The sequence below is a fragment of the Physcomitrium patens genome, chromosome 15 (assembly GCF_059467195.1).
Source record: "Physcomitrium patens ecotype Gransden chromosome 15, ASM5946719v1, whole genome shotgun sequence".
Lineage (NCBI taxonomy): Eukaryota > Viridiplantae > Streptophyta > Bryopsida > Funariales > Funariaceae > Physcomitrium > Physcomitrium patens.
The window spans coordinates 8,027,049-8,099,137 of record NC_143424.1 but is presented as its reverse complement, the minus strand read 5'-3'; the positions used below and the strand labels follow the sequence as shown (position 1 = coordinate 8,099,137).

Below are 72,089 nucleotides of genomic sequence, written 5' to 3'. Positions count from 1 at the left end.
AGAACACACTCTAAAGTGAGCATTATATTTGTTTCAAAGAGACTAAGAGATTTGCAATTCTACCACAAAGCAAATTATAGAGACATATTCTCACACACACATGATTTTAAAGCGACTAAGAGACAGTTATAGACACGCACAAACAAGGATGTAAGTAAAAATAGACATAGGTGTCAGTAGCCACCACTTCTTCTTTTTTACTAATAAAGAGAAATAGGTCAGCAAAACAACCCTTTGACTATTCAATACCTACATGATCCAACAAAGAATCCACATGATAAAAATGAAAAGGCTCTGGAGGCTGTCCAGTGTCCCAGGACACCATAACTTTTCTTCTTTTCATTCCTTTTCTATTCCTTATTATAGCTCAACAAGGTCAGATGATGATGCAACCATTGTGATGTCAGCACTGAGAACATATGCCTTAGTGGGTATGATTCATACAAAGATTCTTGGCTAGGAGGAATAGTTTGAAGTCAAAGTGCCACCTGTACCTTCTTTGCCCATACCCAGAAAGTGATCAGTGTTGGGAAAGAAAAGAGGGCAGTGCAGTACAGGAAATTGAAAGCATCACCAGATCACAAATCCACACAGACAGCAAGAAAAAATCAGGAGAAAATCAACAACAATATATAAATTATGAGCAAACATGACCAAATATACCAAGAAGACAATTAATAAAATATAACATATAGGTTCTGTATAGAAAATAAGCTAAAGGAGAAATAAGAAGATAACAAGTTGCACAAAAGAGGATACCACATGGGCCATGGTCATCCAGCCCCTACCTTGGCCCCTCCCCTGTCCAATGACCACCCACCAAAATGCCCACTGCCCAGTCATGTTAGTCAGCCAGCCAACGAAGCAATTATGTCACACTTGGCAAAAGTCCCTCAGCCTAGTCACAGAGGAAGATGCTGATGCCCCTCCAAGCTTGGAAGTCTCTTCTCCAGTGACTCCTGAAAATAAAAATTTATTCCCTGGGGCCAAATCCCACATGTTACCTCCTTTCTATGCTGGACCCATCCATGACTGTGGGAAGAGAAGCAATTCCCTTTCTGCCTAAATCTGTGAATAGCTTCTACCCTACTAGCCTCCCTCTGTCTTTACCAATTCAGTGAGTGGTACATGTGCAACATCATGTTACTTGCATCCCTACCATTGCCCTTATCAGCTTTCCGAATGAATCCCTCCTGGCTTTCTAAGATTTTTTATTTTTTATTTTTTATTTTTGTGTTGTTGTTGTTGAAGTGGGAATTTGTAAACATTCGACTGTGAGTGTTTGGACTTTTTAGATTTATTGTTGTTGGGCAGATTGGCATATGGGAGCAAAATAAAACTGAAAAACAAAATGTATGTAGGAGGAGACTTGAGTGTATGAATATTTATTGTACACAGTATTTTTATTTATGGATGAGTGATTGGTGGGTAAAATGGTAGGAGATTAAATAATTCAAACAAATCCACCAAATAAGCAAGTGACCAATTATTGGAGTTACTGTCAAAGTATTCCACACGTGGTTGACAAAAAAACAACCATCATTGGTGGTTAATATTGCCCATGTAAAATACACTTAGAAAAATGTGAGAAAATAGATTGCCAAACAGTTGAAAGTTGTTATGGAAGTATGCCTTTTGCAACACGTGAAGCATAAAGAAATCATAAATGATACATTCTTACAGAACAATAATAGCAGTAAAAACATTCTTCCTGCACTCATGGTTTCTTTCACTCCCGTTGAAAATGGCAACCTGGGCTACTCCTTCAAACTAAAAGATTAAAAAGTAGTAAAAACATTGAAAAGTTACACATTTTACTCATGAATTACTTTCTTTCTTTCTTTCCTGATATGTGTGTGCGTTAAATACGCGTGTCGGAGGTTCTGAGAGTGTATTTTTAGGGCTTCATGTGTATTCATGGAAGGACGTGTAAACGAAGCTCAAGCACCAGATAAGATTGTGCAGTAGAGCGCCGTTGCAGAAACGAAAGCTGCGGAGGCAGGAGGGAAGGGAGGGGCAGGGGAGGGGGAGAGGGAGCGAGGGAGCGAGGGAGCGGGGGGTGAAGTAGGAATAGGGCTGCTGCTGCAAAGCCTAGGGTGCGGAAAGGGGGTTGGGAGTTGCTGCTCCGCATTGGAGGGGAGGTGCGCAGGATGCTAGACGCGTCTGCTGTCATGCGGAGGACGGTGGCATTGTGTGAGACTGTGCACTGTACTCATCGTGCAGAATTTCAAGTTTACCAGCCCGATCGCAGTAGCTCCAGGTTGAAACGGGGCTGGAAGGGAGGCGACAGGAAACAGAGACGATTATGAGGGCCGAAGACCTGGCACTGGATTGTCAATTTGCATTGACCTGGGTGACGGAGGCAGTGACGGAGGGATGACGGAGGTTGTGGGGATCGTCCGCTGATGAGCTTTTTTTCTACTTCTCCTCGTTTGCGTCGCTACACCCGGCTTCCTGCAAACAGTATCCCCTTAGATTGCTTTACTTCACCCTCCGTCAATTTCCCATTGCTTTCCTTACTTGCACCTCCCACATAAGCCGCATCACATCTTCGCAGGTTCATATGACTTGGTTTACCATGTACTATTTCGCACGAGGAGGTCTCATCAATGATCCCACGCCCTCCCTTCACTGATGCAGAGTTTAGATCACGTTAGTCAAGAGGTCTGGACATACGTGCATCCAACGTGCTTAAGCTCAGAGCTGCTTGGGGTTTACTACTACATGCAAGCCTGTGGAGGAAGAAGTAGGGCGAAGTGTGAGTCGAGGAAAGGAATGTGCTTAGTTTGGGGTTGTTGAAGGCGATTTTTTCTTGGTATTTGAAGATCGTGGCGAAACAGGGTGTTGGAGCGGTCAATTCTTGGAGCATTCGGGGGATCCTGGTTTGGAATGTTTGTTCGGGCGTGTTGGTACCAAGGGTAGGCGTAGAGCCGAGGAGTGCGGGAGAGTTTGTAAGCTGCCCCACGGAGGGGCAGTGAGTGGGGCGGATGTATCGTTGGTTTGCTACATGTGGGTAACCCTAATGGTTGAAAATCGGGGCTAGTGTAGATGGGTACGAGGACAACGGACAGAAAGAAAAATGATGAAGCGATGATGGTGGGAGTAGGGCGGTGGGTTGAATTTTGAGAGCTGTATGGTTTGGGAAAATTTTCAAGGGTGTGGATTGGGGGGGGATCTGTGTAACGCAGATGTCATCGATGGAGGGAGATGTAGAAGATAGCGGCGACCGGGATTTTTTGTCGCTTGGAACAACAAGCAGAAGCACAAGTAGTGCTCAGATAGTAGGATTTCCAGCAAGGCAAGCAAGTGCAGGAGCAGGGGAAGAATCTATGTATCTTAATATGATGTCCTCTCTTTCGAGAAATGGCCTAAATATGTTGGCGGGTGGTGCGAATAGTGGATTTAGTTTGAAACCTCCTACCGTTGGAAACCTTAGCATTTCTCCTGGAATGCCGAGCTTGCGCAACTTAGGTTCGGGGGCGGGCAGTGAGAGGACGGGTATGGTATCCGGCGGTGGTTTCACAGGATTCTACAGGTCGAGTGTTCCCAGCACCCGGCTCGGATTACCAGGGACTGGGTTACGGCTCGTTAGTGAGGATTTGAAGGGCAAAGACGAGGCAGGGGTATATACTTCTCTTCGAGAAGAAAGTGGACGATTTGCTGACAAGATTGAGCTGCCGCTGGAAACTGACTTGCAAAACTTATCGGCAGATGAAAATTTGAAGCTAATTCTCAAACTTGGTAAGCATGGTCTCTTTTCTTTCCGTGCGCCTGCTCAAACTCTGCATTTTTCGTACCTCACGAACCATCTGCCCTATTTCATGGAATGTGAATTGAGAGTAACCAAATCTGGCTTGTGAGAATTTTTACTGTCGTGTACCTTGTTAGGAAGCCAGATCGCTGTTCAAAGACTGCTCATGTTGGTCACTTCACTATCGGCAGACTTGCGAAGTTTTTAGTCTCATGTCAGTGTTGGGTACCTGCTGGTATAAGCCATACGATTCGTTGGGTTTCCCGGATCCTGATTCAAATTAGCACCAACTGCTGATATACTGGTGACTCGAGACGCTTTTTGCTGTATCAGTTTACATATGTTTATGAGAGTTCAGTTCTGTCTATGCAGGGACGCGTTGGCCCACTTGGAATGGAACAACAGCATCACAAGCAAATGTAGGCTCCCTTATAATTTCACTTTTTTTGTATTTTTTTTCATTATTTAGAATTTAGAATTTAGAATTTTTTATGTCCATTCAAACTCATTAAGGAATTCATTTTTTTACAAATTTATTTTTTGGCCAGGCCAGCACGATCTCATTGTCGAAATAGTACAAGTTCTCTTCTTACCTGTGTAATCAAGGAATGTTTGCGTGTTATTTGATGCAGCGAAGGGCGATCGATCGCAAAGAAGAGGGAATACAGGAGCGCGTTCCAAGTGGGACATCTGACGCTGTGCAGAAAGAACAAAACTCTTTAAGGTTACTCGCTAGTCGGGCCTTGGAAGCGCTTGCTCAGACACCTGCTGGTCATTATGGCAGACCTACCAGGGGTAAGGCTCCTGGTTTTGGAAGTTCCTTACTGAAATGTTTCCTGATTTTATTGCCATCATTATGTTTCGCTTAGTTGTTAACAAGTAAGTGTGGTGTGCAGCCATGTCTGCTCCAAGGCAAAAAACAGAAGAGATCATAATAACTAAAGCAACTGGAGATGCCCCAGAGCTTTTTCCAAAAACAGTTGAACCAACCTCGACTGTCCCCAAGCAATCAGCTTCGGTAGCCTTAGCATCCACTTCATCGCGAGAAATGTAAAGTTTCTCTCATTACTCAGCATTACTTATTTTAAATAGCATTATGTGCTTCATTTTTTTTGATTCATGATGGTGATAGCAATTTTTTGATATCTTAACAGGCCTGCTCCTAAGACCCCTTCGAAACGGCCTCGAACTGCAGCTCTAACGATCTTTTATGACGGAATCGTGAGTGTCACTGACAATGTTCCGGCAGACCAGGTGAACCACTTGAGCTCAATATTCTCCTTTTGTTCTTCTCGATTAATTGATTTTTATCTAGCTTTCGACGATCGTTTTGCACATGTTTGACGACTTTATTTTTATGCTGATACAGGCACGCCTTATTATGATATTTGCTGAAAAAGCAGGGATTCCTGATAATGCTCAAGCACCGAAGCCTGTAACACCATTGTCAGGAGCTTCATCTCAACCTAAGCCTACTCCAGTCGTTACCCCTACCTTAGAATCTGAACCATTACAAGAACCTCGGGAATCCAATCCCTCTTCTGTTCCCTCTGCTCCGGTACCTTCAGGTAATCCTGTCGAAGGTTCAACCTCTGTCCAAAAGCCTACAGAGAGTTCAGATCCTGCAAAGACGACCTCCACCGAGCTGTCCTCAGCTCCTCTCAAGCCGATAATTACGAGTGAGGGCTCATCTCAACCATCGAGGCCAGACATGATGGCGAAACGTAAGTGAATTAGTGCTGTTGCCTCTCTCTCTCTCTCGTTCTGAATCCGACAAGTTCATCCATTTACCTGTTCACCTTTTTCTCTGCAGCTCTGCCTACTGCTCGGAAAAGCTCACTCAGGCGTTTCTTGGATTCTCGAAAAAGGTTAGTTGCTCTTGAAACATTTGTCATACGTGTTTTATGTAGTCATCTGGAAAACTTAGAATCATTGTTTCTGTTTGCTAGCGTATGTGGTTTGATGCATATTTTTGCTGATTTGTTGTTCGTCTTATCAGAAAGAGTGGGCAGTCCTCGGACAAGGGACCATCAAAACCCGCATTTGTGGGAATCGGAAGTGATGCAGAAGGTTTGAAGGGTAGTGGAAAGTTACCAATGTCAGGCGTGTGCAGTCATGTATCCGTGGACAAGGAAGGGACTGCCATGTGTATCGATGCTGCAGAAAGAATATTAACAGATGCTGAGATGAAGGATTCTCTTGCAAAGTAGGACTTGGCTATGATAATCAGTTCAAATATCAGGCCAAAAAGAAAACATTATTGGTCAGATATACAATAACCAGGTTTAAAATTTTTGTTCGTTGCCATTCTTCTGGCTTGTTGTTGAAGGTGAGCCAATGTACAGGATGCATCAAGGTATAGATGGTTAATTGAGGGGCAAAAATGACTCCGTACCTAAAGGTCTTGTAATCGGCGTCCCACCAATTCTCTAGACTACCAAAGATTAATATTACATATTTCTGGTCAGGTTCTGATGATCCTGATCTCGATAGCTTTGGAGAATTGGGTTGTGGAGTAATTAAAAGATTTGAGCTGTAGAGTTATTGGAGCTGTCGGCCTTGTTTCAAGTGGTGGAATACCTGATTTGGAGCGGGATGAATGTCCCGTGGTGATGAATCTCTAGCTTTCAGAAATTTGGAACCGATTTAATGCTCAAAACTGGCCTGCTGCTGGTGACAAGGGTGAACGGAAGTCCCAACAATGGTGCTTTCTTCTCTTGTCAATTTTTGCAACGATTGAGGTGGAGTATGAGCTGGGCATGGACTTCTGTAGTTGAATGGTGGAACATGTATAAATTAGTGCATCTTGATTTGTAAAAACTATTTTTTTTTTTTTTTTGTGCGACTTGTACGACAGTTGCTTTGGACATGTTCAAGGCATGCTATTATCACCACTAATATCGAAACAGCTGCCCGCACCTACTTTGTGTCTACGTGAAAAGCTTTGCTACGGTGCTTTCCGTCAAAGTTTCGTCGCATGGTGAAGGATACTTTCCACAAAAACGTCTGTTGAAGGTGACACCATGTCGCTGCTGTTTCTTCGATCACGGCACCCATGACGTTTGTTGTAGCCACAACCTTCAAAATTCCAATCCACAAATTAGCTTGGATTTTTTTTTTTTTTTTTTTTTTTTTTTTTTGTGTGCTAAGGCTTATTGGAAAGCTATTAATAAGATCTAACTTCTCTCAAAATTTCAAAACAAAAAGATGAAAATGCAGTGAATGGCGTGGAAAACTCCAAACGGGTATTGAATCTCATTGCTAAAATTTTAGCAACTCCCTTCGACAAATTTGCACAGATCTCTCTTGTCACAACTTCCTTTCTTGTATACAAAAACTTGTTAGAAAGCTAATAATAAGATCTAGCTTCTTTCAAAATCTCAAGACAAAAAGATGAAAATGCAATAAATGGCATAGGAAATCCCAAACTGGTCTTTAATCTCATTGCCTAAAATATTTAGCAATTCTCCTTCTACAAATTTTTTTGGATGTCCCTTGTTACAACTCTCTTTTCTTGCTTGCAAAGACTTCTTGGAAAACTAACAACAAGATCTAGCTTCTTTCACAATCTCAAAACAAAAAGATGAAAATGCAATAAATGGCATGGAAAAACCCAAATTGGTCTTAAATCTTGTTGTTTGAAAATTCGAATAACCTCCCTCTTACAAATTTGCCTAAATTTCCATTGTCACAGCTCTCTTTTCTTCCAAGCAAAGACTTGTTGGAAAGTTAACAATAAGATCTAGCTATCTTCAAAATTTCAAAACAAAAAATATAAACATAATAAATGGCATGAAAAACTTCAAATTAATCTTGAATCTTGTCACCCAAAATTACAACCCTCATCCTACCTCACCTTAGCCCAAGCAAAAAAAAATAACAATCTATTTGATGCCAAAACCTCCACCTTAACCTTCATCCAATATCTGCCTTAAACTCTTATTGAGCCAGATATGTATCCTAAAAGGCAATATTTTCAAAGCTTAAACAATCCATCTAAGACAACAATCTCCTATTATAAATTCCATTCAAATTTGTAAATATATTAGTATTGTATTTTTCCCTTCTTATAAGTAAAACTAATTGCCCTCAAAATAACTTTAATGCGCTTCAATTTAGTGCATTTGATACTCATCCCCTCCAAATTTACATATATTTTAGTATATCCCAAAGAATTAGATCATAACACCTACATCATCAAAATCAAAGTCATTGTGAGCCATATTACTTTTGAATTGTCAATCAAAATGTTGAGGCTCAAAAGCCTGTAAATCTTCTACACAATTCATCCCATTTCAACTTTTGAAGATAATATATTACTTTATCATGCACTTCAACCACCACATAGAGTCCAAACCATTGCTATGTAAACTTACAAAGAATAGAATGTTGGTGCACCAAATTACTATTATAAATCAAAATCCAATTATCTTCTTTAATTGGCTTAGGCATCAATCAGTAAGCTTTGTCAAACATCTCTTTATTATTCAATCTTGTTGCCTTAAGCCTCTTCATAGCAACTTGATGTTCCTCAAGCAATCTCTCCAATTAGCAAATTTAAAGCTCTAACAATCTCTCTATGTCAATACCATCTTTTCAAGATAAAAACAACCAAGAAAATTAGACTACTTTGTAGGCATTATGGGCTTTTGTCCCAACATCAATTCTACTAGAATATAACTAGTAATTGTACTATGAGTAATCGTATTTGCCTATAAAACAAATAACAAAAGCTTAAGCTATAATCTTGATTGACTCCTACATGCTTTGACCAAAACTTGAATGATTAGAGGATGCTTTCTTTTATTCTTATTACTGGTTTCAAGATTGTAAGAGATGGTCAATTTCAATTGCACCTCATATCTTGTGAAGAAATCATGTGCCTCTATTCCATCAAATTCACTTCGATTTGCTTTCATTCTTCCAATGCTTCTATAGTAATATTTAATATCTTCTAAAATAAACTGACATACCTCCTTTATAAACTTTAACTTAAATGTCTTTCCTTCTATATAATTGGGGAGTTCTTATCTTGCCAAAATCAAATACTTGAATTGCAATTGGCACTCTTTACAAGAACTCACAATCTCCTCCACATCCTTATATAAGTCCTTCAACCAATAGTGTTCTTTGATCTTAGTATAAGTATCCTAAATTCTTCTATGCCTGGCTTACACTGTATCATGAAATTCACCAAATACCTTGTATTTGGTCTCTAAATCATCTACCACTCTAAATGCCATACTATTTCTCTTCTTCGGCTTTTTTTTACAAGAACATATCATGTAAAAGATAGTTGTAGGATTAGTACTTAATATCCTTAAAGGTCTTATCCAACCAACTTTCTTGCCTCTTTATTATGCTCAAATACAAGGTAATGTCTCTCAACCTCCTTTCATACAAATTAAATTTGAAAGATAGAACTTGATCACCTTCATCTCTTCCACTTGTAGCAAATACAAAGCCTTCGGCCAAGTCTCCATCTTCTTCTTGTACAAGCATTATTTTCTCCTTTAAGTACTTTGTTTTTGACAATATATTTGCCACCACATTCTTTTTTGCTATGATATTATTGTATTACGTGTCATCTTGTTTGGAAATACACTGGGCATCTAATTGTAGAGGGTGGGATTGTGTTTTATAAGTATTTAAGAAACTTAATATGTTTAACCCTTAGAAGAAGAATGTAATTTGAATTTTAATTCAAAAGTGCTTAAATTCAATAAAAAGTGCTCAAAAACAGCCCTCTTAGTAATCTTAACCAGACATAAACTCCAATTGCTTTATTACTTTTATAATTAGGTAATTTTGAATTTTCTTTATAAATCCTAATCCTAATTAATAAGCTTTAGCAAGCTATAGCTCCTAATCTATCTCTCTATTTAGAGTAATTTTTTTCACTTAAATGCCACTATAAGTCTTTTAGGTGCTCAAAAAGAATTCATCCCAATCCAACTTACAAATTGTAAAAAAATATCCAAAAACCACACTAATGTTACTTGGCTTCCAACTTGAAAGTTGATGCAAATGTTCCAACAATGGTTTCTCCTTCTTAAACTATTAACTTCAACTCAAAATTAATATGTAGCTTAATCTTTAAGTCTTCTAATATCATGTCAAATTTTACTTTGATTCAATTAGTAGATCTTTAGATATCATAGAAATCCTATCCAACTCCAAACTGTCAACTTTGAATACCTTCTTGTATCAAAACCTAGATATCTTTCAATTGCACTATTAGATTATTACAAAATTTTACATATACTTAGGAAACTCAATTAAACAAGCATTATCAAATTTTGAACTATAGATGTGATAACTAACCAAGAGTGCTAGCCCTAATTGTATTGCATAAATTCTAAGTTACCAATACAAATCCTAACTTTGAACAAAAATTGCAAAATCAAATAAAATCTTATGAAAAAAAAACCTTGCATTTCTAAAAGAAGCTCTAAGCTAGCTCTCCGAATCTAATTGCTGATCTTTAAATGCCTCCCTATTTTATCCTAGGCAATTGTTTTAGTGGCTAGACATCTGATTTTGACCCTATCTCACAAATAATCAACCTATGGGTATCAATTTAACCTATCATAGGGATTTTTTAGCCCAATCCTACCTTCAACTTAATTCTAGTATCAACCATGCTAATTATTTATCCTCTTTTAACTTGATTTTATTAATTTATGGTCTTTCTAAGGTAGTAAAAGAGTCTCTATAGCCTTGAAGGTAAAATTACTAACCAACCTTTAATCTACCAACTATTAGGACAAGAAAATAAACTAAGAGGCTTTTATAAAAGCCATATTTAAATACCTTGAATTATTATTAAACTAAGATAATTAGATATTAATTAGAAATTTATTTTTGATTATATTTTTATCATATAGTCATATTATAACATGACAATGTATACCAAAATTGGATTTATAACCTTGATGAAAGCAATTCATTTAAGCATAGCAATATTTGATGTAATACCATTGAAAATAATTTCAAGAAAATGCAAGAAATTGGTCTCCAATACTACATGAATACTTATCAAGTAATACCTCTTACCCTTCAAAATAATTAGTATACCTCAAAGTTCTTTTTTTACTTGTGGATAAGCTCTTTGCATCTTAGTAAAAATCCTTGCTCCAAATCTAATTCCAAACTAATTATCTTTTATATCATCTTGCTTAATCTCCATTCAATGGCTATAGAACTTGTATCAATTATCACTATCATTGATCTTCCACAATTACAGTCTACTTATTTTAATAATGTTGGTGATTTCAAAACCACCTTTAATCTTTTCATGGCCAACTCTTGCTCCTCATTCCATGCAAATTTCTTTCTTTTTCTCAATAATTGATACAAAAGCTCTACAATATGAGCATAATAGAAAATCTATATATAATAAAATATATAAGCATTTAAAAATCTTCTTACTTAGGTAGTACTTTCATATGCCTTCATTCTTATTATGGCATCTATCTTATATAGATTTGGTTTCTTTCCATAGCTTTTGCAAAAATTTCCAACGACCATAATTTTTTAAAATCTAAGTCTGAACTTTTCATAGAATAAAATAAGATTTATCTCCTCAAGTATCTTTAAAATTCACTCTACATCTTCAATATATTTCTTTATAAATGTTTGGCATCCATCTTTTCTTAAAATTAAATCCTTAGCCTCCTTTTTGTAACCTTTGATTGGAACATTATTCAAAAAAACTATGGTCATCTTCAAAATAAATTTCCTTAAAATTTGGTTTATTACATTTTATATATAAGCCATCAAATTAGTTGCATCTTGTAGCAAGATATACATGTGCACTAGATCCAGGCGAGTCTTCATAGTGATTAGATTTCTACTCTTTTTTGCTAACTAAAACTAATCATAACTCAAGTATAATTTCTAATAGAATAAATCACATGTCCTACAAAAACCTTCTATTACTTCATCTACTATTGGTTCAAACTTCATATTCCTAATAATTACCTTATTACTTGGTTACATATCTTGAATGAACCTTAGCACCTCAAATTTCTTTGGCATGATGAATCATTGATTGGAATAAGAAAAAATAGATGATTTAAAGATATCCATCTTAATCTTTTTTTTCAATAAATCTACCAACTTAAGAAGCAAAGCCTTAGGCACTTGAATAGGCTTTAAGTCTCAAAGCACATATCTTAAACTATAGAAGTTACTATGCTAGGATCTACACAACTAATTTCTTTAGGTGCAAAGACAAAAATATGTTTGGAAATCATCTCTAAAAACTTCTCTCTTTCCACTTCAATCAAAAAGTCATCCCTTCCAATCTTCAATTTATCCAAAGACTCTTTAATAAATTTGTGACTAATTTTTCTTGACTCCTTCAATTTTAGCTCTATGATAGCTTGTTTGATGTGCTTCTTGATATCTTGAGGCAATTGGATTGCCATGGGCTTCACCTTCTTGTCCATGGTCTTCTATTTAGTATGTAGTATAACCTATTGCAATACTATATGACTATCAATTAATCCAAGTCTCTTTGAAAATTCCAAAACTTCTTCCTATAATTTTTTTAAATGAAGCTCCTTATTAATATTAATTCCACCTCTATCTATATGCAAAGCCAATCCCTCTAAAACCTTCTGTGAAGATAAATTTCATCCTTCAATCCAAATTATAAAATGGCCTCAATTAAGATTTGCTTGTAGTTGATAGTATGAAGTGAAAGTAGCAAGAATAAGAACAAAAGAAGCACAACACAAAAAAAATGAAGCAAGTGCAACTAAATAATTATACACTATAAAACTAGTCACAATCTATTTATTGAATTTTTATCTAATAAAATATAAAAAATAAAAGTAAAAAATCTATTTTTAAATAGATATTTTTTTATCTTTTCAATGGTATAAGAGACATATACATAAGAGTTACTATGAATAAGTTATGAAGGTTTAAAAATAAATAAGAAATAAATAAGAAATTAAGTGAATCATTTTTACCTCAAGGATAACTTGCTTAAGACATCAAGAATTCAAGCCTCACCAAAGCTCATAAGTTGTGTATATTGGATTCTAAAAGAAATCACAAGGCCTTAGTCTTATCTTCCTAACTACCTTCAAGGTGCTACAATCCATATGGAACTTGTGCACTTCTTATTAAGAATATGAACTCAATAAAAGAAAATAAGCAAAAAAATAAAAATTTCAAAGAAATAGAAATAGAGAAGTATGTATATTAAAAGAAAAACTAGAATGGCTATTGCCAAAATAAAAAGAAACTAGAGACTCTTAAAATTAAACTAGAAACAAGAAAAGAATTGACAAGAAGGAAGAATGCTTCACTCTTACCTCTATATACTATCTACCTAAGATCTGTGTAACAACATTATATAGAACCTCCAAAAATATATTGACTTAACATAACACGTATTTTAACTTGTAAAGCAAGTTTTTTATATAGATGCCACATAATTAGCTTATTAAACTAGCTACCAACACATGTGGCATGTGGTTAGTTTCTTGACCAAGTTTCTAATCTACCAATCAACTACAAATACATATAAAGTCAAAATAACATTTCAAAAGTTTTTAGGAAACTTTTCTAAAAGATATTATGAAATTAATTTATTTTTATAATGATTCAAAAAATTATTTTAATGTTGATATATTTTGGAAATAATGGTGTATTACACATGAATTTTAGTGAATAATGATAAGTAGTTTGTATGGCAAATAAAGTACTCATTTGCAGCTACCAAAAGAGCCTAGGTTGAAAAAAATCCATTATGTAATTATGAAGCTATGACCAATCTAATTTGGAATAGTATTGAAATATTTTTTTAAGTGTGATATCCAATTATATATCAGTACTTTGTAGGACCTCCTTTGACCTTAATAAATACTTTCAATCTCTTAGGCTTACTTTCTATTAACTTTTGGCACAAAATTGCTTCAATATTATTCTATTCTACACCTATTCTTTTCTATGATTTCCAAACTTCCTTTGATTTTATCTTTTAGGTATTGAGATCGCATTTGAGGTACTTCTAAAGATATTCAATGGGATTAAGATCAAGAGACTCAGTAGACCAATCTATTACTTTAATCCCATAATGATCAAATTACTTCCATATTAATTTTGAATTATGCTTGGAGTCATTATCTTACTAAAAAATCACCTCTTCTTCAAAAATGCTAGATTTTTCATTACTCACAAGTAGGTTTTTTTCAAAAATTTCCATGAATTTCTTGGCATCCATCCTCCCTTCAATCTTTGGTATCTTTTCAATTCTATTCTATTCCATACAATCTAATACCATTATATTTCGACCTCCATGCTTAACTATTTCTTAGATCTTCTTGTCAAATAAGCAATGATTTTCTTATTTTTACACCCATTTTTTGCCATTTGATCCAAATCTGTTGATTTTTATTTCATTTGATCAAATAACCTTCTTTTAATCCTTTACAATTTATTCCTTGTACTTCAAAGCAAAATCTAAGTATTATTTTTAATGGTAGATAAATAGTAGTGATTTTTTTTTCTTATTCCATTTCTTGAGAATATTTTGAATGATTTGGGTTGACAAAGGATTATTAATAATATTGTTAAGATTTTTAGCAACTTCAATAATATTTTCAACCTTTTCAGTATTAATTTGGCAAATAATTGTCTTTTCATCTATTATAGTGAGTTTCTTTGGTCTACCTAATTTAAGATTCTTTCTATTAAAAATGATCTTTTTTGCTATCCTAGAGATAATAACTTTACTATAGTAAAGTTCAAAAGTAATTTAGCCATAAGATTTTTGAGAATGAAGAAGAGCAGAGGTGATGTTGTCTTAGAGAGAGCAAAAAATGGGTGTCATAGTTCTTGAAGGAATTGTCAAAAATATAAGAATTTGATAAAGAAATATGTTAAGATCAAAGACAAAGAATAAAGTTGATAGCAAAACTGGTTCTAAAGATTCCTATTTATATTATAATAAAAATTATTGAAGTTTATGGTACTTTTTATGGAAATTTTTAGAAGTCTAAAGAGGCTTCTAGAAGCCTATGGAACTTTTTAAAGATTATAAAAGATTCTATAAGTATCTAAAAGGTTCTAAAAATTTACAAAAGAAACTAAAAGGTCCTAAAATGTGATAATTTGAAATATGTCCATGCCAAGAATTGTGATTAAGAATGATACTTTTATAGTTACTAGTCAGTATTAATAATATCATTATATTAGTAATAATATTGTCATAGTAAATTTGATGATGATAAATTTTTTTAATATTGAGTAATTGATAGAGTCCAAAAATTACACACCTCATTCAAAAAAAAAAAAATTAATACTACTCCAAATTAGATTGGTCATAGCTCTACAATTATCTAATGGATTCTTTTCAATTTATAGTCATTTGATAGCTGTAAAAAAGTACTTTATTTTTTATGTAAACCATGTGTCATTATTCACTATAATTCATCTATAATATACCATTCTTTTCAAAATATGCCAATATTAAAATAGTATTTTGAATCATTGTACCTACTTCTACTTATTCATATTATCTAGATAATAATTATAGTAGAAATATATCTCGGTAGTATAAAGTAGAAGTAGCAAGAACAAAAACAAAAGAATCACATTATAAAACAAATGAAACAAGTACAATTAAGCAATTATATACTATAAAACTACTCACAATCTATTCATTGAGTTTTTACTTAATAAAATTATAAAAATAAAAATAAAAAATCTATTTTAAAAAAAGATAATTTTCTTATCTTTTCAATGGTCTAAAAGACATATAAATTTAAGTAATTATAAATAAGTTATAAATATTTTAAAATAATAATTAAATAAATAATTTTTACCTCAAAAAAAACTTACTTAAGAGATAAAGAGTTTGAGCCTCACCAAAGCTCACAAGTAGTGTATATTGGATTCTAAAAAAGATCACAAGGCCTTAGTCTTATCCTCCTAACTACTTTCAAGGTACTACAATCCATATGGAACTTAAGCACCTCCCTTCTTATAAGGAGTACATTAGGTGTTGGTCCTCCTATTCTCTATTAGTAAAATTAATATTTTTAAATTTTTGACTTCACTATAATATTTAAAAATAGAAAATTAGTCAAAGAATGTTACGTGGCTTTCAAATCTTGCTCCATTTCTTCATAGAGGCTCCCAGGGTAGTAAAACTTATTTTTATCAAGGTCTTAAAAATTACTCTAAAAATTCCTAATTTTTAAAAATAAATTTTAAATAAATTCTAAAAATTTCTATAATATTTTTATAATAAAAATATTAATTTAAAGATATAACTTCCTACCTTGGTAAATTTTTATAGTAATAAAATAAATTTAAATCAACTATTAATCTAATTTTCTATATAACTAACTAAAAAGACATGATGTTCTTTCTCATGCTTCTTTTAACTACTAACTAAAATTTATAGTTTTTTTATAAGTAATATATATATAATGTAAATATTGATCTTAATAAATAATCTTTAATACTCAATAATAAGTAAAAATACTAAACCAACTAAGATAATTGCCTCCAAGACTTATTAAGACTTTATTTCTATAACTAACATTCTAATTTTCTATTTGTCTAAGGATTTTTGTACTATCCACCATATATTGTGATTTTAAATACTTTAAATGTATCTTTTTGTCTTAAAATAATTAGTGAGTCAATTTGATGATTCATACCTTCATATAATCATCATCAAATTCTTCTTTTTCAATAACTCTTGTGAGTCAATAAATTGATTCATTGATTGTTTTTAAATAAAAAGATGCATTAACCGTGCCAAATTGTAATTATTAGGTAAAAATTACTTTAGAAGATTCTAAATGAAGGAAAATTAGTATTAATGTGTAAACATAAATAATAGATCAATAGTTGATTTAATATTAATTCTTATTACTTTTATTATTTATTCTTAATTATAGTATTTTTTAATTTAAATTATATTAATAATGATGTCATAAATAAGGTAGAAGTAAATTAGAAGTAATGTAGGAAAAATTTAAATTCATTCTAAATTACCATACTTTTAATCTTCATAAGTATTACAAATTCTTATGGATTAAGGCATGTGAGTAGTCAATTCTGATTGGAAAATGTGATTTAAACATAATGGCGATGTCAATTTGGCCAAAAATTCAATTTTAAGGCTCATTTGATGGCTATCAGCCTTTATCTTGGATTTTGATCCTTAGATCAACAAGGATCCTAGATCTTAGATTGGACTCCTTGGGTTTCAAGGCCACAGATGTAGCCACCACCTTAAGTCTTAGGTACTTGATATAAAAAGCCTCATGGGCTTATTTGGCTTCCTTCATCCCTATTGTAGCAAAGCTATGGCAAAAAATTCTATATCTTAATCAAATTTATTTAACTTTAGTTTTTTATTGATTTCTCCTTAAATACTTAGAATTAAAATTTAAAAAAAGTAGAATATTTAAATATTCTTATTATACTTCTAAGAACATTAAACATGCTTAAAATTAATTAAAGACAAGACAATGGTGGTGGTTTTAGTGCAAAAGAGTCTACTACTAGGTGAAATTAGAGCACCCACTTGAACAAAAATATTAGGTGAATTAAGGCAATTTTAGAGCTAAATTCTTGAAAGGTATTAGATCTTTAAGTTAGCTTTTTAAATAGTCTAAGTACTCTTGAAGTTGATCAAGGATAAGACAACAACAGTAGTTTTAGTACAAGAGGGTCTATTACAAGGTGAAATGGAGCATGTACTTGAAACATAATATTGAGCAAACTAGAGCAGTTTTGGAGCTAAATTTTTTGGAGGTCTTAGATCTTCAAGTGAACTTCTTTGAAATTCTTAATATGCTTGTAGCTAATTAAAGACAAGACAAAAATAGAAATTTTGGTGCAAGAAGGTCTAGTGCTATGTAATATAAAAGCACCCACTCGAAGGATAATATCGAGCAAACAAGGATAATTTTGGAGCTGAAATTTTTGGAGGTGTTAGATCTTCAAGTCAACTTTTTAGAATTTCTAAGCATTCTTATAATCAGTTAAAGATAAGACAATGTTAGTAATTTTAGTGCAAGAGGATCTACTACTAGATGAAATTAGAGCACCTACTTAGAGAATAATACTAGACAAATCAAGACAATTTTGGAGTGTAAAATTGTAGAGGTATTAGTTCTTTAAGTGAGCTTCTTAGAATGTCTTAATATACTTGAACCTAAACAAGGACTAAACAACAGTAGCTATTTTAGTACAAGAGGATCAATTACGAGGTGAAATTACAGCACCTACTTGAAGGACAATATTGAGCAAACTACGGCAATTTTAGAACTAAAATTTTTAGAGGTGTTAGATCTTTAAGTCAACTTTCTAAAAAATATAAGTATGCTTGAAGCCAATCAAGGATAAGATAACAGTAATAATTTTAGTACAAAAGGTTCTATTGCTAAGCATAATTGGAGCATCTATTATGAAGGATAATATCGAGCAAACAAGGATAGTTTTGGAGATATTAGATCTTTAAGTTAGATTTTTAGAAAGTCTAAGCATGCTTGAAGTTGATTAAGGACAAGACAATAGTAATAATTTTAGTGCAAGAGGGTCTATTACTAGGCAAAATTGGAGCACCCACTTGAAAGACAATACCGAGTGAACAAAGGTAATTTTGGAGCTAAATTTTTTGAAGATGTTAGATGTTCAAATCAACTTTGTAAAAAGTCAAAGCATGCTTGAAGTTGATCAAGGATGTGGCAAAAGTAGCAATTTTAGTGCAAAAGAATCTATTATTGAAAAAAATGGAATACCAACTTGAAATAAGTTTTTTTCTAGTTTAATTAGTTTTTTGAATTGAATTTTATTAGATAAAGATTGTCTTTAAGTTTAATTTCTAAAAAGCTAAGATTTAATCCAAGGCACTCTACAATAAAGAGGTGGTGATGAATTTTGTGCATGGACGTCATTGCCATAATGTTGGAAGTAACAACTCTTAATTTTTTTAATTTTAGGATGTATATTAGATGAATTAATATAATTGGATAGAAGAATCTTATGGATGATAATTTGATGGAAGAATTTTATAGATGATAATTAGATGAATAAATTTCATGAATTCAAATAGATGAATCTAAATTAAGTGGATGATATTAGATTATGGATGAATTTATATTCATAGATAAAAATATATACATGGATGAAAATTCATTCATAGATGAATTTTTTAATAAATCGATTTTGATAAAAAAATATTAAATAAAATATAATAATATATTTTTTAAAAATTTAAATACATAAATTTATTTTGACTAATATTATAAATATAAATATTATTGAATATTTTTATGGAATAAGAATTTATTTAGGAAATTACTTAATAAATTAATAAGCCTTAATAATTATTTATAATAAATAAAAATTATTAGGTAATTTAATTGTTGTGAATTAGAATAGACTTCCAACTAGTGGAGATTTATTTTAGTTCACAATACCTAAAATGCACTCATTACTTGAAATTACATCTAACTCTTTCAATTTTTTTTTTATATTTCTTCACCCAATATTTATACTCATAAACTAAATTTTCAATCCTTTAAAATTTCAAAACCTTTGAAATTGTTAAATCTAAAAATTCAAAGTCAAATCTATGTACATTGAAGAATATATGGATAAAATATTCACTTGCACCATTGTACTTTCATACTACATGGGTGCTTTTTAGAAATCCAAAAACTTCTTATTGATCTTCAAGGATCTTTTTTTAATTGGTCTTTATTTTGTTTATAATTTAGCCTCACTATGAGGAGTTATACCAATTTTTTTCCATCATAGTTCTTAATCCTTCCATAGTAAAAGCCATCATCTAAAACCTTAGTCTCTATTCTTATAGTTGTGATATAAGATTGCCCTAAAATCACCAAGTAAATAGTGGAGTTTTATACAAAGAAGTTTTGTTCCACCTCTACATCTCCAATCCTTTCTCAATCACTTATCTTCCTCTAATTTAACTTTTTAAATTTCTTTGAATTATCTATAGAAGGAAAGATTATGGATACTACTCTAAGCTAAAGTGAGAATAGATTTGCAACTATTACAGATCTTCATGACCTTGCTAACACCCTAAGAATAAAAATTTTACATATTTCTAATATGAATCATGAAAGTACAATGCCTATGCCTATAGAAAATTTTTAGAGTTTGCAGTAAGAAGTTATGCTGTTGAAAGAAGCAAGTAGATCAATTTTGCAATAAAATTGAGGCAATTTTGCTTCTACAAGTATAACGGGAATAAAGATTAGTATGCCTAAGAAGTTTGATGGAACAAGATTAAAATTTTCAAGATTTCTACAATAAATCAAGCTCTATTCAAAGTTACATCTTTTCCAATACCCAGATGGATTTACTCAAGTCATATTTATAGGTATACTTTTATCAAGAAGTGTTTTTTTTTTCATTTGAAACTTTAATAGAAAAAGATTCTTCACTCTTTTATGATTTGAATTCATTCTAAGAAGTGTTTGTGGCTACATTCAGAGAAAGTGATTGAAAAAGAATAGTAGAGAGTAAGCTCATATCTTTAGGACAAGGATCATGGTCAGCCACCATATATGCTGTTAAATCTCAAAACCTTGCTTGCGACATGGACTACAATGACAAAGTCCTTATCAATCAATTTTGATTTAGATTGAAGGATAATGTCAAATATTTATTACTGACAATGCCAAAAGTAGAATCTTTTGAACAATTTATTGCTCAAGCCATTGCATGCAATAATCAATTATTTCAAAGATATCAAGAACAAAGATTTGACTAGAGAGGAACAGATCAAATAATGATGGCAGTTCTCAAGTTTTCAAAAACTTATTCATTAAGACCAGAACTAATGTAAATTAATACACTATGTTTTAAATTCCTCACAGAGCTGTAAAAGATTTGACAATGTCAAGAAGGCTTATGCTTATATTGTAGAGAAGCTAAACACACTACTCAATATTATCCAAAGAAACAAAAAAACTACAAAATGAGAAGAATGATTGCCAAAAAAGACAATCTATTAGAAAACGAGTTTTTCCAGATACAATAAGATCCATGTAACTTGAATCTTGTATGACTCATGGTATAGGTCTTATTCTCTCCCTAGATCTCTCACTTTGTTTTATAATAGAAGTTTATTTAGTATCAAAAAATCATAAAGTCTTAACTTTGTTAAATTCAAGAGCTTCATTTATGAAACTACTAAAAACCTTTTCTATAAGATATCATCAAATTTATCTATTTTATTTTATTTTTTTATTCATATTATTTAAATAATTATTTTAAATAAATATATATATCTATAATAATTAGATATATATCATGTGAGTTGGACAAGTGTTAGAATTTTTATAGAACATCACCATGTAGCTTCTAGTTAGCTAATATATATAGAAACAAGAATGAAGCCTTTTTTATTCTTATCAATTCTTTTCTAGCTTCTAGTTTAGTTTTAAGAGTTTTTAGTTTTTTTAGTCTTTGAAAATAGTCATTCTAATTTCTTCTTGAATATACTTAATTTCTCATTTTTATTTTTTTATCTCTCTTTGATATATATCTCACTTGTTTATATATCTCTTTTAAGTTCTTGTCCTTATCAAATTGATAAGAGTACACTTATAATATCAGAGCTTTGATTTTTCTTGATTAAGAATAGATTTTTTTTTCTTCATAAAATATAAGCATATTAGAAGTTGCACATTATCCATTTCTAAATTAATGGTGTTCTTAGAATTTTTTTTATTCTCAAGTCTCACCTTCTACTTGTCTTGAGCAATATTAACTGTCTTCTTTTCTATTATGTTATTATGACAAAGCTTGTTAAATTAAAAAATACAATGACATAAATGAAAGAAAAAATGAGAAAATTAATACTTGCAATGTATTAAATAAATTTACTACCACAAAGAACAATAAGATTGGCTAGAAGTGAAGATATAGAGATGATTGGAGCTACTTCAACATCTATACCAAATCATGTTACTTCTTCTATAGTGGAATTTCATTCAATTTTTAAGAAACTAAGAATTGTTTTATTTTAGAAGTATAATCATACAATATCAAAGTTTTGAGGATTCATCAATCTAGTATAATTACTAATTGAACTTTAATCTCAAAGCTATCCAATTTTAGAATCACAAGTTAGGTTTATTAGAATACTACTTTTGAACTTTGCTTTATTATGATTTTTATCTTTTCTTAAAAAATATGATCTAATATTAGAAAATTTGAAGGCTTTTTTAGCAAAATTTTAATCTATATATAAAAAATAGAATATAATTTGTATTGTAACTAAAAAACTTCATATTTTATAATAAAAAAATTGATTAATAATATTATATGCTTCACAAATTTGATAACTTATAATTGATATCAAATAAAATAATGTTGCACTCATTAGCTAATTTTTCTATGCATTATAATATGAATTAAAGAAATTTTTGCTAAACTTATTTGATCCTCAGACATTGAGTCAAGTAATCAACTTTGTTATAAAGTGTAATAATTGGCTTTTTGAATTTTAATCTTAGAATCGTATAAGTGAGTCTTAATGTTTTTATAATTCAATGGCAATACCAATGCCTTTTCAACATATAAATTTAGAAGTAGAAGACATACAAATTGACAAAATATATTTCAAATCTCTTACTAAGTAAAAAAAGACTTGTCATCATCAAGAAGAATTGTGCATATATTGTGGCAAACCTAAGCACACTGTTCAACATTGTCCAAAGAAGCGACTTAACTACAAAATGAGGAGTATGAATGTCAAAGAAGATTATATTAAAAAATAATTTTGTCAAGCTACAATAGAAATCTTGCAATTGTAATCTTATACAACACCTACTGAAGGTCATATTCTCTCTTCAAAATACTCTCATTGTTTTACAATTGATGTTTGTTTAGGACCTAAAAATCACAAAGACTTTGCCTTGCTAGATTCAAGAGCTTCGACTTGTTTTTTAAATAAAGAGTTTCTTAAAAGACATAGCATAATTTTTGTAAAAAAATACTAAATCAATACATATAGAAGTCATAGATGATCATTTGTTGTCTTAATAGCCTTAGCTTTATGGGTCAATTTTAATTTATATATATATATATATATATATATATATGTATAATTTTTGAAATTCACAATGTGAAATCTTCAAACTAACAATGAATTTTAGGATTGAATGTGTAATAATCTAAGACTTTAATTATTATTATCAATAATAATCAATAATTTTTTTGTACTATTATTATTACATTTACTTACAAAAATCTTGTACTCTAATAAAACTCAAATCTTATATAAACAAATACATATGGCAAAACATTACTTCTATTTTATCAAAAATATTCTCATATAAATGTAATCAAAGCACCTAAGCAATTCAATATATTATTATACTCCATCTCTATTTTATTAACCTTTAAAATGAGATACTACTATCATATAAAAGTAAGCAGATATTTTTCACATCATTTTGCATGAATCTTTTATTTTTAAAAGAAAATACAATCGTTCAAATGTAGAGGCACACATTAAAGTCAAGAGAATTCTAACAAAAACCCATAATCTGTGATTTCACATTTTGTTTTACTTTGTTGTTAACTGTCTACACTTGCAAAAGTAATCTAGCCATGCAACCTTCGAAGACAAGGAATTGAAAAAGGCTTTCTTCAAAGCATGAAATAAACTTGCTTTAACAGTGAACAAAGTACACTTCGACTATTGTAAATGTGAAAGTAGAGTCATTAGAAGTGGATAACAAATAAGAGAATTGCACAAGGTCTTTCCTAGCATACATGACAAAAATCTCATAGTATGATGCCACCATTATTAAACTGCTTTAATGCTCTATAATTTAATTCGCTTAAGACAAATGTTAGAATCGTTCAAGTTTGGAAGTATTACTGTAGAAGTTGTTGAGCAGATAAATATTTTCTCTTTCTTTGTGACACATAAACATATCTCAAAGTTGTTCGATAATCATTTTTAACTATGAAGAGTTTCTTCAACATCATAGAATTAAATTTCTGAAACAATCTTGCCTCAATTTTCTGTTGATGACACATAAAAAAGTGTCACATATTTAGAAATACAGCTGAACATTCCAGCTTATGAACGCCCTTAACATTCCAAATTACATACCGACAAATGGCAAAAACGAGACCACGCCAATATACGGAAAACTCAAGACTGACAGAAGAGGAAGACGGAAGTACTGTAAGATTATTTACTACGCAACTTATACAACTAACCTTCACTTCATCTTACTGTGATGGATATTGCCCAACATTCGATATTCTGAAGTACTGCGACGTGGTGCATGAGACGTGATGCATACTTTGGAAAAAGCTGCTACAGATATCAACTTGAAAACAGAGCCTATTAACCAGTAGAACCAAGGATAGACATGTGGAAAGTAATGAAAGTGAACGCCCCAGGCTGAAGGTTAGACCATGAGGGGGCTACAATTAATGACCACGTCGGTAAACAAGTTGAACAGTTGTTCAAGCTGAACAAGACCAATTTGGGTTGCCGATGTAATGGTAGTCCATTACAAGCACGTATGGACCATGCATATATGAGCTCTGGATACGTATGTACACTGCTGTCTAAATTCAAGTATGCTAACTATGCTACACCAAAAAGGCTGGAAGGATAGACATGCTATAATACCCCTTGAGCATTTGATACCTAATTAGACTTACAAACCAGAAACAATGTACGTCTCTCCTGTGTGCAGAGGGTTCTCTCCTTACAATCATCCAGATATTAACTGCATGCAAGTCCTGAGCAAAGAAAGTAACCAACGTGAGCAACATGTGAGATGGCTCAGTCCTGATTTCCTTTTCTATTCTTACTAGTACTTCCTGCTTGTCTTCTGGCACTATCTTAATCTTTCAATATTGCAGAAACCAGGACAGGGAGAAGAGTATTTAACTGCACGTAGTATGAAGGAATTTACACTGCACAAAATAATAGGAGAAAGAAATTTACCTGTAACCCATAACTTTCTAATGGAAATTAGCGGCAGCTGGGCAGAAAACTTTTCATGGCGGTTACTGAGCGTTTATAAGAGTAGCCTCTCGCCAAATGAGAGTTTTAACATGATCGACAGAGAGATTGGGCAGGTAGGCGTCGAAGTCGAACAGAAGATGACAGGTTGGCTCATCACTGACGTCGTGAAGTGCTGACAGATAAGGATGAGCCAAAGCATCTTCCGCAGTTATCCTGTTGGAGGGGTTGAATCTCAGCATCTTCTCGGCTAAGTCGCAAGCTGCAGCAGAAGTTTGTGGGAACCTCGAAAACAAGGGCTTTCTTTCCTGACCTATCAAGGCCATTTGTATCCTTTGCCGAGCATCCGGATTCTGCAGGAACGACAAGTCCGAAGCATCAGGAGTCCCTAGTAGCTCGGTGATAAGTTTCAAGTGATTCACGGGATGCTCTTGTCTTGACCGGATTGGGAACAAAGGTTGACCTGTGAGCATCTCCATAAAGATACAGCCCACTGACCACATATCAACAGCAGCTGTGTACATTCGGCTCCCAAGCAAAAGCTCCGGAGCTCGATAAGGTCGAGTAACAACGTACTCCGTAAGAAAATCATCCTCTGCAGAGGTTCGAGCCAAGCCAAAATCACAGATCTTGAGTAGACAATCGTTGCAGTTGATGAGAAGATTACTAGGCTTCAGATCGCGGTGTAATATATTAGCTGAATGAATGTACTTGAGGCCCCTCAGAAGCTGATAAAGCAGGAACTGGCAGTGGTATTCGTCGAGCTTAGTTGATCTCACTATCTGATGAAGGTCTGTATCCATGAGCTCATTTGCAATATAAGCATCCTCAAAATCTTCAATGTTTGCAGGCACAATAATATCTCTGATAGGAATGATGTTGTCATGCTCAGTGTGCCGGAGCAACAAAATCTCTCTAAGAGTGCGCCTCGCTGTTGTGTGGTTCTGAAAGGCATTACCAATCTTCTTTATGGCTACCTTCTCCCCAGTCTCCTTGTTTGTGAAAGCACACACATCGCCATATGCTCCATGGCCAATAGGACCAATCATGACGTACTTATCATATACTTCAAACTTATCGTCCCTCACATAGTACTGTGTGTACCTCATTCCTTGTAAAAGGTTTGGCACATTTTCAATAGATGACTCACATTCCATATCCGGACATGAGTCCTCCAAAACTTGATCCTCTGCATCCACTGGCTGGCAGGTTGCTTCTCCACCGCTCTCCTCGCGTGACTCGCAATTCTGGTCTCCTTGACGCTCTACAACGGCGGTATCCTCCAAATCAAAGGTTTTGCAAAGAATCTCGTAATTCATCTCTGTAGAAGTCTGAAGGAGTGCAAACCAAACCACAAGATAAATTCCAGACCATAATGATAATCTGAACATGTAAAAACCACATAAAAAATAGAAATTCTGTAGTAGAGAACAGATTTTGAAGACAGAATTAGATTGGAAGACCAGGTACCCAATAACGAAATTTGAATAGCTCAAAAGAATGTATTTACTTGTGTGTTTTTCTGCGTTGATGATGATCTAGTTGCAACTTTATACCTACAAAAGATACATCATGAAATCAACAGAAACTTCAAACAAGATTGAACTCTGAAAGTCAACATCACCCAAAATGCAAAGAAAGTAGTACTAATAGCATGGCATGTCTATTATAACCTGTTTCAATTACCAGAGAAATGGAGGGAATTACCATCGAATGGGAATTAATATGTAATCACAACAAACATCCCAAGCTTCCTCATTATACTGTATTATAATCTAGTACTTTTCATTCTAAATGCATCTGAACTTCGAAGAGTCAAGCTCTTACCCTAAACTTCCATTGTAAAACGCCAACGCCCTGCTGTTTCTTTTGTGCACAGCTACAAGTATTGCTTTCATGTTATTCTGCGCAAGACCAATCAGAATCGTGTCAAAAAGGAAAAGAAAGTTCAGCAAAGCCCAGGATAAGAACACAGGTTTATGTGCTTTCAACACGTGGACATGCCAAGCTAATATATGCTGAGAATTGATTTGGTGGAGAAGCAGACCTTTCGAGCAACCAACTCAAGCAACTGCATCAGAAACTTGCCGAGTCCTACCCCTTGCACTGTCCTCTTCAGCTGCATTTCATATACATATAGGACTGGAACATCGTGTTCCAAACCGAATTTGAAATGAACAAAGCCCACCATTGAGTCACCTTCATCCAAACTGCTCGCTTCAGAGGTAGAGTTTTGCTCAACGAAAATGAAGCGTGCCTCATGGGATACCATTTCCTCCTGCTTCGTTTTCTCTTCAGCAGGCCATTCATGGGGACCAAATAACACTTGCATGTTCATCTGCTCTGCAAAAAGCGAACTGCATTAAGGACCAGGCAAAATGGTCGGTCCAATTCAAGATAATTACTTTGTATTATATGGAAATACGAGTTGCGTTTCCTTTTAATGCATGAGTAGTGCAGATGATGCCTGACCATTAAAAGCGCGTGCATACGTTCTTTCGTAGAAGCAGACTGAGCTGAGCCGGTCCCAGCTTCCAACATTAAGATTAAACCTGAGGAAGAAGAAGGAGAAGAGGAAGAAGTCACCAAGTGATTCAGTATGGAATACCTATTGACAAAAATTACATACACACGGTTCAATTTCCAATCCAGGAACATAGCTGTTGAGTATTCATGCAAGATCAAGACGGAAAGGTGAGGAATACTCAATACAGTTAATTATCTAATACTGCACCTGAAACACCACAGGAAATCTCGCAAGACTCACCATTTCTATTGTAGGTACGAAATGAAGGGAACTCTTCTATCAGGTTGGGCTTGGCAGCCGCAGCTCTAACTGCATTTTCAGCCTCTGCAAACTCCTAATTCCAACACAAAAGTCAAGTACATCCACAATTAGCTATATACACGGAAGCTAGCTACGTGAGCCCAATCTAAAAAGATTAGTTTAGGGTGGTGGTAATTGTAAACAGAAAACGAGGCAATCTAAGCTTACTTTCATCGTTCTACCGTGTCTCCAGACTAGACGAAATTTCGGCTGTAAGATCAATTGCAAATAGACTTCCCTCTCTTCTTAAAATCAAGGCACCCCACATTGCTGTTGCCAATTACCGCACACAGAAAGGGATGAAGCTTGACGTTACAGGTTTCAAGGAAGAGCATTTGGAAGGAGAATCGCAATTCGATGCGCTCATGGGAAAAGTGAGGGAGGAGAGAAAGCAAATAAAAACCTGGGATCAACCATCCCTCGTCACAACCCCTCCTCCAACCAGTAAAATTGAACCGACAAAATCCGAGATCAGCCTCAATTCGCCATGTCCATTCAATCAGAGCACCACGAATCCAAAGTGACACACCGTCTCTTCCACCCGCACAACATCCAACCACAGACTACCCTACTGCCCCTCTCAACCACCATCTCCCCACTTCACAACCCACAAATTCTCCTCCATTCACCAAAATCACGAAACGCCGCAAATGGCCACCACCCAGACAAACTCTCAACACCCCACTCCGCAACCACGCGCGACCCCATCCGCACCGACTAGGCAAAGTCCAGAGAGCACTCACATGTCGCCTGCTCAGGAGCCTCTTCTGCCTCTCACTCCCCTCGCCATACTGATAATGCTTGCCGCGATCCATGCCTGCCACCTCTCTGATCACTGAAAATCCACAGCCGCGCGCGGCCTGGCTCCCGTTCAGATCAAACCACAGCAATCTGGCACTGCGGGGCACCACTCTTGTGCAAGGAGAAGTCACAGATCCGCAGCACAGTCGCGAGCCAACAGCTGGAACGCGACTAGAGTTGAGGTGCAACAGTTGTGAATGGGAGGTGGGGGCAACAGATGTGGGCTACGCTGCTGGGCTAGAAAAACCGGAGAGACAAACAAGCACGAAGGGAACCCACATGCTCATGCACATGGGAAAAGGGGCGCTCAAGAGCAAGGGCGTAGTGAAGCCTCCTCGTCCTCGCCCTCGCCCTCGTCGGCTTCAGCGTCGCGAGGTGAGTCGCCTATGTGCCTCAGGGATGGTGAAGTCTCTAATTGCTGTTTTTGTAAAGATTTAGTTCTCATCGCTTATTTTTTTGAATTCAACAAGTGGGTGTTGTGAATTCATGGTTTTGGTTCGGTTTTCATTGGTGAAGAAATCCTAGTGTTAACGTAATATAATTTGATGTATTTGGTGTAGCACAAGGGTACGCATATGATGTGAGTTTGTTTTTATTTCTATGTATGTGTGTACGAATATATATATATATATATATATACACACATATGTAAGAGATATTTGTACTTAATTATGTCCACCTCTTAGCTGTGAAAGTATCGTCTGCGTCCTCACCCCCTTGCGGTGTGAACAAGTCACAGAAACAACGCGGCAGATGTGTGAATTTTTTGAGTGAGGCTGATAGCTCAGGCAGCTTCGAAGGAAACATGAAACAATTTTTGTTACAATCTCCACACACGGAGGGGGGTGACGAAGGATCAACGTCGCAACGGCACTCTGCGTCAATTGTCGATGAAGATCGACATGATCACGAGAACGGATTCGGCACTGTTGCGATTGCCTTGCCTTTTTTTCAAAGCCCGGTCTGGAGCCCATGCTCTAGTGACGAAGGGTTAGCCGCTACCGTCCAACCCCGCGCTCTCAAATTCATTTAGGATTCATCTATAATTGCGCTTATTTTGGGACGCCATCGCCTGATCGGTCGGTATCGGGAACCTGAATCAGCGGCAGCGTGACTGCGAGAATTTTGCGGGGAGCCCATCTGGTACCACCGTACGAGGCTGCGACCCCGAATCTTCGAGGCTGTTTGCGCGGAGTGAAGACAATAGAAATGGCACCTCCCTTGTCTTCGGGAGAGCTGCTGCCTCCTTTTCTTGCTGCAACTTTGAAATCAGTCGGACGGAGTTTTTCCTTCGCTGGAGAGTGGCTGTCGCCGTGTTACATTGGGCGACCGGTGGTTGAGAGAGCCGCGTCGTTTTGTTTTAGTTTTTGTGTCTCGTGTTTTTTGTTTTGTGAATATTTGAAATTCATCTCGGTTGTTTGTCCCAGTGGCCTCCGATTGTTACCGAGGTGTCATTCCTGTTGTTTTCCGGAGGCGATGTGTGGTTGTAGGAAGTAGGGACAAATCATGTTTCGAAGTGCGTGCCACTTGCTTCAGTAACTGTCACCTTCACTTTTCCCCTTTGTAGGAGCTCTGCGTACTCTCCCAAGAGCTTTCAAAGTGTGATGACCCGATCCCTTCTCGGTTGCATTTTTAATTGGAAAGGATGATTTCGGTTTGATGGGATAACGATTACTTATAGTATTTAAGGTAAATGTATGAGGATTTTCCCTCCACCTTCTACATTGTCTTTAAATGATGCTGTTTTATATCTTTCTGTAAATAGGGGAGTGATTCTTTGAGTGCTTTTAACACATGCTCAATGGTAAATTCAGTTTTAATATTGATCTGTTGCATGGCATATGCGAAAGAGAAATGATATAACGAAATGTGACCTGCGATATATTTGACCAAGTCAAACCATTATCCACAAATGGTGCCAAGTGAAGGTGGATGAGAGGGAAATAAATTCCTTCCATGTTGGATAATTTCTATTTGTTCTACATACTAATTTTAGATAGCGTGAAACAAAAGTGGAGTCAAACAGGGGGTCTGGTGATGTTCGTGGTCTACTTTTATCTGTTTATTAGTAAGGAGGTAAATTCTTCACACACAGTATAATCATGTGTCGATATGTTGCACCGTTCAAAATCTTACTCTCCTCAATACAAATTCGTTCTACAAGCAAGCAGCTCAAACCGACTCGACGATTTGGAAGCGGTCCTTCGGGGCAGAATGGTTTGTATGCAGCAAGGTTTGACGCCGCTGTCAATGGGAGACACCGTCCCTGCACTTGGTTCTTCAACTCTTGTTTTTCCTCTCTCATCCTCCAAGTATGACGAAATCTTGTCAATGAATCTAAAGTCAAAATCTTTGAGTCAAAGGTGCCTCAGCACGGTCGTTCCTTTCGTGGCGAAATTTTAATATGCTTGGCTCAATGACCTAAATTAACACCGAGATAAGTGAACCATGCTGCTACAAAGAAACCCGATTACGGACTAGAAGAATGTTCGTCCAGCTTAGATCATATGCATCACAATCTGGTCTGGACACAGATTGGGTATCATGTAAGCCTATGTCCTCGTGGATTTGCTCAAGGGTAAATTCCAAAACGTCCAAACTTTTCAATTGCCTTAAAGCCTCTATATTGTGCTTCGAGAAGAGATGTACTGTCAACTCGGAGCAAAATGTCTTTCACTTTCCCAGTTGTATGTACTGAAAACGATTCTCTCGATGATCAGTAATAAACTGAATAGGGATCCAGCGTCGACAATCATTGTGGATTTCTTGAGCATCTTGACGTGAGATGTGTGTAAAATCTCTAGAATTGTTGGCAAAGGCAAGGTCTGAAGGTTCAGGAAACTCCGCGTAATCGTTCCTAATTGCTCACATCTCACAGTGTATCTGAGCATATTAAATATATTTATTCCTCTTTGCGATTCAGGAACTTTCGATGGGGGCGGCATGATGCTCATAGAAACTTCCTAGTAAATGGACTCTACTTTCAACATATAGTGCGGATTTTCAATGTGTAACGGAACTTTCAGTTCATCCAGGAAGCACTGAGAATGGGGGAGGAACAACTTTACAGTTGTCGGAGCGGTTGCTTTGTTGAGACAGAGGGGCATGGTAATTTTGTAGTTTGACATATTCGATGTGTGAACAGTGCTTGTGAGGAGTTGAGATTCTGAGGGCTTGAGAAATTAGAGGATGTAGTGTGATGGGAAGTCTGAGCAGAAGGTTGATGGTCGCCCTGTGGATGGAGCGTGAGGGGAACGGATTTGATTCTGTCCACTTGGCTCGGCGATTTAAAGATTGGAGAGATGCAAAAAGAACCGTTGTTGGTTGAGCTAGGATCATACAGCCCCTCGCAGAGACGTCGGTAAATGGATTGAAAAGCCCAGAGCTGTCAAAATTAAGCCGTTCTCACATTCCAGATTTGACTACTGCTTTTCATCTTAAACGTCGGAGGGACTTTGACCAGAAGGTCTGGACTCTTTTATTTATTTTTCCTCACCAAGAAATTTACAAACAAGTTTGTAATGGTGTTGATCCTGACGCGTCTCCAAGAACTTCAGTGACAAAAATTTGAATTTGGTATAATGGGAGACCCGAAATATGATTAACTGTTGGCTAACTAACATCGTCGGAAACTGAGACAAGCTCGATACTGAGAGCACATTACATGGTCTTTTCACAGTAGAATACCTAAGCACTGATAGTCGTTTATACATTGATAAGTCCTGGCACGCGACACACCAAATGTAACACCAAGTCGTATTCAACATGCCGGAAGTGTGTTCAGAACCACTGAAAGTGTTCTCCTTACGCCAAAGATAAAGCAACAAGAAAACCTTGCCATTGTAAGGCGAAAGACAGACTGCAATAGAAAGTCTTAATCTGAGTGTTGTCTGGTAACTGGTTAAGCTTCATGAAGAGAGAAAGCGAGGCCAAGCACCAATATCTGAACAACTACGGCCTCTATTCCGAGAGGCACCACCCCAAGTTTCGAATCGGTGCCGCTCTTCATAACCTTCACAAGGCTTGAGAAGCTCACTCCAGAGCCAGAACCCATAATACACTTCCAGTGCATTTAGAAAACTTTTAATGTTTACATCACAGTAACTAGACTTGAGTGCTCATGCTGTAGTGCATTCTCAAACCACATCATCTCCGCAACCCAAGTTCTATGTACCATAGTTCTTCCCTTAATATCTTCCTACCACGACCAGAAGGAAAATGCTTCTTTCTAGTGATTTACACAATTGCATCGTATAACTTGCAACAGTTATTCTGGTGGCAGCCATTTTCTGAAAAACTAGAGCTGCAGGATTCAGAAGTTGAACATGAGCAAGCAGGGTTCTATTTAGAGTACCAATCGCAACCAAATTGAAGATATCATGTTTGAGCATTCGGGATATCCACATTCGGAGCAAGACGCTTCGGGGATTTGTCACGCGCGTGGAAGCTATGTGATGCTCCATAGGTGCTTGCTTATACGCTCTTTTTTCGAAAGCCAGCGGAGCAAAGTGCAGTCGATTGAAACACATCTACCAGCATAGTTAACGTAGAGATCAAGCTTCAAGTTTAGTTTGCGAGCTGGATCTTACGTCGCGATGGACTGATCGCAACAGCTTCGATTGCTTCTTCATTCCACGCCGTGTATGCATGCATCCAGCACCAATGACATCCTTTTGAAGTAGGCGACACTAATAAGTTAGTGTCGGAGCTTGCCCTTGCTGGCTTTAAGTCGGATCAGGGAAGGGGCAGAGATCACCTGATGAGCTTCTGTGATGGAAGAAAGGGTGTCTGGTGCAGGCGGAGAAAGACTCCTTGAGGGGGAGAGAGGAGTGTCTGAGATGTTCTCGTCCTCCAATGATTTATTTGTAGACCAGGAGGATGGTGAAAGATATACGATGGGCGCATCTTCGGATGTGTCCATAAATTGTTTCCTTGTTCTAGGTTTTACCACCGACAGCTGTCTGCGTACTAACGAGGAGGATACCTGTGCGACTGCTGTAGTAGCAGAGGATTCTCGCGGTGCTTCCTGTGGAGGAGTATAGTCATAGTTCCGTCCTCTTCGGCTAGAACGGGCAACGGAAGCCTGCGGTGCTTCCTCTAGAGGTGATTCACTGTAACTCGATCGTCGACGGTGAGAAACAACGGAGGGCGCCGCAACAGTTTCCTCCGGGGGGATGTAACTCAGCCCCCTTCTGTGATGGAGGCTTACTTTAGTCTTGATCTCTGACACTGTTTCTTCGACCCTTTCTGTCCCTGGCTTCTCAGTTTCTTCTGCCGTGTCAAAGTCACCCGCCCCCTTACTGGCTTTGAGTCGCACTAAACTCGGTTTAGAGGATGGTCTGTGGTTTTCGACTGAAGACAGGGATATTGCCTCTTCCTTCAATTCTGCCTTCACAACCTCTTCTGGTTTCGTGACCTTCTCTGTTTCCTTCTCCGTACCTTCTTCGATCTTATCCTCTGTCTTCAACGGGCTTTCCTTAGTGCCTTTCATGAGACTCAACCCCCCTTGCATTTCTTCCAGCTCCTTCCTGAACTCTAACCATTCAAGGAACTGTTTCTTTACAGTCGTATTGAATTTCGTCAGTGACGGTTCATTCTGAGGCTTGATCTTCGTGCCTGGCTCCGCTAAGCCGAGCAACTCCTCAACTTCCTCCTTGAAGTCGTTCATCTTGGTCTCAAAATTAGGCTTCGCAGCAACCAGTGGCTCTTCGATCTCGCCGCAAAACTGGGCTTTGCGGGTCTCAAAGTAGCGACTGGTGGTATACGTCATGCAAACTTCCCCCTCAATCCTCCACCTCAATTTCCTTCCCTCCCTCTTCTTAGGAAACCGCCACATCATGGTATCAGAAAATTCGCCGCTAGTAAATTGCACCCCACCTTCACTTGTGAACGGAAGCCCATCCAAGGGATTACTAGTCACTCGCCTTCCCCACCTCCACATAGAGTTAGAATCCGCCATGCGAATAGGGTTGAACCTGTCAAATGGAACTCCTTTCAGGGCTTGCAGTGTCCACTGAAAGCTGCCTCCACGATCGTCATCCGGCAATGGAACCTGCTCAAACCTCCATGGCTTGCTCTTCATCAGGATACTTGACACTTGCCCTGCACCGACACTGAAACCGGCTCCGAGACCCGCCTTGCCAGCATTCGTGGCACTAGATCCAAGGGTGAGGCTCTCTCCTTTTCCAACCGTGTACTCGTTGTTCGAGGACGAGTTAGTTAAAGTCACGCTTGAACCTTCGTTAGTAAGAGGCAACACTGACACCCTCACTCGAGTGGGGAAATGGCCCATTGCTTCTTCATCCCAACGAGAATTATCTGCCTTGAATCGTACTTGCTTCACAGCAACTGATACCTACAGCATTGACATCCGAAATGAAGATTTTAAAAAGTTACCAACATTTTGCAATAAGGTAGAGAAGTAGTTGAATTGCGTTCTTGGGTTACCTACCTGTAAAAAGTCTGTATGGGATACGACTGTTGCCAGGAGCTGAATGCTCAATTCAGCTGTCTGTCCATATAGTATCGTCAAGTGCTTGTACCGGTCCCTCGGCTCTTCATCCTGTGATTTCCAAAACGATTTAGAAAACATCAGGAAAAGTGGAGACAAATGTGTGAAGATGACTTGGATCGGGGATATCGAATTCAGCATTACAGAATCCAAATCATACCGTAGCGGCAGACTCAACAGGCATCATCAGCACCGGCACTTCCAGTTTGATTTCCCAGAATCCGTTGGCCCCCTCATATTTACACTTGGGCTTCCCCACGTCTTTCCCAGTCTGTTTACTAACACAGCACTTCCAGAGTGTGTACAGCATGGCGTCGTGATAATTCTTCGTGCTGTACTCTTCCACCAATTGGTACGCGAGCATGTCCATCTTTGCCCGGTTGGCGATAATCATCTTCAATTCCTGGTCCAAGGCAGGGTTGTCGCTGCTTTCGGGGCAGTCGATGAAGAAAGACAGCGTTTCCTTGAGAAAGAGGTTATCCAGCCATCTCCTCTTCAGCAAAATCCTGAAAACGTCGGCGTGACATTGGGAAGCTGCAATTACTGATAATCTCCACAATAAGTACGTCCTGTAGCACGAACGGATTACCTCGTTATGGTGTTCGCCAGAGCCCGACAGTGAACGCAAGTCCCACCCCACTTTGAAACACGGCATCGCAGTAGGGAGCATCATCTTCATCGACCACAGCTTCTGAATCCAATAACTATCTGGCGGGTTCTCTGGATTCTCAACAAAAGGGTAATATTCAGAGCCTTCCTTATCCTTCCAATTGGTAGCCAGCATGTATCCCATCATCGCCGTGCTCGCCGACACCATTGGCCGCAAAAGCTCCTGCACCACTTCGACGTTCCCAGCCTCGGCAGCTTTCACGATCCCAAACGCATTGAATAGGGCCACCAACAAACTTCCGCTGCAGTGCTGGTTCTGAAGCTCTCGAAGAGCGCGCACGCAAATAAGATACCCCTCACGGCATGCCAGCACGAGTGCATGTCCAACAGCTTGCGGCTGTATATCCGAGTCTGTTGAAACAAGCTTCGCTAACTTCCGAGATGGATCGAGAAAGTCTCCATCCAAGACCCTTCGCCATGCTTCCTTTACGTGTATAGCTTGTGCATCTACAAGCGCTATGGTTAACACGTTGTCCAGATTAGGTGCTTCTTTAGATTTGATAGCCCCGCGCTCAGCCAGACGAAGTGCCTCTGCCAGGTTCATCATCCCCAGCCCATTCGAGACGAACCCCATTCTCGTTCCTAATTACGCACAGCTCCCTCGTAGCCAGATTTCAGTACTCACTTCTGAACCGCAAAGGTATGCAGATACATCAGTACTAGTCCGCACCTGGTTTGCAAAAAGTGCGGGAACCGATTACTATTAGTGACTAATAATACAAAATGAATCTCAGCGGTGGTTCTGTCGTGAATAATGATCATCGTCACAACTAGCCGTCGGGCAGCAATTACACGATCCTGAAGACCCAGCCACATAAGGCTAGAGCCCAGCCCAACTTGGGGATCAATACCGGAACGTCTTAGGAAAAAAATATAACAACGATGGTAATAATGATGGATGTTGAACTTATCCTTAGAAATTCAGTTCGAAACTTATGTTGATGAACGTATCTGATTTTAACGAAACACATTCATCGAAGATCTATCTTAACATGTGATGATGTGAGAGCTGGAGAATCGTGCGAACCATCAGAAAATACTCGTATGCCATGATAGTATTTTGCAACCAAGAGAAAAAGCAATTTTTGTTTAATGCTACGCACTAAAAGCATGGAACCTTGTAAGCTTCGTTCAGATCAGATCTGCTCCCAGTTTGCAGTGACACGTTAAAGCCACAACTGAGCTGACCCCTGCCCAGCCTTAGAAGCTAGTGTGGCAGTTGCGCAGAATCCATACTTCGACACGAGCATTAGACCGACAGGAAGACCGACCACCATACCGACAGGAATATCCGAGGTCTGCAACTACTGCGTCCTTCAAAAACAGACTCAAACAAACTCACCGAACCCTGTAAGATCAGAACAGATTATTCACAGCAATGTTCCAGTAATCAATACGTAGAGCCCAAAGAACGGCGCCGATAGGTCCTGTATCAATCCTTCTCGTTCCTGATGGTTGGAATTGCACCAGATATTCACGAAACAGAGACAGAGCATGTGAGAAATCGACTACTATGTTTTCTCGACAAAAATACGCTGGTCATCAGAACCGAGGGTAACGAGACGGGGAATGAACTAATCTTCGTTACGGTACAGCGTGATGCATAATGGCTACACGAGATCTTGCTGATACGGTCTGAGATGGGCAAGACAGCTCTTGCTTCCACCGACCTTGTCAACTGCAGTCAGCAAACTCTTGAAACCGTTTCAACTTTCGGCGCGCAAACCAGCCGGTTGCAATCCGATGGTCCTTGGAAGAATCCTCTTCCCTCTGCACGTCCTAGCTGGCAACGGCACCTGAAATGTATCCAATGCATAGCTCTACTCCTAAAAGGCTCTATCTCACTACAAATGAGAGGAGATTTCGGAACAATCGGTGAGAAAGGAAGTTCAAACATCTAGATGAGCAGCGAGATATACCAAGTAGGTCGTCGACCAGCCAAGTAGCAGGTCAGTCTTCGGATCAGAATCTCAGTTTCGTGCAAAAAACCAAGGAAATCCTCTCGCCCAACGAGCTATACCAATCGTAATCGTACATAGCAAATTAGCCCAAGAGCTGAAACCCAGGATGCAACATATCACATTTCAATGAGCGACAAACCACCAACTGCATGAGCACTGCGCCGCACGGACAGAATCGAGACGGCCGGCGGTGGACACGTTCCAAAGCTAATGGTCTAATGCTCACCACTACACAGACGTTTGTAAGGCCCAAAACTGTGTGAAGTCCCACATGCTGCTGCTGCTCTGGATCAACAGAGAATATGGTAATAACCGCCCCACTGTTCTGTTCATTTTCACAAACAACTCATACGACCAAGCTTTTTGGCATGGATCTAATGGCATCTTGTAGGGGAGGGTGTACTTGCCATCCAGGCTACATTCCATGATTCTATTCATGTGGACAGCATCACAATTTTACTGTTTGTGGCTCAATTTTGTTTTGCTTTTATTGCCAGCTTTTCATTCTTCTTTTCATTGATATAGAACCATCTAGTGGCACTAGGCAAGTTTTTCTTTGCAATAAAACACTGTTGACATTGGTAGGTTTACTTTAACTGCTTTCTTTGACTGTGCAGATAATTCATGTGCCCAAAAACAGCAATAGCTTCTTAGGAATGCTATTAATGCTCTGGAGGCTACTTCTTTCAAAGCAACTGATTCAAAAGATTCTCATGTGATATCACTATTCCGCATGCGGCTTTGGTTTTGAATGGTCTGGACAACTTTAGCCACCACCCCTATTGCACCTCTAGCCTTTTCCTAAGTATGGTTAATGGAAATGTCCAACCTAAAGCCAATTTGATTTTTGAGACACCCAAAAACATATCTGATGGCAAGACTCATACCCACAAGTGGCAGAGAAAAATTAGACATTGAAATGTCATTTTTCTTGAGCAAAAGTTGCAGCTTTCTTGGATGGTACAGCCCCTTCATAAATGCCTGCCTTTACATTGTACCACAAAGATAATTTGTTTATGCCACATGATAGTCCAGAATGTGAATTTTTGGTCATCCTTATTATTTTCTAGATTCACGGCATAGAAAGGACAAATAAAGCAATGTAAAGTAGTGGGTGATATTGGTAATGCTTCTTTTGTTTTATAAATTTTTTAGTTGATTTGGTGAAGTGATATTAATGAGATCCTAAGAGTTGGTTCCATGCATGGATGTGTGAATCGTATTGGGGAATGGATCTCTGTCTGTCTGAGTCACTCCATTCTTTGCACAATGTGTGATCATAGTTGAGATAATGTTTTTTGTGAGCATTCCATGGATATGAATTATGTGTAGGACAGTTTTTACCAAAATAGATGCTCTTCATAGAACTTTTAATAACAGTTGGTACTTGGTGGGAAATGCACAATAGTCCTGTGTGTGTATGAAAAACTTTTACTTATGTTTATATTTAAATGATAATTTACAATGAACATTGTCATCCTATCTTTCAAATGACTTTTTTTTTTTTTTGTAATGATGTGTATTTGCTTAACCTGGCTTAAATGCAACATTTTATTTCTGTTCTGAATTGTAAAATGATTAAATTTTATATTATAATCAAATAATATTTTGTAATGTTACTATCTTACTGTTATGATTATTATTTTTATTATTCACAGTGATTGTATGGCTTTCTTGTGTCACCTTGTAATCATCTTTGGTTTAATGGTGGCAAAACAAAGGTAGTTGATACAAGCTAGTTTCTAAACTCAAACTTACAAATAATAATAATGATGATGATGATAGTAATAATAAAATAATTGTGTAAATGTGATTCCTTAATTGGTTTGCAACATGTCAAAGTAACTCATAACAGATCTTAAATATAAACCATATGCCTTTGCAATTCCTAAAGCATGCTTCAATTAGCTTTTAACAGTAAAAATAAATAAAAAATTCATATGCTTCTTATAAAGAATTTTCTGAAGCTTTTAGAAATCTTTTCTTGTTTTCTTTTTCCATACTATGGATTACGTATTAGTATCACTAATAATATATATATATATATATATATATGTATATATTAAAATCAAATAGTTTCTAATAATTTACTTTTGTAATTTTTTTTATTTAATTTTTTATTTTGGGTTAAATTTGCCAATCCCATCTCAATTTCATCGTATTGCAACATTCTTAGAAAAAAATTAATAGAACGTTTAGCTGAAATAAATAAGAGCTTTCATGATTTGCTTTCTCTTTTTCTTTTTTAATATTGTTCTCTGATTTTTTAATATTCAAATAATCGATACCATTTATGCAAGTATCTATTTATATTCATTTTACAATGTTGACTTTAACAAAGTTGAGCTTTTGAATTGGTAAGTTGCATAGTGCATGTATGCATCAATATGTATATATATATATATATATATATATACACATATATGGAGGGTTCTTGTAAAAATGTTCATGAAATTGAGTGGCACATGGAAAACATAAATGAAATAATAGTCAGATATGACCTCATGATTTGGTCCAAACACAGAAAACACCTCCAGAGACTTCATCAACGAAAATAAGTTTTAAAATAAAAAAAAATGGTAGCAGTATTAGATTTTCGTTCCGGGAGGGTAGCAACAATGCATGTACATAATAGTAGTTTGTGAAGAATAATCTGACCAGGAAAATGCGGAGTCTTGAATTTCTTGATGGTTGATTTTTTGACACCAATTCGGAGGAAGACAAGAGAAATAGCTGTGGTTCAAATATATTTCAGATATTAATAGAAACCAGATTTCAAAATGTGACTGTATGAATATACAAGAGCGACCAGATCCCTAAGCAAATTGATGCTAATTAAAGCTTTTTTGAATCCCGTAGCAAGACCAAGTGTACTCTGTAGTGGCAGATATTGAAAAGTCCAAGTGCAAGAATTAAATTTGTTTTACTAATTCTGGGGCACAATCGACAACGAATGTTTGAGCCCCATCCCAAGCTATAATTCAACACAGAACCCATATGACCATAAATAGAAAATACACTCCAACCTTCTTCTTAATTTTATTTTTTCAATTCACCGTGTCTATCTACATACAAAGGAACTCGCATGAGCTCTTGCGAACTGGCGCGTGTTTAATGCACAGTTGTAATTTGTTTTAACTTCATAATACGACCTCAGAGAATCTGAACTCGAGATTCAACGATAAACACAGAGTATAATATACGACAAAACAGTATTCCCCACACGTGCAGATTCGTACGTATTCATTCACAAATACCATTGACGAGGATGGTTTTACTTACCACATTCCATCACTTTTCCAGTGGATGTGATCACAATAAAAGCCCACATCAAACTGTCTTAGTGAGTAAGTGCGGCTTAAAATTCTGCCCTAGATTTGTGCACGGTGCTCAAGACATTCTGCTCAGAATGCTCCTCCAATCACCTTGAGCTCCTTCAGCAATCCAAAGAAACAAAGCAGAAAAAACGAAAAGCGCCATTCTTGATAAATACTAATACTACCAAACAACGATGAGCTCCATGGCAATGGGTTGAGAAGGCACTGGCCAGGCATGGCAGTGAAGAACGTGGCGTCGAGGCAGGAGAGGTGAGCCGAGCTTGTGCTGTGAGCAGACCTGCAGCTGTGTGTGTGTGTGTGTGAGCGTGTGAGAATGGTCCTCGCCGCTCTGCGTCCAGGACAATCACAGAAACCAAGCAAGGTTTTGTGAGCTGAGCTGGACGGGACAACCCACAAACATAGCTTGTAGAGGGTGGAGTCAATGGGGAGAGCAGACGGCGGTGACTCGTTTGAGCACTCACGAACTTTAACTTATGAATTAGTCTTGCTGCGCTGGTACCAACGCACCAACTGCCCATCATTATGCGCGCAAGTACCCTACTCTTCTCGCGCGCTCCCGCTCCCACGCGTCACTTACTCAGCTGGTAGTGCAATTACTTGGAAAGGAAAAAGGAAAAAAACAAACAAACAAACAGCTTGGGTATATCATTGTTCAACTTCTTCTTCCTCACTCATTTCAACTTCATGGTTGGAATGTTTCTATGCTATGCGTCTTGTGCATGCTCTCCATTGTTGTGCTATTCTTGTGTTGTATTCCTGGCGCCGTCACGGATTGGGGATATTCTCATACTTGCGGCAGCTTTGAGCTGCTTGGTTCATTGTTAGTTCTGCGTCACAACGGTCATCTCGCGGGGGGGCAGTAATTTTGGTGCAGTCTCCATGCTGGATTGGCGCATGTCGTATCGAGTCTGCTGCTGTGTGACTGGGTTGTGGTTGAACATATTCTTTTGGGTTGGCGAGTGAACCGCCTACAGCACGCGTCCTGTCAGCCGCCGCTGCAGCTGATGGGCATCGGTCTGAGAGAGGTCGTGGAGCAGATCCGATGTGCTTGATTTACAGAGCAGATTTGAGAAATGGGAATCTGGCAGCTTTTTGCTCAGCTGTTTCATTCTATGTCCTGTGTTGCCTGAAGCTCTGCGTGTGGCAACTGCAGCGGCGTGCGGCGTGCATCGCACATAGTACATGTCGCTTGAAAGCAATGGTCTTGGACGTGCACGGTTGCAGGGTTGAGAGCTCCCACCAATTTATGCATTCGCCTGACAACTTACATGAGCTGTAGTTGTTTGAAAAATGGTCGATACATACATACATGTGCTCGATCCGATTGCGACTTTGCCGAACGCTAGCTTCAGTGACATGAGCGAGTATTAGAGCACTCTTGTTAGACGCCAAGAGAGCTGGGCGATGATGAAACTGTAGAGGACAATGGCGGACCTACAGTCAATGTTGTTAAGAACTAGCTATCCTTGATCCTCTTCCCATATTTTAGTACCTGTAGTGTATGCACCAACGCGGTATCAGTTTCGATTCATCGCCATTAAGCAGTGCTGGCAATTTGCTTTGGCAATCTCGGTTACGGACATTGGCCAGCTTGTCAACTACTCATCGTTGTGATGCGAGTCTCATGAAGCCCGTGGGAGAGGATCCCTCCTGTGGAATTCTCTGTGCTGAACATCGACAATCCTCAAAACGCAGCCAGAAGCAATCCGACAGGAATGAAACAAGCACGAAGTTCTCGCGGTGGTTGCGTGTCATCGGTCGACTTTGGAGAAAGAATGAAGTGCGGCAGGATTGCACCTTTCAAGATAAGGACGAGCCGTCCTCACTCAGGATCGTAGAGCAAATCAAGCCGACCCCGAGGAAGGCGGTCGAGCCCAGCTGCGACATCCGACGGAAGCGTAGCCGATATGCTGTGCGATATGCGGCACAGGTGCCTTCCGAAGAGGCCCGGGTATCACAAGAGCTAGCACGAGTAGCTGACACAGCCAGCAAGCGGAATCCATGCAAGGATTTGTCAGGTATTGGAAAGTCTCATTGGGATGGCGAGCACAACGATTCCTCCATTGGCCATGGCGAGCTCGTTAAGCCAGGCTTGGTGCCCATGCCGGGTTTCTGCACCTCAAATGTAGACCATGGCGAGGGTCTAGGCCACCATCTCGACCCAGTCCCATCGTTACATTTTATTGAAAACCTACAGGATACGAAGAAGCGTTTGTTTCTGTCAGAGCAGGTGGATTGCGACGACCTTGCACAAGAGGTCAGGATAATTCGAGAGTGTGAGAATGTCGTTGCAGAGCTTTGCGCAAAGAAAGGGAAGGAGCAAGGGGTGGTTGCTGCGGAGGCAAGGTTGCTGGCGGAGGATCACCCTGTCGCACGGGCGACACTGGCTACTCTTGGAGCCATCTTCCCGCTAGTCGCAATGCTGGACTCCAGCTCCATGTTCTGTGCGCATTCAGCTCTTCTGGCACTTCTCAGCCTAGCCGCTGGCAACGACCTCAACAAAGCTGCCATCGTCGACGCAGGCTCGGTCCCCAAGATGGTGACCTACCTCCAAAACCCTAAACCATCAATCCAGGAAGCGGTCATCGCGGGCTTCCTGAGCTTATCTGCTCTCGACCGCAACAAGCCCCTTATCGGCGCCTCGGGGGCTGTCCCCCGACTTGTCCATGTGCTCAAATGCGGCTCCACTAACCGCATTCGCACCGACGCGCTGCGAACGCTTTACAACCTCTCTCTTGCGCAATGCAACATCAAAGTTCTCGTTGAGGGGGGCAACCTTCGAGTCATACTCGAATTGGTGAAGAATCCTCCGAACGCCGAGAAAGCTCTGGCAGTGCTGGGCAATGTAGTCGGTGTTGCAGTCGGTCGCAAAGCATCTATGGAACTCCCAGACGCAATTGAGACTCTGGTTGAGATTCTCGGCTGGGGCGAATACCCCAAGTGCCAGGACCGAGCCGCGTATGTTCTCATGGTTGCCGCACATCACAGCTACGCTCATCGACAAGCTATGGTGCGAAAGCGAGCCGTCCCTGCCCTTCTGGAAGTGTCGCTCCTCGGCAGCGCGTTAGCGCAGAAGCGAGCTGTGAGTATTCTGGAGTGTTTGCGGGAGGATCGAGCACAAGGGCGCCCGGTGTCAGCGCCCATGGGACTGCCCCCGAGAGGCACCCAACAACAGCGGCTGTACATGATGCGCACAGACAGCTTACACAACATCGGTGAGGGAGATATCAACATTGTGAACCGTATGGCGCAGCAGAGCCTGGAGCAAAACTTGCTGAAAATTGTGCGCCGGGCTAAAATTCCTGTAGCTGCGGATTTAATGAAAGCAGACAGGATGAGATCGCTTTCGCTCCCGGGACTCTCAAGCCTGAAAAGTCTCCCGTTATGAATGTATGTTGCGTTTCTTCCCTCCGATCTCGCATTTTGCATTACACCCATGTCAAACTTAAGCAACTGGACATGATTCTCAACAATTGGATTTTGTTCGCAAGTTTTTATCTGGTTGTTGGAGCGCATAGATAATACAGGCAACAGCTCTGACAACGGCTTCACAATCTAAGGGGTACGTTTGCACTGTTGGTGTTCTGAGTAGCACACTTTTTTTTGTTTTTTGTTTTTGTTTTTTGTTTTTTGTTTTGTTTTTGTTTTTTTTTGCGACTAAAAACACCAATCAAGAGAATTGTTAAGTCCAGTCCGTTTGCATTGCCTCAACTGCGTTCCGGAGGGTATACATGGAGAACGCGCCTGGATCTAATGCATGAAAATGAAAATCTGTATCGATGAGTAGGATTACTCAATCACAATCTTGAGGACTTAACCCAAATTCTGCATATCATTCTGTATACTCTTTAACTCTGGAAATTGGCAATCTTACTCACATTGCAGTGGCTTGAAGTCCAGCGCTATGCTGATCCTGTATGGAATTATGCCCCAAATTGAGAATATCTTTGTTCTGTGAACACCATCCCAAGGTGCATGAGAAAATGTCAGTCTCATTTGCGTTGCTGAACTTCTGCACTGTGTAATGCCAGAATCGTAACGTGGTTGTTGAGCTTGGTGTGCAAGTGTACAGGTGATTAACATCGTCGATTTCTTACGAGTTTGATGCACCAGCGCTGTGATGGAGCTAACGATTATAGCCTATTGTGTGTATATGTGTTTATATCAATTTGTCTAAATCTTGCACAGCTTCCAGAGGATGCCTTCCAGTTAGTTACCACGGTGGGGCTGAGCTTGCCAGACTCAATGCACTGGTTGCATGCCAAAGGGTCTTCATTTCCAAGCAATAGAATGGTTAAATAATTTCAATAACTCAATAATTGCGACATTGCCACCACGTCGACACCCAGTCTTGTGACTTACCAGCCTCGTGTGAATAATGAATTATTCAAAACTATTATTGCTTAAAATCTGGACTTTTGGGTAGGCAGAAGATACCAAAATAACACAGTTTGTTTCATGTTGACTGTTTGGTAGCCGGTACTTGGAAATGGACGAGTAATTTAATTTCCAAATATGGTGTGTGGGAGAATGTGTTTGCTAAATTATCTGAAACATGATATATTAAATGTTACAACATGAGGTTGTTGGTGTTGTGTTTCAACTTTGGCTATATGGTAATATGATGGACTATTGAGGATAGTGGTTCTGGTTTCATTAACCATTGTTTTCATCTTCGTTTTATATTGGTTTTGGACAGAGGGTTTATCAAGCCATTGTTTGGTTGTTGAAACTTGTTATTTTTTCCTAAGTAAAGTATTATATTTTGATATTATTACTTTTTTTACCAAAATGAAAATGAAGGGTTTCAAAGAAAAAGTAGATATGGAGTGATTGAAATGACACATGCAATAGTTAATTTGTTTACAGTATTAAGTTTAATAAGAATTTGTCAGCATTCAATATGTACATATATATGTGCCATCAAAAATGATTTTTTGATAAGGAATTGTTTGTTCAATTTTCTTTAATTTTCTTGGTTTCAATAGATTGAAATAGATTGAAACTATATACCAGGAAAAAATTCACTCAAAAATTCCACATACTCTGTGATAACAAATGTTTATCAAGATGTATTACATAGTCATAAAGATACAAACTAAAATACATACAAGTTATATATATATATATATATATATATATATATAAAGTTTAATTATATTTATAATATAATTATAGATGGAATATCTTTTTATTGTGTGTTTCTGAAACATAGTTTTGATAGATTGTAGCATTTTTTATTTAAATAAAAATAAAAAGTTCATAATATGTTTCATCTATGTTTTGTTTTGCTTGTTCTTTTTATACATACATATATTTGTATATATTTGTTTGTATATTTACATATATTTATAAATTTATATTGTATTATATGTTTTGCAACGAGTAGTTTCCTTTTCTAAGAAGGAAACTCAGTTTTTAAAAAGGAAACTACTAGGTGCACATTTCTTTTTTATTGCATGGAAACCCCTTGTGCCACACCCTCACGTACACACAGTTAAACTCTTATTTACACTAAAAAGTTTATGATAAATTTACAGTAAAAGATTTCTTGAATAAAATGAATAAGCTTTTTAAAGAAAATGAAAGAATTACAATGAATATACTATGGTTTTTTTAAGAAAAAAGAAGCCATAAGCTATTGCACACAGATGTTTTATTGTAAATTTACTCCAAAACTTTTTGGTGTAAATAAGAGTTTAATTGTACATATGTTGTGGCTCAAGGAGATGTCCATGTAAAAAAGGGAGGTGTCCACCTAGCAATTCTCTTAAAACATTATTTCATAGCTGAAAATATTTTCCATAAAAGTAATTTTATGTGTGATTTTTAGTAATAATTATATTGGATTATTTAATAGAAGTAGTAATAAAAAAATGACACTATCCTGTCTCATAAAAATTTATCTTAAATGTTTTTATTTATTTATTGCATTTTCTTCTTTATCATATCACCCTTCTCAATACGATTTTTTAATATAATTTTTATGACTCATTTGTAAATTTTGTAAATCCTGATAATTGTCTTTATACACCAATATATTGTGTATAATTCTTTTTGGGTTTCAAAATCAATTGAGCTGATATCTAATTCAAACTTAAAAGTGATTTTTTATTATTATTTTATTATTTTATATTAATTTACTAAGTTTTGTTACAACTATTATTAATAATAAATAGGTAGGAGCTTACCTGCCAAAAATGACCTAATAAGAATAAAACATCTTAAAAAGAACAAAACAAAATAGATCTTGTAAACCTCCAAGATAAAAACAAATTGACATCTACTTTGATAAAAAATTAATATTCAGATGATATGACACTAAAGACTTGATTTTTCAATGCAAAATAATAACATTCCAGATATTATTAAATTTAATATTATTATAATATGATTATTCGTAATAGTAGTAAAATAATTTAAAAAATTAAAATTGTAATAAAACATTTTTCACTAAAGTGATGGGATTTTTTTGAAATAGTAAACAATTTATACAAGTTAACACTACAATGATATATATATATAAAATTAGATGCATTAAATTTGTATAAAGATATCAAAAACCTTAGTTTGTTTTTTTAAAGTACTAAAATTCTATCAAATATAATTATTTTATATTTTTTTACATAATTTAAATAAAAAATAATAAAAAAGTTAGTTTTTTTTAATCAACGTTAAAAATATTTTTATAATAGATCAAGAGCTAATTAACTGTTATTTAAACCTAATAATTTGTATTCTTACTTTTATAAAAATAATTTATTTTAAAATTTATTCTATAATATACACACACACATATACATGTTTTGATATATATATATATATATATATATATACATCTAAACATATTAAAAATAATGAAAATAATGTAAAATTAATTACATTTTTTATATTACTTTATTTAATAATTAATTAAAAAAATAAAACTTTCTTACAAATTGTTTTAAGTAAATTTCATAAATAGTAGTATCAATTTGATCTATTAAATTTTATTTAAATAAATTTTTTTATTAATATTTGTAACAGCTTTTTATTTTCTATTTATTTTGTTTTTATAATAATAACACTATAAAAAATTTAACATCATGTTTTTGTAAAAATAAATATATGTAAAATATAATAGGGTGAATTATGTCTTTGTATAACTATTTATTTCAAATTTATTCCAGATAAAAATCATTAAACTAATAAATGGTTTAATTGTCTAGAATAAATTGGTGATTGTGTATAACTAATCAAATATAGAATAAAAAATTATTTATATATATATATATATATATATATATATATATATATAAATTTAAATTTATTTTACTTATTAATGTTTCTAACTTTGTTATATATTGATTAATTTTTTTAAAAAATAAATAGATTAAGAAATAGGTAAATTAATTTTTATAATTTAAATTATAATTTAAATTTGATAAGTAATTTAGTTTATATATATATATATATATATATATTCATAGATATAAATAAATAAATAAATAAATATTTATATTATAATTGACCAGTATTTGTGAATTATCAGCATATAAGCTTATAATTAATAGATTATATTAGATAAAGTTTTATATTAATCCTTATTTAAATACATCTTTTTAAAATAAAATTAAATATTATATGTATTATACATAGGGGAATGATAAAGCAATCCAAATTTTTACTAAAGCAATCCAAATTTTTACTAAAGCAATCCACTCTTTGTTAAGCATGATTGCACTTTTGGAGCCCCCATCCCTATTCTTTGCCGTTCTCCATTCCCAACCGTTGCTAGGAATGGAGGTGGGATTGGGAAGAAGGCATGTTGATTGATTTAGTAAAAATTTAGGTCACTTTATCATTTTCCTCTCTCTTTCTCTTTATATATATATATATATATATATATATGTGTGTGTGTGTGTATAATAATAAATAATAATTTACTATTCAAAAAAATAATTTATAGTCATATTTTTGTAATTTTTTCAATTATTTATAATTTTATAAATAAATAATCTCATATTTTTTATGTTTATAAAAGATTATTATGGTATATAAGAGCTTAGTTTTATAAAAATAATCTATATTTTATTTATACGTATTATTATATTAAACAAAAAATATTATATCATAATCATTAGAATTTCTTATCTATGAATATGTTAATATCATTTTTATTGTTCCAATGTGATTATATAATGATCATGCAAGAGTATATTGTACAAAGCACATCATTTATTTTTTTATAGTACTACATGCATATATTTCTTTGTATTCTATAGTTGTACAATGACAAGTTTTATCAAATTTGTAAATAGATATAAATATCAAAGACTGTATTTTTGTTTGAGTAATTTATGATTTTTTTTGCAAAAAAGTTAGAATTTTAATCATTAAAAATGAATTATCTTTAAAATGATTTCATTATTTATTAAAAATAATAGACATTTTTTTATTTATAATTTCTGATAAATAAGATTTGGCTATCAATTCTAGAACTTAAATTAAAATATACTTTGTTTTACCATATAATTACAAGAAATTATGATAATTATTTTTTCAATAATAATTCTTATAACACTATGTAAGTCTTTAAGACAACATAAATTATAGGTCATTGACTATGAAAATTATTAAAAAAAGAAAATCTAAAATTTATGATTTTTTTAACAAGAACAAAAGTTTCATTAAATAACTAACACTACTTGTATTATATTATTTTGTAGAGAAACTAACATACAATTCTTTAAAGAATAGTATAATATTCTTTGCAACAATCTTAAGTAATCATATAATATATACATAAAATCTATTAATTTTTGATTACTAAACCAATCTATTACTATTCAAAACCAAATGTAATTTAATTCTATTCAATTTTATTGCTCTTATTAATTAACTTAAGTATTAATATTATACATAAGTAATATTAGTTAATATAATCAAAAAAATCCAATAAAACTATAAAAATATATTATATGTATTTATAAATTTTTAATAAATAAAAACCAATAAAATATAATGTTAATATTATATATATATATATATATATATATATATACCTTATTTACTCTTTTTTGTGCAAACCACACCAACCTGTACTGAATTGGATCAACTTTATTGGAATTATATAAGAGGTACCTTCATTGGGTTGAGTGCAACTTCTTCTCTCTTTCTTTTTGTCGCTTAGATATTGATCTCTATTTAGATGAGGTATTTTTGTTTTAGAAAATCTAATCAAAGAAAGAATTGCAATATTTTTTAGTAATTATTTTCTTTAGAATCTTGATAAGTTTCTTTCTATGTCTTTGTGCATTATTTTGTGAAATATATTCAATATAATAATTATAAATTTAAAACAAAATTACTATAAATAAACTTTGATAAAATATTTCAGTTATTAATTTTTTTTGTTGATCTTACTGTTGCTTTTGTAAGGTAGTAACATTAATTTAATTAAAATAATATTAGGTTATTTATTTATTTTTTTAATTGATTTTTTTATTACTAAGATAACTCTAATTGCTGATGTAATAGTAAATAATATTTGAACTAAAGATTTTAGAGACATAGGAGATATAATTCAAGATAAGTTTTATTGCATGTAAGTAAAGAAAGTTATTTTTATTCACATTTTTTTTATTATGTTTTCTATCACTCTATATTTTGTTATAAAATAGTATTTAAAATAAAAATAAACAATAGAATTCATATAAAAAATTAAAAATAATATAAAAAATTATTAACTAATTTAATTAACTATGAATTAAATCCAGATTAATAAGGTGCAAATAATAGGGAAATCTGAACCAATAAGATTGATTTGAATAAATTATATAAGTTAATTTGAATAAAAAGAAATGTTTGACCATATTTAGTTGCAACCAAAAATCTTATATTTTCCTAAAGAAAACTCTCTCTCTATGACACCAAAGCTTTTACATGTTTTTATAAACAAAGACTATGCTAAAAAATAAGAAATAACTTTAATTAAGAAAAATAATTCCATGCATGTAGAAGTCATAGATGGTTATTTGTTTTCCTTTAGAGATGTTACCTATAAAACTATTCTTTTAGATGTAGCAACTAAAGATCATAATAAATTAGTAATTTTTTAATATGATTAAATTTCCATTCAATCCAATTATTTTAGAATTATCATGGCTACAAAAATATAACCTTCAAATAGAAGTTGTTGTAATCTTATTTTTTTTTGTAATTTAACCCAAAATTTTATTCATCAAGTAGAAGTTTATAAATCCAAGCAATCAAATCCTTATTGCTAGATGTAAGAGTTTTCATATATGTTGTAAAAAAAAGGTCATTTTTTTTTTTATGTATGCTATACTTATTTTTGATGGGAAAAAGACTTCAAGTGGCATTTTGAGCTAGTACTAAGTTTATCAAGTTTACTAAGATATTTTTGAGAAGAAGGATGCAAATATTCTCCTAAAGCATTGTACATATGATTGTTTAATGGATCTTCAAGAAAAAACTCAATTGTCATTTAGACCAATCTATAGCTTATTGTAGAATAAGTTGTAGATAAAATTATTTTACATACTATACTAGATGATGGAAGCAATGTGAACATTATGCCATTATCTACAATGAAAAATTTAAGGCTTCAAATTACAAACTCATCCAAATATACAATTTCTACAATAGATCAAGTTTTATGCAAATTAATGGGGCTAAATTAGAGATCTTAGAGTGCAAGTTGGAGGTGTAGATTAGAACTTAAAATTTGAAGTGGTTCCTTTGAAAGATAAAGAAGGTGCATATTTTCTTTTACTTGGATGTAGGTTCTTACAAAAGTAGGGTGGAGTAGTTGATTAGCTTGCTAAGAAGTCTATCTTTACATTTGGTCCTAATTCAAATCAATTAAGAATTTATATTGAACTGTCATGGCCATAATCATGTAAGCTAAAAATTACATACAGGAATAGGTAGAAGTAAGTAAAAGTAGATAAAAGTAAGTTAATTCTATAATATTTAATATAGAAGCTTTCTAGAAACTTCCTAGATGCTGCTTTGACTTCATAGGTGTCTTTAATTGACTTTTTGGATTAGAAACGTGGTCAACAAGTTGGCCATGTGCCACACATGTTGTTAGCTTGAAGATCAAGCTAACTATGTGGCCCACACGTAGAAAAACTTGCCTTGTAAGTCAAGGCATGTGTCCTACAAAGTCAACACATATTGGAGGTCCTATAGAACGTCGCCACGTAGCCCCTAGTTAGATAGTGTATATAGAGACAAGAGTGAAGGCTTCTTCACTCTTATCAACTCCTTTCTTGCTTCTAGTCCAGGTTCAAGAGTCTTAAGCTTCTTGTCTTATGGCAATAGCCATTCCAGTTTCTTTTTAATATACCTACTTGTTTATATTTTGACTTATTATATCAAGATAGCCTTTTTGTATATATTTTCCCTCATCGAGTCTTTGTCCTTGACAGATTGACAAGAGTACACTTACAATATCAGAGCTTTGTTTTTCTTGAATGAGAGTGGATTACCCCTTTCTCTTGACAAGACATAAGCGTATTAAAAGTTTGCGGATTATCCACTTCTAAATTGATATTGTTCTTAGTATCTTATTTGTTATCAAGTCTTTCTTTTCTTTTGTCTTGAGCAGTATCAAACAAATTTTTCTTCTTAGTGTCATTATGGCAGAGCTTGTTGAAATGAAGAGTGCAATGGCACAAATGCAAGAGCAAATGAGAGAGTTAATGCTTGCGATGCATCAACTCAATTCACCAACACATGAAAGAACAAGAATAGCAGAAAGTGGGGATATAGAGATGATCGGAGCTGCTTCAACATCTACAACAAATCACGTTCCTTCTCCAATTGTACAACACCCTGTAAGCACTAGAGAACCAAGAATTGCCTTACCCGAGAAATTTGATGGTATAAGATCTAAGTTTCGAGGGTTCATCAGTCAAGTACAATTGGCAATTGAACTTCAACCGCAAAGCTATCCAACTCCAGGATCACAAGTTAGGTTTATTGGCACTCTACTTTCTGGTTCTGTATTATCGTGATTTTCGTCTTTTCTTGAACAACGAAATCCAATATTGGACAATTTGGAAGCTTTTTTGGCGGAGTTTCGATCTATGTATGGTGAACACAATGCAACTCGTGTTGCAACAAATAAGATCCAAATTCTCTGACAAGGAAATCACTCAGTAACAGTGTATGCTTCACAATTTCAACAACTTGTAATTGACATCAAGTGGGATGATGCTGCACTCATCAGTCAATTTCTTTATGGATTGCAATACGAAGTAAAGAAATTGATGCTCAACTTACCTGATCCTCAAACTTTGAGTCAAGCAATCGATTTTGCGGTAAAATGTGATAATCAACTTTTCAAATTTCGATCCGAGAATCATTCACGGGAACCTCAACGTTATTACTCAATGGCAACATCAACATCTTTGCCAAACATACATTCGGAAGTAGAAGACATGCAAATTGACGCGGTACGTTTTAAACCCCTAACTGAGCAAGAAAAGATTCATCGTCGTCAAGAAGGATTATGTTTATATTGCGGAGAACCTAAGCACACTGCTCAACATTGTCCAAAGAATCGACACAACTATAAAATGAGGGGTACGACGGTCAAAGAAAACAACATGTCGGAAAACGGATTCGTCCAGCTACAATAGGGACCATGCAGCTGGAACCTTGTACAATTCCTAATGAAGGTCCTATCCTCTCCTCAGAATCCTCTCCTTGTTTTATAATAGACTTATATTTAGGACCTAAGAATTACAAAGCCTCTACTTTATTAGATTCGGGAGCCTCAGCATGTTTTTTAGATGAACAATTTGTTAAAAGTCGTAAAATACTTTTTGTACAGAAACCTAAACCAGTACATGTAGAAGTCATAGATGGTCGTCCCTTGTCTTCTGGAGATGTCACTCATGAAACTCATCCTATAAAAGTAACAATAGACGGTCATGATAGCTACATAGCTTTTAACATAATTAAATCCCCGTCCAATCCAGTTATTTTAGGTTTATCCTGGCTAAAAAAATATAATCCTCGAATAGATTGGAATTTGCGTAAACTTGACTTTTCCCAGAGCGTTATTAATAGTTCTACCAACCAAGTAAAAAATTATAAGTCTAGTATAGTAAAATCCGTACTGATAGGTGCAAAAGTATTTATACACGCAGCAATAGAAGGATCAACTTTTGCTATTTATGCTGCACCTATTTCTGAAAACGTAAAGACTTCAAGTGACATTCCAAATCAATATCAGGAGTATCAAGACGTTTTTGAGAAAAAGAATGCAGATATTCTTCCTGAGCATCGTCCATATGATTGTTCAATCGACCTCAAGGAAGGAACTCAGCCACCATTTGGACCAATTCACAGTTTATCGCAAGATGAGATGGCTGAACTCAAGACATATATTGACGAGAATTTAGCAAAGAATTTCATACGCCATTCAAAATCTCTAGTAGGAGCTCCAATTCTATTCGTAAAGAAAAAAGATGGATCTTTACGAATGTGTGTTGATTATCAAGGTCTCAAAAAGATCACAATCAAGAGCAGGTAACCATTACCTTTGATATCAGCACTCCTTGACCAGTTGAATCAAGCTAAGATCTATACAAAAATAGATCTAAGAGGAGCATATAATCTAGTATGGATCAAAGAAGGAGATGAATGGAAGACTACGTTTCGAACCAGGTATGGACATTTCGAATATAATGTCATGCCCTTTGGACTCACGAATGCACCAGCTGCTTTTCAACATCTCATGAATGATGTATTTCGTGAATTCTTAGACAATTTTGTCGTCTGCTATCTAGACAATATCCTGATCTATTCTAAGAATGTCGAAGAACATGAAATACATGTTCGTCAAGTATTACAAAAACTTAGAGATGCAGGATTATATGCCAAGATGGAAAAGTGTGTATTTCACACTACTCAAGTTGACTTTTTAGGATACATCATTTCAAATGATGGTCTCATGATGGATTCTAAGAAAGTTCAAACAATCATGGATTGGAAGATTCCAATGACAGTAAGAGATGTCCAATGTTTCTTGGGATTTGCCAATTACTATCGGATCTTCATCAAAGATTTCTCACGAGTTACAGCTCCACTTACACGCTTGACTAGTAAAGATAAATTCCAATGGAATCAAGAAGCGGAAGCAGCATTTGAAGCCTTAAAGACATTGTTTGTCTCTGCACCAGTCTTATATCGTGTTGACTTTTTCAAGGCATTTTTTATGGAAACAGATGCATCAGATTTTGCCTTGGGTGCAGTTTTATCACAAATGGGATCAGATGACAAACTTCATCCGATAGCTTTTCATTCAAGAAAATTTTCAGCAGTCGAGATCAATTATGAGATCCACGATAAAGAACTTCTTGCGATCGTGGATTCCTTTCAAGAATGGTGTCTTTATCTAGAAGGCACTTCTAGTCCAGTCACTGTATATACAGATCACAAGAACCTCGAGTATTTCATGTCAGCACGCGTATTGAATCGTCGTCAAGCTCGTTGGAGTATGTCTTTGTCAAGATTTGAATTCATTATCACTTATCGGCCAAGAAAACAACAAGGTTTGTCCGATGCCCTATCTAGACGTTCTTATTTTGCACCAAAAGAAGGAGATGCAACTTTTGAGCAACAAAGAACGGTCCTCTTGAAACCAAAGCAATTTCATCTCCGAGCAATGAAATCAACATTGACTATTGATTCAACTTTTTTCAAGCAAATCCAGTCCAGTATGTCCTCAGACCCTCTTGTTCATGATATCGAGAATAATTCTTCGAAGTCTCATGATCCTTCTAAGTTCGAGTTCAAGAATAATCTATCATATTTTGAAGGACGCCTATATGTTCCAGAAGAAGAAGCACGTTTACGTGTTCTTCAAGCACGTCATGACTTTCCAGCAGCAGGGCACTTTGGATATAATAAGACTTTGGAACTCATATCAAGAGATTTTTGGTGGCCACAAATGTGGAAGTCAGTCAAAGTCTTTGTACAATCATGTGATATTTGTTCAAGATCAAAAATTCCTCGTCATCGACCTTACTTATACCAGAACAACCATGGTCTTCTGTTTCTATGGATTTCATCACTGATCTTCCAAGCTCAAGATCTTATGATTCTATATTTGTGATAGTAGATCGTTTCACTAAGATGGCACATTTTGTGCCATGTACAAAATCTATCACAGGTGAAGAAATAGCTAAGCTTTTCATTGATAATATCTATCGCTATCATGGATTACCTAAAGATATCATATCGGATAGGGGAACTCAATTTGTGTCAAGATTTTGGAGGACCCTTTTCAAGATTTTAAAAGTAGACATAAAACTATCTTCGACTTTCCATCCTCAAACTGATGGACAAACAGAGCGCGTAAACCAAGTCTTGGAGCAATATTTAAGGTGTACTATCAACTACCAACAAGATGATTGGACAACCCTTCTGCCATTGGCAGAGTTTGCTTATAATAATACGGTACATTCTTCCACGCAACAAACACCTTTCTTTGCCAATTATGGCTATCATCCACGACTTGATACTTTTGATTTTTCAAAAGTTGATAATCCTGCAGCAGAAGATATGGCAAATCGGTTGTCAGAGTTACATGTAATAATGAAGATGCAATTGAAGGAAGCTCAAGAACGACAAAAAATAAATGCGGATCTATATCGTAAGGAGCAACCAGAACTCAACGTGGGTGATAAGGTATGGCTACTTCGTCGCAATATCAAGACTACTCGACCTTGTGACAAGTTGGACTATCGTAGGCTTGGCCCCTTTTCTGTTTCTGAACAGATCAACCCAGTTGCATATCGGTTACATCTACCGGAGTCAATGAAGATCCATCTTGTATTTCACGTGTCTCTTCTTGAACCATATAAGACAGTGGATATACAAGGAAGAAGACAAATGCCATCGCCTCCTATAGAAGTAGATAATTATGAAAAATTTGAGGTGGAAGAGATATTAGACTCTAGGCGGCACCGAAATAAGCTAGAATATCTTGTTCATTGGCGCGGATATGATATTAGTGAACGCACATGGGAGCCATCCAGGAATCTAGCAAATGCATGAGCTAAAGTCAAAGTTTTTCATCAACGATATCCATCAAAACCAAGATGAAAATCTCTCTTATAAAAGAGACAAGATTGAGGCAAGATAACATTCAATTTTCTATCCTTGTTTGTAACTTCTTTGCATTTGTGACGCTAATTAGATGGAGAGCCAACAACCAGCGGATTCAATTCAAGAACCTTCGTTTGTTGACCTGCCGGACGAGACATTACGATTGTCACAACCTTCAAGATGACACAATCGAGATGAAGATCTTTAAGAACGACATGTTCTTTCTCGAATAGATGGTGAGATACAACGCGTTTGGTATCATGATTTGGGAAGGGACTCCCGATGTTTGGTGATTTTGCTAGAGGTAGAAACAACTCCTGATGGTGTTCCAAATATTCTATTCGAAGGAAGTTACGAAGGCCTCAACAATGATCAAATAACTGGGTGGTCTTTCCGCCCTGGTATGGGACACTACCGATGGTTGAGAGGCCCTATCAATCATCTTCGAAGAGAACAGAGATCAGAGTATGTGGCGAATACAATTCGTCGCATCATAGATTTCCTCAACATATGATGACCGCTCCTCATGGAACTCGTCTCTAGAAGGGGGAGTAATGTCACGGCCATAATCATGTAAGCTAATAATTACATATAGAAATAGATAGAAGTAAGTAAAAGTAGATAAAAGTAAGTTAATTCTATAATATTTAATATAAAAGCTTCCTAGAAACTTTCTAGACGCTGCTTTGACTTCATAGGTGTCTTTAATTGACTTTTTGGATTAGAAACGTGGTCAACAAGTTGGCCATGTGCCACACATGTTGTTAGCTTGAAGATCAAGCTAATTATGTGGCCCACATGTAGAAAAACTTGCCTTGTAAGTCAAGGCATGTATCCTACAAAGTCAACACATATTGGAGGTCCTATAGAACGTCGCCACGTAGCCCCTAGTTAGATAGTATATATAGAGACAAGAGTGAAGCCTTCTTCACTCTTATCAACTCCTTTCTTGCTTCTAGTCCAGGTTCAAGAGTCTTTAGCTTCTTGTCTTGTGGCAATAGCCATTCCAGTTTCCTTTTAATATACCTACTTGTTTATATTTTGACTTATTATATGGAGATAGCCTTTTTGTGTATATTTTTCTTCATTGAGTCTTTGTCCTTGACATGAACCTAAGCTTCTTTAATCAAGAAAATACTATGGCCCTATAAAAGATAAAGTAGCCATGGTATTAACTACCAAACTAATAATAGATTTGCATCCAATCAAATGTATTGGCCTTGGACTTTATGACTATATAAATGATTATCTTCTTCTATTTTATTTTTCTTATAGTCTAAATCAATTTTGATTAAACAAGAAGGTTGGATTTATATAATTATTATCTATAGGTCCAAACAAGTTTTTTTTAGAGGGAACAACAGAGTAATATAGCAATTTTTATAAGTAGTTAATCGATAAGATTTGATTTGTCTTTGTATGTTTGGACAAGATACTAGCTTTATTAATAAGAGATTCAAGGATTCATTCTATTTGTACAACAAATATCCCATAGATGGTGTGCCACATGTGAGCTTTCAATTATACTCCAAATTTTAAAATTTTGTTATTTCCTTATTTTATAATAATTAAACATATTAAATTAGGATTTATAAAAGTAAAATTTAGTTTTATAGAATTTTTAGGATTGTAACCTTTGATGATATATATCATAGCTTAATTCCTTGAATTAAGCTAATTAGGATCAATGTGATAAGAATTAAAAAATTAGAGTAGCAATTTAGTTAATTTTAATAATTTAGAGGTCATTCATCATTAATATGAAGATTGACTAAGAGCCTATGAATTCACCTACAATCATCTCATATGATTTAGAGTGAATTAGAATTATAATTTTCTAAAAGATCTAGTGAAGTTTAATAGTAACGGTTTAGAAGATTTTCTCTAAATTCAACAAATCCAAGCAACAAAGTAGTTCTTTTAATTAATAGAAGCTGTTCAAATACAATGGCAACATTGGATTCACCATGTGGAGTGAAGAAAACAAGTTCAGCACTCTCTCCTTCAAAATACAAGTAGAGCAATGAAATTCTCATTTTTGAAGAAATTTACAAGAATAGTCAAAATTCTTTTAGTTAAAACCTTCATAAAAAAAAGTAAATGAGCATGGATTGAAGCATGTGAGCAATTGATCTTAATGTAATAAGATGTTTTGAATACAATGGTGAAGTTAGAATTACCAAAAAATACTTTTTTGACCACTTACAAGAGCCATCAACTTTATTGATAAAATTAGCTCTTGGATGAATGAAGGCCATAGATCTACATTAAGGATCTTAGAAATCAAGGGTGGATGTGTGGCCGACCTTCTACAAGCCACCACTCAATTGTATAAGAATGGCTTGGTTTTCTAAGCCCTCTCTCTCTCTCTCTCTTTCTCTCTCTTTTCATAAATGAGTAAGCTATACCAAATTTTGGCCTTAAATCCTAATCTTAATTTTATTTTTGATTTTAAATCTCATTGTGAATCTTGTAGGTGTGTGTGCATGGATCTTGAGTATTAAATTATGGTCGTTGGATTTTAAAACATACTTCATTGTTGTAGATAGCTTCCTCGGCCTCCCAAATACTCCAAGGGTTCTAAGAGCCTTGGATTTCCCTTAATGAATCATTCAAATTTTTTTGGTTCAATGTGAATTTTTTTTATTTTAGATTTTGATATTAGCTTTCTAATAAGATAAGGCTCGCTTGATTCGGAGTAAGGACGAATTTTTGGAGAAATTTTGAATGCGAGGGGGTCGGCTGCCTTGGTAGTTTAGATTAACTACTTTTGAAAAGACACTTCTCAGTTCCTTTTAATTGGATTATCATAAATATATGGAATAAGTGCAAATTTAAGCTAGGCTTCTAATAGATCAAATTTCATTGAATTTGAAGACAAATTGAATTTTTGGTGAATTTCTAAGTAGAGGGAGGTTGGCTGCCATGGCAGTCTTGGTCACTCAACTTTGAAGGAGTATTTCTCGCGATTTTATCACTAGATTGAATTGAAAATCATTGGAGCAGAAGCATATTTAAGTTAACCTTGCAAAAAAATAAAAATTATTTATTTTGGAGATAATTAAAATTTTTGGCAAACTTTGGAGTCGAAAGGGGTTTTCTGTCCATAATTCTTAGGAGGTATCAAGGTATCTTCGCTTTTATCTCTCTTTAGTTCCATTTTGTTTTTATTCTTTCAGTAACTTGTAGCTTCTATATTCCACTTTGATTTTTAACCTTTAACCTTTTTTCTTTTACTTTTAATTTAATCTTTGAGATTTTACTTTTAATATGGATTAATGGTAATAAATAAATAAATAAATTTTACCATAAATTATTTAAGAATTAATAATTTATAAGTTGAAACTAATTAATTATTTATTTACTCTAATTCATTATAATTTTATAATCACACAAAATTTTGTAATTAAATAAGAAACATATAAATGATCTTGAATAAAACATTAAGATTTAAATAAAAATCATGCAAATAGCCTTGAAAGACCATAGTAAATTTCATTAAATATTTTTATTAATATTAATAAATATTGCTTGGGGGGCTTAAAGTTAATTAGACTCCAAATATCAAGATTTAAATTAACTTAGCAATTACACAATTGAGAGTTCTTCCATTCCACCTCCTAAACCTATTGTGTGGTATCAATTTTATTGAGTGGTGAAATTTGGACTTTCAAAGGACTAAAAAGTTATTTATAATAATAAAAAATATTTTATTCTTACCTCTATATATACGTTATTTAATTTAGAGCTACGTGGTGCTATTCTATAGGACCTCCAATATGTGTTGATTTTACTAGACACATGATTTAACTTGCGAGGCAAATTATTTATATGCATACCACATAATTACCTTATTCTACAAGCTACTAATATGTATATCACATAACTAACTTATTGATTAAGTTTCTAGTCTATCTTTTAACTACAAATATATGTAAAATCAAAGAAGCATCTATACATTTTTTAAGAAGCTATTCTATAAGATATTATAAAATTAAACTATTTTTATGTAATTTTATTTAATTATATAGATAATTATAGATAAATATAGATGTTTGTAATACTACTCTCTCTTTTAGAAATAATTTTATGAAGAATAGTCATCATATGTTGAAAAAATCGAAGATGCGACATATTATATTTGCCATATACTTTCATCTTTGTTTTCTTTGAAGATAGTTGATAGGTCATCTTAGCCATTTATAATATTTCATATTAAGGAAGAAAGATTACTCTATTATTTGATTATTATTGAGGCCTTTATAACTCTTTTTAAATAAAACATTTGAAATACCATTAAGAATCATTCCTACCTCTAATAAAATCACCAAATAATGAGAATCTCTTTTTAGGTTGTAATATCAAACACGTTTTTATCTTGCCATGTATTCAAAGATGAATATGTTCTTCTTGAAGGTCTTTATCTCGATTACATTATCTTGAAGATTGTGACAATAATAATGTCTCATCTTGTAAGTTAAGAAGTCATAGCTCTTGAGTTGAATTTATTAGTTTTTGATTCTCCATCTTGTTAATATTACAAATATATAAAAATTACAAACAAAAATAGAAGATAGAATGATATCTTCTTTAGATATTGTTTTTTTATAGCAAAGGTTTATTTTTCCTTATCTTGGTTTTGATGGATGTTGTTAATAAAAATCTCCAACTTTCTTTATTATATTTGTAAGATTCTTTGTTGGCTTCTATATGCATTCACTAATATCATATTTGTACCAATAAATAAGATATTTTAATCTATTTTGGCACCACCTTGAATCTAATATTCTTTCTACCTCAAATTCTTGATCATTATCTATTTCTATAGGAAGAAATAATATTTGTTTTGTTTTTTTTTTTGTTTCTTTTGAGATATTCACTACCTTCTATGATTCAAGAAGAGATGTATAAAATACATGATAGATCTTCATAGACTCTAATAGATAGAATCGATAAGCAACATGATTGACTAATTTATAAATAAAAAAATATCCAAGCCTACAATAGTCTAACTTGTTACAAAGACAAATAGTCTTGATAATGCAATAAAATAATTATACCTTATCACCCATGTTGAATTGTGGTTATTCTTTGTGATAGGCATCTACATTTCTCTTTTGTTGTTCTTGAACTTTCTTTAATTGTCCCTTTATTGATGCATGTAGTTTTGACAAATAATTTGTCAAATCTTTTATTATAGGATAAACAATTTTTGAAAAGTCAAAAATATCAAGTTATAGATGGTAATTATAATTTGTAAAGAAAGATATTTTTTGAGTAGAAGAATGTATAAAATTATTATATGAAAACTCTATCAATGGCAAAAAAGTTGTTTAATCATCTTAATAATAATTGATGGTATATCTCAAATAGTACTCCAAAATTTAATTTTTCTATTTTATTTGTTCATCAGTTTAAAGATAAAAGTCAAAAAAAGCTTTATATCTACTTTAAAAATCTCAAAAAAATGATTCTACAATATTTGGATAAAAATTGAATCTCCCTATCTAATAAAATATCTTTAAGTAATCCATGATAGAAATAGATATTATTAATAAAAAATTAAATATTTCTTCACTTATAATAGATTTTGTACATTATAAAAATTATACAATCTTAATAAAATGATCTACTATTACAAATATAAAATCACACAAAATTGAGATTGAAAGATTTGTAATAAAATCCATAGAAACAAATGACCATGATTATCATGGAATAGATAATGGCTGAAGAAGTCCATAAAGTCAATAAAGAAGAGTTTTTGATCTTGAATAAATATCACATGATTGTATAAAAATTTTAATTATCTTTTTCATTTGAAGCCACCAAAAATCTTTTGATATCAATTCCAAAGTCTTATTGTATTTAAAATATCGAGTTGCTAGAAAGTCATAACGAGCTTGAAAAATATGTAATCATGATTTATCTTTTGAAATATATAATTATTCTTTAAAATAGAGTAGAATATTTTTGAACTTGAAGTTAAAAATATTATAAAAATTAAACAAATTATTCTTCTTTTGGTACAAGTTGAAAATATCTAAAAAAAAGGTGTGACAAACCTTGTTATTTTTCAAGTTGATAAGTTATCTTGAAATCAAAACTTGATAAAAACATCTTGCTATGATACTTGGCATCAATTCAAAATACATACTAACATGAAGTATTTGATATTTTTGTGATTTGTATATATGGTGATTGGATTGAATGTGTCTTTTGAATAATAATACCATTTTTGAAATGAAACCACAATTACAAGAAGCTCTTTGTCATAGATTTCATAATTAATTTTAATTCGTAAAAATCTCTTAGAATGAAAAGCTATCAAGTGGAGCTTATCATCTATTTCTATTTGTGACAAAACAACACTTATAACAAAGTTTGATGTGTTTATTTTCATAAATAATGTCTTGAAAAAATTGAAACAATATAAAATTGATGTATAAATAAATGATATCTTCAAGCTTTCAAAAGATACTTTAGTTTCTTTGTTCCACTCAAGTTTGTCTTTGTACATCAAACATATAAGAAAAGCCTTAATTTCAAAAAAAAACTTGATAAAAAATTTGGTAATAATTGACAAATCTCAAAAAATATTGTACATATCTGATTATTTTTGAAATCTTCTAATCTATGATAGTCTAGACCTTCTTTGGATCTATCATTAGACCTTCACTGTAAATGATATACTATAAGAAGTCAACTTGAATGATATGGAATACACATTTTTTTTTATTTTTATTTTTATTTTTTTTTTATTTTATCTTGATATATAATCCTACATCTTTAATTTTTTTTAATATATAAAAAATATAAAGTTCATATTTTTTATATTTTTAAAATATATTAAAATATTATCTTAATAATAGATAATAAAATCATCAAAAAATTTACAAAAAATAGTATTCATGAGATGTTTAAAAGTAGCTAGTGTATTTGTGAATTTTAAAGGCATGATATTAAATTTATAATATCCATACTTAGTTTAAAAAGTAGTCTTTTATTCATTTCCTTCTTTGATGTGGACTAAGTTGTATGTTCTTTGTAGATCTATCTTTATATAGATCTTTGCTTGATAGGATTGGTCAAGAAGTCCTGAAATCAATGGTAGGAGATATCTATTTTTGATGGTGATCTTATTAAATCCTCTATAGTCTATACACATTTCTAGAAATTGATCTTTTTTTACAAATAAGATAAAAACTCATACTAGAAATTTTGAATAGTGTATGACGTTCTTAGCCAAGTTCTCATCAATATATTTTTTTTAGTATAGCCAATTCATTTTGCAATAAGCTATAGATTGGTCCAAATGACGATTGAGCTCTTTTTTGAAGATCAACTAAACAATCAGAAGGTCAATGTTTTAGAAGAATATTTATATTTTTCTTTTCAAATATATCATTGAAATCTTAATATTCGTTAAAAATACTATTTAATATCTTTCTACTATTAGAAATGGATATGGCATATGTATAAAAGATAATCCTTCTTTTCTATAATACATGAAAGTTCTTACATCTATTAATAAATATTTGGATGTATTCAACTTATATATTTTTACTTGACCAACAAGCTTTTGGATTAAAATATCAAAAAATTTAAGATTACAAAAAATCCAATCTATTTGAAGATTATATTTTTTAAATTACAATAATCCAAAAATAATCTGATTGGAAAGAAATCTTATTACATTAAATATTACTGTGCTATTATAATCTTTAATTGCTATATCTAAAATAATAGTTTCATAGATAACATCTTTAAAAGATAATAAATGACCATCTATGACTTCTACATGTACATGTTTATTTTTCTTGATTAAAGATATTTCTTATTTTTTGACAAAGACTTTGTCTATAAAATAAGTTAGACTTTTAAATCTAATGATGCAAAGGCTTTGGAATTTTCAAGTCCTAAAGATATATCTATTATAAAATAAGATAAAGAATCTAAGGAGAGAATAAAACCTTTATTAAATATTACACATGATTTTAACTGCATAGCTCCTATTATAGTTAGAATAACTTTTTTTTTGACACATTATTTTCTTTTGTAATTATACTCTTTATTTAGAGATTGCATTGTTTCTTTAGATAATATTGAGGAGTGTGTTTAATTTCTCTACAATATAAGTACAAACCTTCTTAATGATGTTGAGTCTTTTTTTGCTCTGTGAAGGATTTAAAATATACTATTATTGAAGTAGAGAGAATTATCTCAAGAAAGTATTGGGTTTTTAGCTATCACCAATTTCTAAATCAAATCTGAAGATAAGAAAGTCATAATTTTTTCTATATAAAATTATCCCTATAGAAGTAATTACATCAATATATAAGCCCTAATTACCAAAGAGCATCCAAAATGTGATAAAAATATTCTAAATCTTTATATATCCATAAGATAAATTTTTTTCAAACTTCAATAGATCATATCTCACAATTGGACCATCCAAACAAACTAAAATTTTATATGAAATACAAGTGCATTTTAGACAACTATCAAAACAAATTTCAATTTTAAATTCATTATAGATCTTGAGATATTACCAAAATCCTAATATTAGCTTCAAATCCTTACTTATATATACTTCACTCCAATTTTCTTCACATTTCATAAAATAAATATCCAAATATCATATAATTTTGATATATAGCTTTTTAACATAATAACACACCTTTTTAAAAAATTTGAGGCAAAAATTCGTCTGAAAACTCAAGATATGGCTCTAACCATAACTATCAATAAAACAACACACATACTGCCTTTGAATTACATGTACTATCTTCAATGTACTATAACTCCTTCATACAAACTCTAAACATAGTAATTCTTTTATAAAAAAAATAGGACTTGAAATCACCCTTGTAGTTACATCTCTTGATTTTGAAAAGTTGCTATTCAACTTTTTGTATCTTCAAAAGAACAATAATATATCTTAAAAAATACCTTAATTTCAAATAGCTATAACTTCTTCATCTAAATTCTAAATTCTAAACTTTATAATTTTTACTTTAGATTCTCAAATGCATCTTTTTAAAGTCACCAAAATCCTTGATATGATTACAAGAAGCTTATTGAAAGTCTATTCAACATGGCTTTTAATCAATAGGGATCAAGATCTTCACCCCTTGCCTTCATTTGTCCATATCTTGCTATCTGTCACAGACATATGCATGTAAGCCAATAATTACATGTATAAATAAGTAGAAGTAAGTAAAAGTAAGTAAAAGTAAGTTAATTCTATAATATTTCCTATGAAAGCTTTTTAGAAGCTTCATAGATGCTGCTTTGACTTTATAGGTGTCTTTAATTGACTTTTTGGATTAGAAACGTGGTCAACAAGTTGGCCATGTGCCACACATATTGTTAGCTTGAAGACAAAGCTAACTATGTGGCCCACACATAGAAAAACTTGCGTTGTAAGTCAAGGCATGTGTCCTATAAAGTCAACACATATTGGAGGTCGTATGGAACATTGCCACATAGTCCCTAGTTAAATAGTATATATAGAAACAAGAGTGAAGCCTTCTTCACTCTTATCAACTCTTTTCTTGCTTCCAATCTAATTTCACTGGTCTCTAATTTTCTTGGCTTTTGGCAATAGCCATTCCAGTTTCTTTTTTAATATACATATCAAGTTATTTCTATTTTGTCATCTTTTTTTGAAAGAAGTCTCACTTGTTTATTTTTTTTATCATATTCTTGTCCTTGACAAATTAATAAGAGTACACTTACAATATCAGAGCATTGTCTAATCTTGATTAAGAATGGATTATCTCTTTCTCTTGATAAGACATAAATATATTAGAAGTTGCAGACTACCGTCTTTTAAACTGATATTGTCCTTAGTATTTTTTTTGTTTTCAAGTCCTCTCTTCTATTTATCTTTAGTGCTATTAGACATCTTCTCTTTTTTGAGTGTTATCATAGCAAAACTTGCTGAAATGAAGAGTGTAATGGCATAAATACAAGAGCAATTGAGGGAGTTAATGCTTGCGATGCATCAAATCAATTTACCACCACAAGGAACAACAAGATTGGTAGGAAGTAAAGATATAGAAATGATTGGAGCTGCTTCAAAATCTGCACCAAATCATGTTCCTTCTCTTATGGTAGAATGCCCTTCCAATGTTAGAGAATCAAGAATTACCTTATCCGAGAAGTTTGATGGCACTAGATCAAAGTTTAGAGGATTTATCAATCAAGTATAACTTGTGATTGAACTTCAATCCCAAAGCTATCCAACTTCAGGATCGCAAGTTAGATTCATTGATATGCTTCTTTTAAGTTCAACATTATCATGATTTTTATCTTTTTTTGAACGACAAGGTTTAATATTGGATAATATAGAGGCTTTTTTGGTGGAGTTTTGATCCATGTATGGAAAATATGATGCAATTCGTGTTGTAACCAATAAGATCTGTATTTTGCAACAAGGCAATCGATCAGTAACGTTGTATGCTTGACAATTTTGACAACTTGCAATTGATATCAAGTGGGATGATGTTGCACTTATTAGCCAATTTTTCTATAGAATTATAATATGAAGTAAAAAAAATTAATGCTCAACTTACTTGATCCTCAAACATTGAGTCAAGCAATTGACTTTGCTATGAAGTGCAATAATTATCTTTTCAAATTTCGATCTGAGAATTGTACAAGTGGACCTCAACGTTACTATAATTCAATGGCAATACCAACATCTCTTCAACACATACATTTGAAAATAAAGAATATAAAAATTGATGCAGTACGTTTCAAACCTCTTACTGAGCAAGAAAAGACTCGTCGTCGTTAAGAGGGATTGTGCTTGTATTGTGGAGAATCTAAGCACATTGCTCAATATTATCCAAAGAAGCGACACAACCATAAAATGAGGAGTACAATAATCAAAGAAGATAGCATGTCAGAAAATAAATTTGTCGAGCTACAATAGTGGCTGAAACCTTGTACAATGCTTAGTAAAGGTCCTATTCTCTCCTCAGAATCCTCTCCTTGTTTTACGATAAATATTATTCTAGGACCTAAACATCACAAAGCCTCTGCCTTACTAGATTCAGGAGCCTCAACATGTTTCTTAGCTGAAGAATTTGCTAAAAGACATAGCATATTTTTAGTGAAGAAAACTAAACCTGTTCATGTAGAAGTCATAGATGGTCATCCGTTGTCTTCAAGAGATGTTATTCATCAAACCCTTCCTATAGAAATAACAACTAATGGTCATAGTAGCTTTGTAATATTTAATATCATTAAATCTCCTCTTAATCTAGTCATTTAAGGTTTATCATGGCTAGAAAAATATAACCCTAAAATAGATTGGACTTCTCATAGTCTTAACTTTTTTTAAAGTATAACTAAGAGCATAGTCAATTAAGTAAAAAGTCATAAGTCTAGTATAATTAAACCTATATTTGTAGGTACAAGAGCTCTCTTGTATGCTGCAAAAGAAGGATCACCTTGTGTCATTGATGCGACAACTATTTCTACTAGAGGAAAGACTTCAAGTGGCATTTCAAGCCAATATCAAGATTTTCAAGATGTATTTGAGAAAAAGAATTTGGATACTCTTTTGGAATATCGTTCCTATGACTGTTCAATTGACCTTCAAGAAGGAGCACAACCGCCATTTGGACCAATCTATAATTTACCTTAAAATGAGTTGGCTAAACTTAAGGAGTATATTGAAGAGAATCTGGCCAAGAATTTCATACGCCATTCCAAATCTCCAACATGAGCTCCAATTTTATTTATGAAGAAAAAAGATGAATCATTGCGGATGTGTGTTGATTATCGAGGACTCAACAAAATCACTATAAAAAATAAGTACCCGCTACCTTTGATATTTGGACTCCTTGATCAATTGAATCAAGCTAAGATCTATACAAAAATAGATCTATAAAGAGCATACAATCTGGTATGCATCAAAGAAGGAGATGAATGGAAGACTGCGTTTCAAACAAGGTATGGACATTTCGAATACAACGTCATGTCTTTGGACTTACGAATGCATCAACAGTATTCCAACATCTAATAAATGATATCTTTCGGGAGCTTTTAGATGATTTTGTTGTCTGTTATCTAAACAAAATCTTAATCTATTCTAATAATATAGAAGAATATAAATTTCATGTTCGTCATGTATTACAAAAACTAAGAGATGCGGGATTCTATGCCAAGATAAAAAAGTGTGTATTTCATACTACTCAAGTTGATTTCTTAGGATACATCATTTCAAATGATGGACTTATGATGGATCCTAAGAAAGTTCAAGCTATTATGGATTGAAAGATCCCAATAACGACAAAAGATGTCTAATGATTTTTGGGATTTGCCAACTACTATCAGATCTTCATCAAAGACTTTTCTAAAGTTGTAGCTCCACTTACATGTTTGACTTGTAAAGACAAATTTTAATGGAATCAAGAAGCTGAAGTAGCATTTGAAGCTTTGAAGACACCCTTTGTTTTTACACCAATCTTGTATTGCGTCGATTTTTCTAAGCCATTTTTTATGGAAACAGACGCATTAGACTTTGCTTTGGGTGCTATATTGTTACAAATGGGAATAGATGATAAACTTCATTTAATAACTTTTCATTCTAAAAAATTTTTAACAACCAAGATGAACTACGAGATCCACAACAAAGAACTTCTTGCAATCATGGACTCGTTTTAAGAATGGTGCAATTATCTAGAAGGTGCTTCTAGCCCATGCACAATGTATACGGATCATAAGAACCTTGAATATTTTATGCCAGCACATGTTTTGAATCGTCACCAAGCCCATTAGAGTATGTCTTCGTTAAGATTCGAATTCAAGATCACTTATCCACCAAGAAAATAACAAGGTTTGTCAGATGCACTCTCTAGATGATCTTACCTTATATCAAAGAAAGGAGATACTACTTTTAATCAACAATGGACAATTCTCTTGAAGTCAGAGCATCTTCATCTTTGAGCAATGAAATCAACACTAACTATTGATTCAACTTTCATTAAGCAAGTTCAGTCAAGTATATCTTTTGATCCTCTTATTCGTGATATTAAGAGAAATCCTTCAAAGTCTCATGATACTTCCAAGTTTGAATTCAAGAAGAATCTACTATATTTTGAGGGATGTCTATATATTCCAGAAGGTGAAGCTCAATTACGTGTTCTTCAAGCTCGTCATGACTTTCTAGCAATAGGATATTTTGGATATAATAAAACTTTGGAACTAATATCCAGAGACTTTTGGTGGCCTCAAATGTAGAAAGCAATCAAAGATTTTGTACAATCTTGTGATGTTTGCTCGAGATCAAAAACTCCTTATAATTGATCTTACGGACTTCTTCAGCCATTACCCATTCCAGAACAACCATAGTCTTATGTTTCTATGGATTTCATCATGGATCTTCTAATCTCAGGTTCTTATGACTCTATATTCGTGATAGTAGATTGTTCACCATGTACAAAATCTATCACAAGTAAAGAAACACCTAAGCTCTTTCTTAAAAATATCTATTTCTATCATGGATTATCCAAGGATATTATATCAGATAGGAGAATTCAATTCGTATCAAGATTTTGGCGGACTCTTTTTAAGATTCTAAAAGTGGATATAAAACTAACTTTGATATTCCATCTTCAAATTGATGGACAAAAAGAGCATGTTAATCAAGTTTTGGAGCAGTATTTAAGATTCACCATTAACTACCAACAAGATGATTGGACAACTCTTTTGCCATTGGTAGAGTTTGCTTATAATAACATGGTACATTCTTCTACAAAACAAACACCTTTCTTAACTAATTATGGTTATCACCTATGACTTGATACTTTAAACTTTTTAAAAGTTGATAATCTTGTTGCAAAAGATTTGACAATTCACTTGTCAGAGCTACATGCAACGATGAAGGCATAGTTAAAAAAAGCTCAAGAGCAACTAAAGGTCAATACGGATGACTATCGAAAGGAACAACCACCATTCCATATAGATGATAAGATATGGTTACTTTGTCGCAATATCAAGACCACTTGTCCTTGTGACAAGTTGGACTATCGAAGGCTTGGACCATTTTTTATTTCTGCACAAATTAATCCAGTTGCATATCATTTATACCTACCAAAATCAATGAAAATCCATCTAGTATTCTACGTGTCTCTTCTTGAATCATACTAGATAGTGGACGTACCAAAAAGAAGACAAGCTCTACTTCCTCCCATAGAAGTGGACAATAATGAAGAGTTTGAAGTGGAAGAAGTCTTAGATTCAAGGCGGTGCCAAAATAAATTGGAATATCTTGTCTATTGGCGTGGATATGATTTAGTGAATGTACGTGAGAGCTAGTAAAGAATCTTACAAATATAGCAAAGGTGGTGGAGGCTTGTGATCAATGACATCCATCAAAATCAAGATGAAAACCTTCCTTATAAAAGAAACAAGTTCTAAGCTAGATAACATTATAGTTTCAATCATTGTTTGTAGCTTCTTTAGTTGAGGAGATGGAAAACCAACAACTAGTGGATTCGACTCAAGAGCCTTCATTTATTGACTTGTCAGATAAAACATTATAATTGTCACAACCTTTAAGACGACACAATCGAAATGAAGATCTTCAAGAATGACATGTTCTTCCTTGAATAGATGGCGAGATACAATGCATTTGGTATGACGACCTTGGAAGGAACTCCTGATGTTTGGAGATTTTACTAGAGGTAGGAACAACTCCTGACAATGTTCCAAATGTTTTATTCGAAGGAAGTTATGAAGGCCTCAACAATGATCAAATAACTAGGTGGTCTTCCTGCCCTAGTATGGGATACTACTGATGGTTGAGAGGCCCTATCAATCATCTTCGAAGAGAACAAAGATTAGAGTATGTGGCAAATATAATTCATTGCATCATAGATTTCTTCAACATATGATGACCGCTCCTCGTAGAATTCGTGCCTAGGAGGGAGGATAATCTCACAGACATATGCATGTAAGCCAGTAATTATATATATAAATAGGTAGATGTAAGTAAAAATAAGTAGAAGTAAGTTAATTCTATAACATTTGTTATGAAAGCTTCCTAGAAGCTTCATAGACGATGCTTTG

The 72,089-nt window shown here is 34.5% G+C and overlaps 5 protein-coding genes across 11 annotated transcripts; 3 read left to right on the top strand and 2 right to left on the bottom strand.

The window, feature by feature from the left end:
• Positions 1-2,048: 2,048 nt before the first annotated feature.
• LOC112292654 (uncharacterized) lies at positions 2,049-6,488 on the top strand. The gene is made up of 8 exons (XM_024541358.3): positions 2,049-3,741; positions 4,124-4,170; positions 4,384-4,546; positions 4,648-4,801; positions 4,906-5,005; positions 5,121-5,475; positions 5,565-5,619; positions 5,751-6,488. Exons 1-8 carry the CDS (start codon positions 3,189-3,191, stop codon positions 5,959-5,961), a joined length of 1,638 nt encoding a protein of 545 aa, XP_024397126.1. The 5' UTR covers positions 2,049-3,188; the 3' UTR covers positions 5,962-6,488.
• A 17,684-nt stretch (positions 6,489-24,172) lies between these two features.
• Positions 24,173-28,475, bottom strand: LOC112292587 (mitogen-activated protein kinase 4b-like). 4 transcript variants are annotated; one of them, XM_024541227.3, is made up of 9 exons: positions 28,335-28,465; positions 27,908-27,994; positions 27,532-27,625; positions 27,237-27,316; positions 26,812-27,102; positions 26,592-26,668; positions 26,275-26,320; positions 24,747-26,095; positions 24,173-24,538 (listed from the first exon to the last, which is right to left on the bottom strand). In XM_024541227.3, exons 1-8 carry the CDS (start codon positions 28,404-28,406, stop codon positions 24,809-24,811), a joined length of 2,034 nt encoding a protein of 677 aa, XP_024396995.1. In that variant the 5' UTR covers positions 28,407-28,465; the 3' UTR covers positions 24,173-24,538; positions 24,747-24,808. The 4 variants fall into 4 exon arrangements, with proteins under 4 accessions (XP_024396995.1, XP_090112473.1, XP_024396996.1 ...); XM_090256347.1 differs by lacking the exon at positions 27,908-27,994 and having other exon boundaries at positions 26,812-27,107; positions 28,335-28,475; XM_024541228.2 differs by lacking the exon at positions 27,908-27,994 and having other exon boundaries at positions 28,335-28,469.
• On the top strand, positions 28,405-30,049 carry LOC112292112 (uncharacterized). Its single transcript, XM_024540265.3, has 2 exons — positions 28,405-28,767; positions 29,132-30,049. Exons 1-2 carry the CDS (start codon positions 28,405-28,407, stop codon positions 29,423-29,425), a joined length of 657 nt encoding a protein of 218 aa, XP_024396033.1. The 3' UTR covers positions 29,426-30,049.
• A 2,120-nt stretch (positions 30,050-32,169) lies between these two features.
• On the bottom strand, positions 32,170-37,892 carry LOC112292586 (uncharacterized). 4 transcript variants are annotated; one of them, XM_024541226.3, is made up of 4 exons: positions 37,760-37,892; positions 35,064-36,199; positions 34,844-34,954; positions 32,170-34,747 (listed from the first exon to the last, which is right to left on the bottom strand). In XM_024541226.3, the coding sequence occupies exons 2-4, from the start codon at positions 36,144-36,146 to the stop codon at positions 33,089-33,091; spliced, it is 2,853 nt and encodes a 950-aa protein (XP_024396994.1). In that variant the 5' UTR covers positions 36,147-36,199; positions 37,760-37,892; the 3' UTR covers positions 32,170-33,088. The 4 variants fall into 4 exon arrangements, with proteins under 4 accessions (XP_024396994.1, XP_024396993.1, XP_024396992.1 ...); XM_024541225.3 differs by having other exon boundaries at positions 35,064-36,242; positions 37,760-37,877; XM_024541224.3 differs by having other exon boundaries at positions 37,492-37,802.
• Positions 37,893-42,372: 4,480 nt separating this feature from the next.
• Positions 42,373-45,449, top strand: LOC112292050 (uncharacterized). The gene is made up of 2 exons (XM_024540149.3): positions 42,373-44,261; positions 44,363-45,449. Exon 1 carries the CDS (start codon positions 42,373-42,375, stop codon positions 44,257-44,259), a length of 1,887 nt encoding a protein of 628 aa, XP_024395917.1. The 3' UTR covers positions 44,260-44,261; positions 44,363-45,449.
• Positions 45,450-72,089: the final 26,640 nt, after the last annotated feature.

Excerpts from the sequence above, each read along its gene's own strand:
- LOC112292654 (XM_024541358.3), top strand. The coding sequence starts at position 3,189 with ATGTCATCGATGGAGGGAGATGTAGAAGATAGCGGCGACCGGGATTTT. Across the intron at positions 3,742-4,123 it reads GAAGCTAATTCTCAAACTTG|GGACGCGTTGGCCCACTTGG; the intron begins GTAAGCATGGTC and ends CTGTCTATGCAG. Across the intron at positions 5,620-5,750 it reads TTCTTGGATTCTCGAAAAAG|AAAGAGTGGGCAGTCCTCGG; the intron begins GTTAGTTGCTCT and ends TCGTCTTATCAG.
- LOC112292112 (XM_024540265.3), top strand. The coding sequence starts at position 28,405 with ATGCCTGCCACCTCTCTGATCACTGAAAATCCACAGCCGCGCGCGGCC. Across the intron at positions 28,768-29,131 it reads GTCGGCTTCAGCGTCGCGAG|AAACAACGCGGCAGATGTGT; the intron begins GTGAGTCGCCTA and ends AACAAGTCACAG.
- LOC112292587 (XM_024541227.3), bottom strand. The coding sequence starts at position 28,406 with ATGGATCGCGGCAAGCATTATCAGTATGGCGAGGGGAGTGAGAGGCAG. Across the intron at positions 27,317-27,531 it reads TCGTACCTACAATAGAAATG|GTTTAATCTTAATGTTGGAA; the intron begins GTGAGTCTTGCG and ends CTTCTTCCTCAG. Across the intron at positions 26,669-26,811 it reads TTGAGTTGGTTGCTCGAAAG|AATAACATGAAAGCAATACT; the intron begins GTCTGCTTCTCC and ends GGTCTTGCGCAG.
- LOC112292586 (XM_024541226.3), bottom strand. The coding sequence starts at position 36,146 with ATGGGGTTCGTCTCGAATGGGCTGGGGATGATGAACCTGGCAGAGGCA. Across the intron at positions 34,955-35,063 it reads CTGTTGAGTCTGCCGCTACG|GATGAAGAGCCGAGGGACCG; the intron begins GTATGATTTGGA and ends TGGAAATCACAG. Across the intron at positions 34,748-34,843 it reads CCCATACAGACTTTTTACAG|GTATCAGTTGCTGTGAAGCA; the intron begins GTAGGTAACCCA and ends TCAATGCTGTAG.
- LOC112292050 (XM_024540149.3), top strand. The coding sequence starts at position 42,373 with ATGCACCAACGCGGTATCAGTTTCGATTCATCGCCATTAAGCAGTGCT.